The sequence below is a fragment of the Lactuca sativa genome, chromosome 9 (assembly GCF_002870075.4).
Source record: "Lactuca sativa cultivar Salinas chromosome 9, Lsat_Salinas_v11, whole genome shotgun sequence".
NCBI lineage: Eukaryota > Viridiplantae > Streptophyta > Magnoliopsida > Asterales > Asteraceae > Lactuca > Lactuca sativa.
This window is the reverse complement of record NC_056631.2, coordinates 163,418,206-163,490,294: the sequence shown is the minus strand read 5'-3', so window position 1 is coordinate 163,490,294 and position 72,089 is coordinate 163,418,206. Positions and strand designations below refer to the sequence as shown.

General features: G+C 36.5%; 1 protein-coding gene across 1 annotated transcript; it reads left to right on the top strand.

The window, feature by feature from the left end:
- The first annotated feature begins 43,473 nt into the window (after positions 1–43,473).
- On the top strand, positions 43,474–51,059 carry LOC111888185 (uncharacterized). The gene is made up of 2 exons (XM_023884318.2): positions 43,474–43,885; positions 50,444–51,059. The coding sequence occupies exons 1-2, from the start codon at positions 43,657–43,659 to the stop codon at positions 51,037–51,039; spliced, it is 825 nt and encodes a 274-aa protein (XP_023740086.1). The 5' UTR covers positions 43,474–43,656; the 3' UTR covers positions 51,040–51,059.
- The last annotated feature ends 21,030 nt before the right edge of the window (positions 51,060–72,089 follow it).

Genomic DNA, 72,089 nt, shown 5'->3' with positions numbered 1-72,089 from the left:
CTATTTCTCGAAGATCGATCTTAGGTCGGGATACCATCAACTAAAGGTGAGAGAGCAGGATATCGAAAAGACTGCGTTTAGAACGAGATATGGACACTATGAATTTTTGGTTATGTCGTTCGGACTAACCAATGCCCCAACAGCTTTCATGGATTTGATGAATAGGGTTTGTAAACCATTCCTAGATAAATCCGTGATATTATTCATAGACGACATCTTGATTTATTCGAAAAGCAAGCATGAGCATGAAAAGCATCTGCGTGAAGTGCTAGAAGTCCTGAAAAAGGAGAAGCTGTATGCAAAGTTCTCCAAATGTGAATTTTGGATTCAAGAAGTCCAATTTTTAGGTCATGTGGTTAACCAAGAAGGAATAATGGTTGACCCAGCAAAGATTGAAGCTGTGATGAAGTGGGAACAACCAAAAAGTCCTACGGAGATTCGAAGCTTTTTAGGATTAGCTGGATATTACCAAAGGTTTATCCAAGGCTTTTCTTCGATTGCTATTCCATTAACAGCTTTGACCCACAAAGGAGCTACTTATGCTTGGAATGAGAAGCATAAGGAAGCCTTTGAGAAGTTGAAGAAGAGATTGTGTGAAGCACCGATTCTTTCGTTGCCTGAAGGAGTTGATGACTTCGCAGTTTATAGCGATGCATCTGGAGTTGGGTTAGGTTGTGTTCTTACCCAAAAGGATAAAGTGATAGTGTATGCATCGAGGCAATTGAAGGAACATGAAAAGAACTACCCCACTCACGATTTGGAGTTGGCAGTAGTAGTATTCGCCCTAGAGATATGGAGGCATTATCTTTATGGCACAAAGTGTAAACTTTTCACTGATCATAAGAGTCTCCAATATCTCTTGAATCAGAAGGACTTGAACATGAGGCAACGACGCTGGCTAGAGTTACTCAAGGACTACGACTGTGAGATACTTTACTACCCTGGTAAAGAAAATTTTGTTGCTGATGCTCTCAGTCGGAAGGTAAACCTTGAAAAGAAAAGGCCAAGAGCGTTGAGAATTGAAGTTGTCTCGACAATTGTGGAAAGTATAAAGAAAGCTCAAGAGGAAGCTTTAGAGAAAAATGACCGAAAGGAAGAACGTTTGGGCAAAACGTTAGTGTTCGGTACAAACAACCAAGGGTTGAAGGTATTCCAAGATAGGATTTGGGTACCTAAGACGGGCGGAGTAAGAGATCTTCTGATGGAAGAAGCTCATAAGACCATGTACTCGATTCATCCCGGCAGTACAAAAATCTATAGGGATCTAAAACCCTATTATTGGTGGCCGACGATGAAGCTCGATGTTGCTAAGTATGTGGTCGAGTGTGTAACTTGTGCTAGGGTTAAGGCACAACATCAGAAACCGTATGGGAGTTTAGAACCTTTACCCGTACCCATGGGTAAATGGGAAGACATCACCATGGATTTTGTGACTAAACTGCCCAAAACAAGGAACGGTCACGACATGATTTGGGTGGTCGTTGATCGCTGCACCAAGAGTGCACATTTCATAGCTGCCAACGAAAAATGGTCTATGGATAAACTTGTGAATTCTTACGTGAAGGAAATTGTGAGGCTTCACGGTGTTCCGCTAACGATTGTATCCGATCGTGACAGCCGTTATACCTCAAGGTTTTAGAGGAGTCTACAAGAGGAATTGGGTACCAAGTTGTGTTTGAGTACGACTTACCATCCGCAAACCGATGGCCAAAGCGAACGAACGATTCAAACGTTGGAGGATATGCTGAGAGCATGTACCCTAGAATTCCAAGGTAACTGGGATGAACACTTACCTCTAGTAGAATTCTCTTATAATAATAGTTTCCACTCAAGCATTAAGATGGCACCTTATCACACTTTGTATGGGGAAAAGTGTCGAACGCCATCATGTTGGCTGGAAGCTGGGGAAAAGCAGTTTATGGGACCTAAAATAGTCCATCAGACTGCTGAAAAATTGAAAGTGATAAGGGAAAGGATGTTAGCTGCTCAAGATCGACAAAAGAGTTATGCTGACAAGAAAAGACAACTGATAACCTTTGAAGTTGGAGATTCGGTTTTACTTAAAGTCTCGCCGTGGAAGGGACTTATAAGATTTGGGAAACGAGGAAAGTTGAGTCTAAGGTTTATTGGACCATTCAAAGTTCTTCAGAAGATCGAGAATCAAGCTTATAAGCTAGAGTTACCAGATGAACTGGAGGTATTCATAACACCTTTCATGTGTGTTATTTGAGAAAGTTCACGGGAGATGTGCCCGACATAATTCCAATTTCTGAGTTAAGGTTGGATGAAAACAAGAGGTTGATCGAAGAACCTGAGGCAATCGTTGACCGTAAGACTAAGAAGTTGCGACGCAAGATGGTTGATTTAGTTCTTGTGCGTTGGAAACATACGAACGGACCAAATCTCACTTGGGAAACGGAGAGTGAAATGATGAGTCGCTACCCGTATTTGTTTAGTGATATATGATTCTGGGGACGGAATCATCCTAAGGGGGAGAGAATTGTAATACTTGTGTTTCTAGTCTAGGAATTTATATTGAGGTGATAGTCTAGGTTAACCTTTGTAACTCATTTTGAAGAAATGAAAAGGAATTATGTGAATATTATATGAATTATGTGTTTTATGCTTAATTATTAGGGCTTAATTAATTAAGAATAAAAATAAGCGTCAAAATTAAATTATGAGATAAGCCCGATATCTTTCCATAAAGTTGTAGTGGTCGAAACAAGGATTTCGGGGATATAAAGAATACCAAAATCCGAGTTATAACGAAGAAGTTATGACCTGTCGAAGTTTCGCGACAAAACCGGCACGTCGTTAAATGTCGTAAAAAGTGAGTTTTTGATAAACTACTTTTTAGACTTAGTAATCTAAACAAAAGTCGTTGTATTCGTTAAACCGAGAAGTTCGATAAAAAGAACGTCCAAATCTGACTTCGTATGAGGAAGTTATGATTTTTCGAAGTTTTAGCTTAGTAGTAGACGACTAAAAACTCGAATTTTAGATCGAGCGATTTTTAGGCGACACAACCTAAACGAGAATCGAAGGTCTCATCATTAGTAGCACAACGGTAAAAAGTCTGACGAAAACGGACGTCGGATGAAGAAGTTATGAATTTTTAACGGATTTCCTGTCCCGGTCTTTTAAAAATAATAATATAAAAATTAAAGTCAAAATTAGCTGACGAAGTCTAAACGGAAGTTGTAGAGTGTAATTTTAGCTACGCGTGCATATAAAGAACATCAAAAACAGAGCTCGTATGCGAAAGTTATGAATTTTAGAAGATTTTGGCACAAAATTCGAGAAATTTCGCATATATAAGCTTCACCCGGAAGTGCCACGTCACCCTCGCCTCGCATGTGCCACGTATCCGAAATCTGCTGAGTCACCGAAGCCACCTGGCGAGACGTGTCGCCTGCCCTCGCATCCGAAGTCCAGTCCACTAGAAGTCCGACACGTGTGTAGTGACTCATCCGTTCGAGCCTCGCAGTGAGCCACGTCCGAAGCCTCAGACTAGACCACGGTCCAATTAGGAGGCGACAACGAGCCCCTCGCAGGTGCGAGCCATGCGTAGGCCACGTGCGAGCCTTCTCCTGCGAGCTTCGGATCTGCGACGCGTGTCTTCTTTCTGACCGTCCGATCAGAAGCCTTGCCCCTATAAATAGAAGGGTGCGAGACCTCCCGGGTAACTTTGGAAAAATTTGCCCCTTTTCACCCTAAATCTTATATTTCTTTCATATTAACATCCCCAGAAGCCCCGATACTTATTCAAAAGCCCAGAATACTCCACGAAGTGCCCGAGAAGCCCGGAAAATTTATCTTTTCGGTTTCGAAGCACGACTTTTGCAGAGCTTGGTTTCTCAATAAAACTCCTGGTTTTTTTAGAAACGATCGTTTTAGGAAACGAATTGCTGCCCGATTATCATCAAATCAAGTGAGTGTATAGTAACCTTCATCTTACACCTAGATATGAAGTATTTTATATGAAATACGTGCTACGTGTAATTATATTAATTGTTTAACTGAGGTGACTGTTGAATTGATGTTTTATACAAGTTTTAAACTGTATATGTATTTTTATCTACAAATATGTTGGGTAAAACATGGGTAAATAGTGATGTGTGATAAAATAAAAGTGATGAGAGGCCTCGATGTGTTTTGAGATCCAGTCATCTAGCAGGTAAAACCTGTAGGTGTTAATGAACTGAAAATGTTCATTCGCTGTACTGCATCCCCTCATGGTTGCCTTTAGGACATGTATGGCTGAGGAAACCCCTTAGCACTAGTGTCCATCCCGATGATATTCTTTACGCTAGGTCCCTTGTGATAAGTGTTTAGGGACGTAAAGTGAGGATAACGGGAACGAGTAATCAGGGTTATTGTTGATTGATGAACTTAGTAATTTTATTATTATTGTGGGTGGAAAATCCTATATGATCACGAGGCTCCCAAGCCTGACCCACTCAGCATTTTATGTTACAGGTAGTGGACCCCGAGCATAGTCGGAGGACGACGAGAGATTTTTGGATTATAGGCCAGTAGTTGTAAATAACTGTTGAAAGGCTTATGATGTCTTGTTTATTCTTTTGATCTGTATTGGAACATGACATCCCGAGGTTTTGATATATATGGAAAATATATACCTTCTTAATGAAGGGTTTTGATAAACTCTTATCATATGTTGTTTGGGGACCAATTCCGCAACATCTTTTAAAAATATTTCTCTAATTTTATTTTAAAAAGCATAAATTAAATCGGTCTTTTCTGGCCGAGAAATTAGGGGATGTCACAATTTACAACCGACGGGGAAGTTGAAGACGAAAGGGAGCGAGAGGACAGGTGTTTCGCTGCCAAACCTGTCAGTACTTAGATCAACGAATGTGATGAGTTGATCAAAAAGGTACAAAATATTCTTGCTTCTCTGAAAATACCTGTTCCTAATTATGAAAAGGAATTAAATAGCTTAAAATCTAAATTCTCGAGCATAAGTAGCAGTCTCACCCAAACCCGTGTCACAAATTCTAACCTAACTGATCAAATCAGCAAGATTTCTTCAAAGAGTGAGGAAAGGAGGATGTGGATCGAGCAAAAAGAGAAGGAGTTGATTAGGTCTAAGGATGAATCAATTTATTTGCAAAGAGACAATCTTAAACTTCTTAAAAAGCAAAATGTGTTTTGTTTAATTGCCAAAAGATTCTATTTTAATATCACTCAGTTGCATCTTGATTGTGAAATAGGAAAGAAGATACATCACATGATTTTGCCTTCCTTGAATTAAAGGAGGATGAAATCGATGCTGAAGCCTACAACTGTGAAAGCGTTGTATCTTCTGACGAAGTTTCTCCAGCATATAAAATAGGTCTAGACAAAATTGAATCCTACATAAAGTCCAAAGACCACAAGGACATGCTCAAAAATTTGTTAGACAAAAATGACAGATTAAAATTGAGAACCGAATCTGTACAAAAATTTGACTCTTTGAATGCCAAATTAAGTTCAAAAATTAAAATTGATGTTGAAAACGCATCTGAACTTAATGAGGATGATGATCTAAGTGAAATCTCTATAGAGGATTTGGTGGACTGTTCTGAATTTGTTAAAACCGAACCTAAGTCACGCAAAAACCTAATTTCTGAAAACTCTATTGAGTTTGCTCGCTCCTCTACTGACAAAACCAAAGTTCTCAAAGCTAAAGCTATAGTGTACCAGAAGGTACAAACCACTCCAAATCAAGTCTACATAGTACCATGTGTCACTCCACAAAAAACTGCAGAGTTAACAACTATGGTAGAAGAAGACAATGCTGGTGGATGTGACGAATTTTTCTGGTCGGCCCCAATAGACAACGCTGATGAGACAAAGGGTCTATCTCAGAAAACTTCATGGAGAGTGAAAGGTAGATACATACCTGAACCACTAAATGAGCCAACAAGATATGATGTGCCGAGCACAAGTGGTTCCAAAACATCATTGGGCGAACCTGTGCAAACCTCTAGTGAGACATCATCAGCAAAAAGTGAATGTTGTGCTCACACTTCAAAAGGAAAGGCCAATATTCACAAAAATCCAAAACAGGTAGCTGATAGAAAGCATCAAAGAAATCTAAGATACAAGAAGAATCTCTCCGAAAGAAAACAATTTTGGAAATCTCAAAATCCTCACTTTATAAGGATAGAAAGCAAGAACAAATCGTAAGAGGAATCAAGGAACCAAAAGGAGAGTTTCGGGTCCACGACGGGAATCAAACGAAAAAGTAGTTTCGGTCCTCAGTGTAACACCAACCAAAAGGACGCTTTCGGTCCTTCTATTGAAAGGAGCCGAAAAGGTAGTTTCGGTCCTTCTGCTGAAAGGTGCCGAAAAGGTGGTTTCGGTTCTTCAACTAATAGGAGCCGAAAGGGTGGTTTCGGTCCCTCAACCGAAAGGAACCAAAAGGAGAGTTTTGGTCCCCCTTCCAATAACAACCGAAAGAGCGGTTTCGGTCCTTCACCCAATAACAACCGAAAGAGCGGTTTCGGTCCTTCACTCAATAACAACCAAAAGCGCGGTTTCGGTCCTTCACCCAATAGCAACCGAAATAGCGGTTCCGGTCCCCATCCATACAAGTCCAATCAGAAAACCAGGGGATCCAAAGTAACTTCTAAATCCAACTCTTCCCATTCAAATTCTCGTTCTTCAAATGATTCAAAGGGAAAAAGAAAACTCTTTCCTGAAGATAACAATCTTCCAAAAGAGATTCAAAAGAATGCTGAAATCAACACCACTAATTCCAATAAATCAACCAAAATTAAAGTTTTCACCATAAAAAGAAATGATGAAACAAATTTAGTTAAACGCACATACATGGTTGATATTTCTCTTGTTATTCCCTGTCCTGTAAAAGGATCACAAGGACCCAAGAAACTTTGGGTTCCTAAATCTGCTTAATGTTTTGCAGGTTATTTGTGACGAGCAGTTTGACGAAAAATGGTACATTGACAGTGGCTGCTCACGTCACATGACAGGAAGGAAGGAAGAACTGAGGGAGTTTCGTTCTCTCAAAGATGGTGGCATTGTAAAGTACGGCAACAACTCATTTGGTACTATTAAAGGCTATGGAATGATCACTAATGGCGAGTTCTCTATAAGGAAAGTAGCTTATGTTGAAGGGCTCCAACACAATCTTATAAGTGTATCTCAGCTGGTGGTTGGTACTGGATTGAAGGTATCATTTGACGATGAAGGTTCGGATATTGTCGAGAAGAGAACAAACAACGTTCTGCTGAAGTCAAAGCGAAAGGGGGAAATGCATTCGTTGAACCTCAACCCAATTCGAGGTAAACCAGCAGTGTGCTTACTCACAAAGGCTCACTCTGATGAAAGCTGGTTATGGCATAGAAGACTATCTCATCTGAATTTCAAGGATATCAACAAGTTAATCTTGGGTGATCATGTTCGAGGTCTTCCAGTTCTAAAATTTGATAAAGAACATCTTTGTGCAGCATGTGAAATGGGAAAGCAGAGTAGGCAGAGTCATCCTTTTATTATCAATACTAAGGTGATAGAACCATTGGAGTTACTGCATATCCACCTGTGTGGTCCATCGTCCATTGAAAGTATTGGGGGGAACAAATACATTCGGGTTATTTTGGACGATTTCTCAAGATTTACATGGGTATTCTTCCTGAAGAAAAAGTCTGAAGCCACTCCAAAGCTTAAGCTCTTTATTAAATAGATTGAGACGTAACTAAGAAAGTAGTTCGTAATGTGAGGAGCGACAATGGCTTGGAATTCAAGAACAAAGATTTCGAAGATTTTCTTGCTGAAAAGGGGACGACTCACAATTTCTCAGCCCCTTATACTCCACAGCAGAATGGCATCGTTGAAAGGCAAAATTGATGTCTGTGTGAAGCAGCTCGAACTATGCTATGCTTCGCATCCTTACCTTTGTATTTCTGGGCTGATGCAATCGCAGCTGCATGTTATACTCAAAACAGATCATATTTGAACAAGAGATTCTCCATTACACCTTACGAGATTTTAAACAATCGTAAACCAAATGTGAAATTCTTTCATGTGTTCGGTTCAAGGTGCTTCATCTTCAACTCAAGAGAGAATCGAAATAAGTTTGATGCTAAGGCTGATGAAGAAATTTTCTTAGGCTATTCCTTGAACTCCAAGGCTTATAGGGTTCTCAATAAGCGATCAAAGAAGATTGAAGAAACATACTATGTCACCTTTGACGATAATTATGTCAAGAAGTTGAAATACACAGAAAGTGCAACGCAAGAGATCTTTCCAAACAATGGTCGAGTTACAATCTCTATCTCGAATCTTTTCGAGCAACACATGCTTCTGTTTGATGAGCCTCAAAAGGCGATTGATTCTGAATCAGCTGCAAAAGACAACAAAGTTGATAATCTGAAACAAGTTATCGACGATGCTGCTCAAAAGATGGTTGATGATCAATCCAAAGAAATTGAAAGGCCAGAAGGAAGCGAACCTTCATGTGACCATCCTAATGTCCAGGGGGAGGGTCCAACTCTTCATCATGATCAAGGTTCATCGTTACAGGGGGAGAACTCATCGTCTAATTCTACAAGTTCTACTGAAATTCCAATTTAAGAAAGGAATACCAATACTGGTCCTGAACAGGAGTCATTCTTCGAGGGGGAGAACACCAATGTCAATGATGATGACGTTATGTCTGAGTTAGAAGAAGAAATTAATGCCGAAATGGATCCCACTTATGATCCAAATTACCCTCCTCTTATCAAATGAACTAAAGATCACCCTCAAAGTCAAATTATCGGGGAATCTTCAGAAAAAGTGTTAACTCGTTCTCAAATCAAAGCGAAACAGGCTGCACGCTTTTCTAAAGTCGAGTTTTGTATGTTCAACTCCTTTGTTTCCAAAGTTGAACCGAAGACTGTTAACTCAGCACTTGATCATTCAGACTGGGTTCAAGCCATGCAAGATGAATTAAATGAGTTTGAGAGAAACAAGGTATGGCGTCTTATTCCAACTCCAAAGGATGCTTCGGTTGTCGGTCTCAAATGGGTATTCAGAAACAAGATGGACAAGGAAGGGAATGTCATTCGTAACAAAGCGAGGCTGGTGGTCAAAGGATACTGTCAGGAAGAGGGAATCGATTATGAAGAGACCTTCGCTCCAGTTGCAAGATTAGAGTCTGTTCATATCTTTCTTGCATATGCAGCTCACAAGAACTTTGAAGTCTATCAGATGGACGTCAAATGTGCCTTCCTCAACGGTGAACTTGAAGAAACCGTATATTTTGAGCAACCACCAGGCTTCGTGAACGATAAGTATCCAGATCATTGTTATGTCCTTCACAAAGCTGTATATGGCCTCAAACAGGCTCCCAGAGCATGGTATGAAACTCTCACTCGTTTTGTTAAAAATGTCTAAATTCAAAGAAGGTTCGGTTGACCAAACTTTCTTCCGTAAGCGAGAAGGTAACCACCTTATGATAGTCCAAATTTATGTTGATGACATCATCTTTGGCTCCATGAATCCTAGCTTAACAGCTGAATTCAGTAAATTGATGGAAACTAAATTTGAGATGAGCTCAATGGGTCCAATTAACTTTTTTCTTGGATTGAACATTAGACAGGGACCCGAAGGGATTTTTATTAATCAGGAGGCATACACCAAGACTCTATTAGCTAAATTTGGGATGATGGGAGACTCCAAAGTGAAAGTACCTATGGCCTTTGGAACTAAGCTTACACCCTCATTGGAGAAACCAGCAGCTGATATGACGCTCTATCGGCAAATGATTGGGTCTCTGATGTATCTTACAGCCAGTAGACCTGACATCATGTTCTCAGTCTGTTACTGTGCACGATTTCAAGCCAACCCACGCGAACCTCATTTTCAAGCCGTGAAAAACATCTTTCGCAAGCGAACCTTCTCTCTCGGTCTGTGGTATCCAGCCAACTAAGGATTCTTTGTTCAAGCATTCTCAAATGCTAATTTAGGTGGATGTAGATTAGATCGTAAAAGCACCACTGGAGGATGTCAATTTCTAGATGGTAAATTGGTCAATTGGCAATCGAAGAAACAAACCTGTGTTTCACTATCCACTGCAGAAGTTGAATACATTGTTGCAGCATCATGCACGTCTCAAGTCGTATGGATACAAAGTCAACTTAGGGATTACAGACTAAACATGAAGAAAATCCCACTATATTGCGACTCTGAAAGCGCAATTAGGATTTTTCACAACCCAGTGCAACACTCAAAGACTAAGCATATAGCACTGAGGTACCATTTCATCAAGGATCACGTCGAAGATGGTAATGTAGAAATTCACTTCATCAGAACGACTGATCAACTGGCTGACATATTGACAAAGGCCTTACCTGAAGCGAGCTTCAATAAGATTCTTCAAGGCCTATGAATGATGCAAGCTGAATCTATACCAAAATTGCCTTCGCTTTCATAAAGGTATCAAGCGAAATAGAGCGAACCGAAATGAACAAAAATGAACCGAACGTTCGGTCTATTTCGGGTTTCGGTCCTTCTGAACTCATTCGCTTCTTTTTCTTAACAAGGCATTTTAACTGTATTCTTTTGTAAACTTTTTCATTCCTTCTTTTCCACATATAAAATTCCAAAAAAAAAAAAAAAAATTCTCTTTTATTCTCATAAAAATACTTATAAATTCCAAAAATATTTTTTTTAATTAGTCAATTCTCATAAAATACAAAATATTATATATATATATATATATATATATATATATATATATATATATATATATAAATAAAACGTTTTTATTTTTATTTAAGTGTGTTTCTCGATGGCAAAGCTAAGGCAGGTAAATGGTTTATTAGTTAGGAATCCCTAGAAGCATGCTGCTGTATGTTGACTAAAGCCTCGAAAGATTTTTGAGTGAAGCCTTAATAAAATAATATATACCAATCATGTTTTCCCAATCCAAGCTGTCAAATTCACTGTAATCATGAGCTACCTGACTCTACTCACATTGAGTTTAGAGTTTTCTGCTTGGTCCTTCTTTTCTTTAACGTAGAGGTACATTCGCTTCTTATACCATCTCCATCACATTTTTCTCCATTATAATTCGTTTCACCAATAGAAACCCTGAGACTCTCATCATTAACCACTGAGGTTTATGGTTATACAAAATCTGCGTTCATGATCTTAGTTTCATGTCACTATGTACTAAGTGAAACCCAAAGTTCAACACCACTAATGAATTGATGGTGAATTCTAATATTTAAGATCTTACTTGTTACCTAATGAAATCTCTTTTTTCTTTTGAGTGATCTTTATGAGTTTGTCTTTCACCAAGGCTTCTCTTACCATAAAAGATCCAATTTTTTTTTGAGATTTCCTTACTTCCTTTTGTCACTATAACATTTATCCTACCTACTTGTTCAACAGATCACAATGATCTCACAAGTACTTCATTCAGTTTCGGTCTTATGTCAAGTATCGAAATTATGAATTGAAGCGAAAGCCACCCTTTTTAACCTTCAAAAGATGCCTTTCAATACTTCTCAACAAGTTATTGATCGTTATTTAATGGGAAACCAAGCAAGCACTTTAATGTCTCTCTTGACTTTGAAGGAAGTGATTTATGCCTAGAATCCATAGTTTTATGTCTAATTAAGACATCACAGATTATCCCTTAAATTTTGCTTTATTTCTTTATCTTTTACACCTTATGCACGAATTTTTTTAATTTTCCAAACTCTAGTTCTTTTATGGCTGTTCAATAAAGCATTATAGGCAACGGAGATTCAAACGTATTTTGAAGTGACGATTGGGTTAAAGTGAAAGCTGACTTAGTATCTATCCAAACGGTTTGGCAATTTGAAAAAGTGTATTTTATGGAATGGCGTGTAAAAAGGAAACATCTTTTCTCTTTCCTGCATCATCGTCGTCATGCCAACGGTTCATCCATCAAATCAGGCGCTATTTTTGAGATAATCCAAGATCTCAGCCGGATTTTTTTCTCTTCCTTGTACGTATAAAAGGAATTGGATCGGTACTCTCTCAACCTTTACCGCTTAACCTTCTCTCTCAAAAGAACATAAGCAATTTTCTGCAACTGTTCATCATCTTCTCCAAGCTACTCCAATGGCAGACTCTTCATCCGTTCACGATACTTCCATTCGTCAACCACTTCTCACCATCAAACCTCAACAGAATCTGATCATCGATCTCACCACGTTCATCTACGAGCCATACATGTTGTATGTTGTTGAGTGTCTCAAATACTCGCCTCTCGTCGAAGCGCTGTCTAAAGTCGAAGTTGTACCGATGTCTTACCTTTCCCTTTTCTACTCAACTGCCTTCTACGACTAGGCTAATGAACGGATTCACTTCGAACTCCATGATGAGAAAACCTCCATCTCTAAGCATCGATTCTTTGCCCTAATTGGTCTTTCTCAAGACCAATCTCTGGTAAAACCTGACTCCATTACAACTGGTCAACTGTTTTCTATGTTCTATTAGATGAGGTATACTGAAACCCTAACCACCGTCACAAAGTTCAAGAAGTCCTGCCTTCCTCCTCAACGGAATGGCGTTTTCACGCTGCTGTTCAAGGGACTTTCTGAGCGAAGCGCTGGCTCAGATGGTGCAAGCAAGTCTTTCATGACTGTGTTGTATGGGTTGTACCATGGGATTGAGCTGGATTACAGGTCTATTATCTGGCAGCAATTGGTTTAAAGCTTGGTCTCTTCATCAAGGCATTCTGAGATTTCATGTGGACGATTTTGGTCGATCATCACGAATTGGGCAATGGACCGCCTTCACGTTCCAATAATAGCGGATTCTCTTCTCTCATCCGTTGCTACCTTTCATACTACCAAAATAATTGTCACCGATCCAACCAAGTTCTCGTTTATTGGATCCATTCCTGAAGCAATGCTCGGGCGTATTTCTGCGTCGAGTAATGTTCTCCAACAATACAGGAAGCTTCAAGTGTCAGGACCAAGGGAGCTTATGCCAGCAATGGTTCGCTCTATCGAAGAGCCTGACAAGCCAGCCAAACGGGGAAAGAAGCCTGATACTCAGAAGGATGGACCTGTCTCTAAAACAACCAAGGGGCAGACCCCCAAGAAATGAAAGTCCGACAAGGCTGCAACGTCACAGGCTCCACCGAAGAAACAAAAGAAACCCGCTAGGAGACTTATTCTGCAATCCTCAAGCGATTCAGATTCAGAATATGTCCCTCCTAAGCACAAGAATGCTCCTCCTTCGGAATCTGAGAACGAAAGCTCAGACGATGAGGCTTCGGGCCGAGGTGACACTCCGCCTCGCTCCCCTACCCCATAAATTCCAGTTTGTTCTCACCCGTCTTCACCTCCACCAGTAACCATACTAGTATCCATCCCTCCTATATCTCCCATTCCAACCACTCAACCATTCACTACAATTCCTATCCCCACTCCCATTTTCACAGATACCACTACTACCACTACTACTACAAAACCTCATTTTATTGTTCGCAATCCACCAGTAACCGAACCACCTGTCATAACCGAACCTCCACCTAATTCAAAACCCTTATCTCCCACACAATCCACTGAAACAACCCCTATTTTAGGCGGTGAGGACTTGGAATTTGATTCCACATATTTCAGTCCTTACCGTGTGCAGAGCGATAATGATGACGATGAGCCTGTTACGAAACGTCATCTCAAGGCAATAAATGAGAAGCTTGATCAACTACTCTCATCCTCTACCTCCGGCGCTTATTCTGAAGCTGCATTGAAAGCCTTGTTCTCCTCTGTTATTACAGAACATAGTGCCACATTATCTGTTGCAGTCAAAGCAATTGATGCCTCTACTTCACAATGTCAACATGCCTCTCTTGCTGTTGATGCTTCTACTAAGGAGTGCAAGGAAGCGACCGCAAAAGTCGATAAACTAGTCTCTGAAGCTCACCTGTTTTTAGATTCCTTGCAGGCTACTGCTGCAAAGAACGCTCAAACTGTCAACGCTTCAGTGGAGAACCTTCAACGGTCTCTTCAATCTAAACGCTCAAACCTCAAAGCTGCCCGACAAGCCATTGAAGCTGCCAACGAAACTCTACATGCTAACGTCAATGACCGATTGACTCAGCTGGAGGCGGAGTTAGCTGTAGAGAATCGTATTATGGATGAGCTGGACAGGCACACCGCACAAATCAAATTGCAAATCCACAAGCTGCGTACTGCTCATGCTGAGGTGAATGACCTAAAGTCAGGAAGGGAGGTCATTAGGCGTTCTGCTGCTGATGTTCACTCCATCCTCCTCCATCTCATTGAAGCTCACGATCCTATCATTACCATAACCATCAGACGTCATCTGGCAGACAAGCTCCGACCAACATTGGACATCCTTATTCGCATCGAGGGTGTTCCGGTGACTGGGGTCCAACCGAAACAAGGGGGAGAGAAGGTGACAACTCAACCTCCTTCTGGACCGAAACCATCCACTGAACCGAAGGGGAAGCTTCGGTCAGTAATAAGGATAAAAAGAAGAAGAAGATTGGCGAGGATGACACAGACAATGAGGATGATGTCTATGCCGAGAATCCCAAGAATCCCTTCCAGAAAGTAAAGAACTCTGAAAAGGAAATGGAAGAAAATTTCAAGAAACAACGAGCTGAGCTATAGCAGAAGCAAAAGGACGCGGAGCTCCTAGAGAAGAAAAAGTCCATGTTTCCTGTTTGAACTATAGATTCGCTCCAAAGATGCGCGATTGATGAACCGAGGATTCTCTGGCTTGAGCCAATAATGTCCTTTGGGCTCGAAAACTCCAAGGATGCACAGTTCGATATGCCAATCACTTGAAAGGCATTTATCTTCCATTACTTCAATTCGACTGTTGCTATTCTGTCCCCAGACCCGAAGGTAGACAGGGATCTTCTAGAGTTTTACTTGGAGTTTGCACAGCCCAAGTACCTGAATTGGAGCTCAAAGAAAATTACTACCGTCAAGGTTCTGAAGCCCTATTCAGTGGGGAAGTTTATTAATGTCAAGTTCAAGGTGACTCGAGGAACCGAAGGCTCAGTCCACAACTTCACCCTCGCTGATCTACCGAACCTGAATCCCCATGACTGGATACTCCTCAACAACATTCTTCTGTCAAATCCTAATGAGTACCAACCAATAATTGATCATGTCAAGCGTATGCTTGTTTGCTACATACATGAGGTAGCGAAGATGGACCAGGAGATTGCCTCTACCATACATAAGCGAACAACGATCAAGAACATGGGCATAGCTGGAAATGTTAACACTATGATCAAGGGGAAAATAGATTCAAAGTACCACACCGTTATGTTCATCAGAGGCGAATGTCAAAAATGCCTGTTCGATCTTGTTGACAAACACCTCTTCTCAATGCCTTGCCTGGAGCATATCTTGGAGATCATTCAAAGGTGTGAACAGAACAGTGCTGCTGATAAGAAATTATTCACTGACATGCTGAGGTGGTACATACAGTTTTGACAAACTCTTCTCGCCATAATTCCTCGTCTATTCAAAGTTGTAAAGACGGTGATGCCAACACAGAAGAGATGATCTCTTGCCTCATTTGAGGCAAAGGGGGAGATTGTTGGGTCTATTGGATTGCGTAATGGGCTCGGTCCTTAGCCCAGTTTTGATTTCCGGTATTAAGCTTGTCCAACCGTGCATGTTTTTGTTCTAGGGTTTAGTATATAAGCTGCATGCATGCAACAATTTTACTGAATTTTTAATAAAACATGTGTATGCATCAGTAGAAGAAACATTGTGTTATCGTTAGAAAATTCAAACGTAAGGTTGCATTTGAATGTAAAAAAGGTTGCATATATTGTAATAAAAATCACAATAAAGGTTGCATATATTGTAAAAAAAGTTGCATTTTTTTCTTCTAAAAATATAATAAATGTTTCATTTGATTGTAGAAAATGTTGCATTTATGTGAATAAAACTATTAAAAAAAATTACATTGCAGTATAAAAAGGTTTCCTTTGAACATTAAAAAAGTTGCATTTGCATGTTAAAAAGTTGCATCCTAGAAAGGTTGCATTTGAAGAATACATGCAACTACTTTAGAAAAGGTTGCATTGTTTTTACTAAAAAGGTTGCTTTTTTTTTTTTACTAAAAAGGTTGCTTTAGGCCTAATGCATCTCTATTTGATGCCGCCTCGGGTTAAGGTTGCTTTAGGCCTAATGCAACCTTTTAAAGGATTAATGTAACATTTTCTCAATGTTTTATTAGCTTCATTTTGTTGCAGTGGATTCAAATGACAACAATTGACTAGAAAATATGTCGAGCTAATAACATGTCCAAAGGCCTAATGCATCTCTATTTGATGCCGCCTCGGGTTAAGGTTGCCTTAGGCCTAATGCAACCTTTTAAAGGATTAATGTAACATTTTCTCAATGTTTTATTAGCTTCATTTTGTTGCAGTGGATTCAAATGACAACAATTGACTAGAAAATATGTCGAGCTAATAACATGTCCAAAGGCCTAATGCATCTCTATTTGATGCCGCCTCGGGTTAAGGTTGCCTTAGGCCTAATGCAACCTTTTAAAGGATTAATGTAACATTTTCTCAATGTTTTATTAGCTTCATTTTGTTGCAGTGGATTCAAATGACAACAATTGACTAGAAAATATGTCGAGCTAATAACATGTCCAAAAGCCTTAAAATATATTTGAATGCTTCCATGTAATGATCCATTCGGATTATGAGACCACTTCACAATGTCATATGTTTTGAAGCCTTCAAACCTATAATGTACCATGACAACTCCACAATAGTCTTTATGTTTTTTCTTCTACCATGCCATGTCTTCCAATAAGAAACATTAACATGCATTAAGACTATTTTTAATGTTTTCTTGTATTTGATTCAACAAATAAGCAATGTGTTTATTAATTAAGGCGGTTAATGTAAGAGGCAATAGTTGTATAATGATCCTTATTAACAAAATTGCTAGAATGGTCCTTTTGGTATATTAAAAATTGCCACTTTGGGACAAACATGTTTAGACTAGTACCAGTGGTCTAAAAGTTTCCATTTTGCAATGAGTTTGGTCCATTTTGGTGATGATTTTGCCCTTTGTATTTTCTTTTTCTCATTTTTTATTACATAAATAAAAAAGGAAGAAGAAAGTACTCTCTCTCTCTTTCTCTCAACATCAAAACCATTGTTTTGTTGTTCATCTTTTTTTTTTTTAATTTCTTGTTTTTTTTCTTAGAAAAGTGAAGAACAGATGAATTGGGTCTTTTCCACCTGCAATTTGTGTTCATAGTGAAGGTGGGTGAAGATCTGTAATGTTCGTCGGAGAAATCCTAACAAAACCCTAGCCTCCAGCGCTGCCAACCCTAGATCTATAATGAACTGGGTCTTCTGCATTTTTCTCATCGTAAGCAACACCCTAGCCTCCGGCGCCGCCAACCGGTGGCGGCTATGCCAATTAGTGAGCTTACACAATGGATTTCCACCTCCTGAGAATCAATGAGTACCACCGACAGCACATCAACAACTTCAGATGCAAGCATCGATGATTCCGATAGTGGAAGAGCATTAACCCCCAATCAAACTATCCTTAAAGCATTCGTTGGAGCAACCCACGTATGAGTGGATTTTCTAAATGTGGCTTGATGTCGATTTCTGGATTAAAAGTTTTTTTTTTGCATTCTTTCATCTTTTTGTTCCTAAAAAACTTGTTCTTTTTCCAGATGAAGATATGAAATGGATTTCATCCAATCAGGCCTACATCTACAAAAATCGACTTTAGCTTTAGGGTTCACGTTAGAAATCGATTCAGAATAAAATTGGGTTTTAAAAATCAAATTTCAGTGGATATTTGTTAAAAAGGAAATATAGAGATACAAGTGTGAGTTCGTTAAAGAAGAAGTTGGAATCACAATGGGTTGTTTGTTTTTTTGTTTGTTTGTTTGAGAGATGAGTGGTGATTTTTGTATGTTTCTTATCTTTTACAATGACGGGTCTACAGGTGGAGATTGAGGTGGCAGACGGTGGTGGCGGCGGACTATAGTCGTGGCGAAAGATATTCTTGAGTTTATGAAGATGTTTTTAGGTGTTTATCAAAACAAACCGAGAGAGAGAGAGAGGGGGGGGGGAGAGAGAGAGTATTTTTTCTATTTCTATAATAGAAAAATTAAAAAAAAAAAAAGAAAATACAAAGGTCAAAATCGCCATTTTATAAAAAAATGAACCAAAATGGACCAAAATTACAACAAAATAGAAACTTTTGAACCATTGGTGCTAGTCCAAACATGTTTGGCCAAAAGTGACAATTTTCGACATCCCACAAGGACCATTCTTGCACTTTTGTCATATTTTTATTGCCCATTTAAGATATAAAATATTTGTATATTCACTCGTATAATCTTTAATTTCATAAACTTTAAGATCCCTAGTTTGGGATTGATCAAAGTGATACTGTCTTTTTTTAAATGTACCGTACTTTCAAATTGCATTTATAACCTATTATGTTTTAAAATTACTTCCAACAATCTCTCTCTCTCTCTCTCTCTCTCTCTCTATATATATATATATATATATATATATATATATATATATATATATATATATAGGGTTATGTTCATGTGTTTTTACATTTATTGCGTGCTAGAATGCACCAATAGGAATTTAGTAAATTAAATAATTATTTAATTAAATAAATATAGTTATTAAATGATTTCCGTAATTGTATGTATATTAAACGATATCCATAACTATAATTCGTTTTTTTATGGAAACTAATTAAATTCGTCATTAATGTCAGCAATAACATTCATTCAGAATGATCCGCATCTAGGTTTTCATGTATGAGTTCGTGTTTTGTTTACTGACCTACTCACTTAAAATACAACAAAGTTGCATAAAATATGAAGAATGAGAGTGTATTCTACTAGAATACATTCTCATTCTTCTAGAATAAACTATCATTCTACTTCAATACACTTTCCTTCTCCAAGTTATAGGCAACTTTGTTGTATTTTGAATGAGTAGGTCATGAAACCAAATATGAACCAATACATAAAAAACTAGATACAAATTTACTCTGAAAGAATATTTTTACTAATATTAATGACAAATTTAATTAGTTTCCAGAAAAAATTAATTATAATATGTATATCATTTAATATACATATAATTATTGAATTCATATAATATCTATCTTTGTTTGATTAAATAATAATTTAATTTTTACTAGATTATTTTTGGTCCATTCTAACACACAATAGATGTGAGAAACGTTTGAACACACACACACACACACACACACACACACACACACATATATATATATATATATATATATATATATATATATATCATACATACTTATAAAGCTAACATTTTTTATTGAATCTTATGCATTTGAAACCCCCTTTTTTAACTTCCTCAAACCATATTCATTTGAAACCCCCCTTTTTAACTAATGCAACTCAAAAGTTTTCTTAATTATGATTTAACACTCAAAAGTTTTATAACTTATATTATGTTTAATTAGCATTTAGTGAAAAGTTTACTATAAAAGACCAATCTTTTGGGAAGATATGCATACAAATCATAGACAAATTTCAAACAGAAAACAAACTTAAAGGTTGTTGTGTTGGGTTCAGTGAAATTTTAAAAAATGCTGCGATTTTTTGATAAAAAAATTCAAAAAAAAGTTTTGTGATGTCTTGGTATTTTTTATAAATATTGTAAGTCCCCAATCTGCCTGTGTGTCAATCTGATCCGTTTGATGGTGCAGAATCCCAGTCAAACGGATGATGTCAAATCAAATAGAAGAGAAGGAGAAGGAGAAGATGATGAATCTTGTATGATTTGATTAGAATAAAGATCCGGATACAAGATTCACACACAACACACACTCTTTTTTCTCTCTCTCTAGGCCATACATTCCTTTTCTGTTCATCACACTCCACTCCTCACCCCTAACACCTATATATGTACAAGGGGAACAAGGGCCGGAGAACTTGGGCCGTAAATGGGTTTACGCCGTAAACCTGTTTACGGCTGTAAACTCAACCGTAAACACGTATACGGCCGTAAGCACCAAGCTGTTTACGGTCCAAGACACAAAAATACGTTTTCCTAGAAAAGTAAAGTATAAACCATATTTTTGACCCAACAATCTCCCCCTTGGTTTATAACTTTTTTTTTCTAAATGACCCAACAAGCTCCCGCTAAAATGTAGCTGGCGTTTCTTGTTAATCTTCATTGAGAGATTGGCTTCAACATTTATCTTCAAATTCTTCACAACTTCAAGATGAACTTGATGAATCTTCAAAGAATGACTTCATCTTGAGCACTTGAGCTTTTCTTCAAGATTTGACTCTGAACACACATTGGGTGAGGAGGCTTAAAGTGCTGATTCTTGAAAGATAGCACATTCAGCTTGAGAATCTTCAAAGAGAACATCAGGGAGAGCAAATCTTCTGTATCACTTCAGTAGGTTTAAGATAGCAGCATACTGATTGAGGAGGCTTCAATGCAATCCGTCACATAATCTTCAATTTCAGCTTCACCTTGCTTCTAGGGTAGAAAAAAATTGAATGTTGAAAGAATAATCTTCACTTCTTGCTCCTTCGAATGAGAATTCTTCGATGATCACGGATGAAGCCTTAGCTCAGAAAGCTTTGACACAAACTCCATGAGTTTCATCTTCACCTAAATTCACTTTTCAAGACAAAACAAAACTAAAAGAAAATTTAGCACACAATATTTTTGGGTTTTTCATATTTTCTAAGAAAAATAAAACAGAAACAAAAATATTTTTGGAATTTTGATTTTATTGAACAAGAAATAAAATAGAGTATAACACTATTTTTTGATTTTGAATTTTCTGATTTTTGTTTGTTTGTTTGTTTTTTTTGTTTTTTTTAATTCTCCCCCTAAATTTGTGCATAGAGGAAAACTATGAACAAATTTAACAAAAAGAAAAATATTTGGGATCAAAGTTGTGAGACAGCCTGAACTTGTTTATCAGTACCTTCACCTTCATGAATAGATCTGGTCAATTGTTGGTATTGTGGTCCACTTAAACATGAAGAATATTGGCAAACTTTTATAAATAAACTATTTTGCTGACGACGACCACGGGTATTTTTGTCCACTTAAATTAAGTAGCGAGATCTACAGACAACTTCTAAATAGTTCGATTATAGTTGCACTAGAACATGTTCCCCACTTCCCGATATACCCTGGTTATCAAGAACTTCCAAAGAACTCCTTACTTTAGGTGAGTAAACAATTATTAAAAAGGAAGTCAGATTTAAAGATAGATGCATATGTTGTGTCCCAGGTCAGATATATTTCATTCACGCAGAGGGGATAACATATGGCTAACTAGGATAGAGGGATTGAGAGGTAGAATGTTGCATATGTTGTGTCCCAGGTCGGATCTTCCGATCACGCAGAAGGGACAACATATGGCTAACAGATAGAAATAGTTTCATAGATAAGTAGATATGTAGAAATAGAGTTGCATATGTTGCATTCCAGGTCGGATCTTCCAATCACGCAGAGGAGGCAACATATGACTGACAGATAGAAAGCAAGAAAATAATTTCCTACAGACCTACTTTATCAGAACCCCCAGTCGCCCTATCAGAACCAGAATTAAGGACATAAGTCCGTACATCAAGGAAAAGTTGAACCACTGTTCTAAAGAAAAAACTATAAGAAAACGAAAAATTGTCTTTGAAAAGAATCAGTTTAAGATAAACTCATGAGTATAGAGAAGAAAACACAAACCATAATTCACCGATTGAATTTGCATCCAGAAGGTCTGAGAACAGCACGCATAAACTCAGAACAGATCCGAAAATTCTTTACGTCATTAAGCACAAACCCCATGTGATCCCTTCTTTTCTTCCCTTCTTTCCTTTCCCGCAAAGGACACACTCTCGAACAAAGTTTTGAGTGTTGTATAGTTGAGAGATGTCCCCTATCATATGCCAGGAGCAGCCACTACCAACAAACAGAAGTCTGATGATATGCCTCCATAGCTGCTCTAACATAGAGCGGGATCAGTTGGTCTTTGGAACCTAGTCCATTTTGAAACTGGGTCGAACTTTTTCACCAATGCAGGGTACTCTCTCCCATGACATATCCTGGTTATCACAAACAAAAGATGTAGAATTATTATAAGCATTAGGAGATTTAGGAGAGTGAGCCTTTGGAACCCATTTGTATTTGGGTTTAACCCATTTCTTTTTCGATCTGATGGGTGGCTCAGTGCTTGCTTTTGATCTTAATTTCGGCCGTTGAGATGACTTTGATTTTGGCTTCACGGGAGCATCTGTTGGATTTGCCTTCTTGGCCGACATTCCCTTCTTGCCTTTGGGATTCGGATTCTTGGCCTTGTGGGTTTGATTCTTGGCCTTCTGCGCATTCCAGTCACCATTGTCTGAACGTAACCTGGAAGGGTTTCTTTTGAAGTATCCCCCACTTGGCGCGTTTTGACATCCTTGTGTGTAGTAGGGAACGTATACACGATTAGGACAATTTCTGGCAATGTTTCCAGGTGTTCCACAGTGAAAACATGTCTTTTTCTTCACTGGGAAGTTGTCACTTCCTGCCCCTGGTGGCATATCCTTGCCTTGTCTCTTATGGTTCCCACAAGCACAATTACAATAGGCACTCTGTTTCACTGGAATTGGTGGCCTATATTTCTCAATAGCAGGTTGATCAGAAGAAGCTGAGTTCGAAGCAACAGATTCAGAGCTCAAGGAGATGTTGGTTTGTTCAATGGTTTTCTCCTTGTTCTCATCTTCTGCTCCTTTACTATCAGACACACTCTCTTCAGCTGCTTGCTTGGATTGATTTAAGGATTGATCTGTAGGGGAAGTAGAAACGTTAGTATTTTCAACATTAATAAATCCTCCTAAAACAAAACCAGATGGCTTTCCATAAACCATGAATGGTTCGTTGGCAATCTCCTCTTTAGACAAATGTTGATACTGATATGTATGATTAAAAGGAGGAGGTACATTATCGTATCCTAAACCCTTTGACTGATTATGTTTAAATTCCATGTAATGGTCTATCATGTTGGCAACTACTTCACTTGATACATCAAACTTTTTAAAATCAAAATTTGCAGTTTCAAATTGCCCTTTTAATGTATCAAGCTCAACAATTAACTAAGCATTCTGTCTCTTGATATAATCATAATGTTCACATTTTTCACTGTAGTCTTGCTGAATTCTCTTAAAGTCCTTTATTTTTGTTTCTAATTCATCCTTCAGGGGTTTCTATCCTTTCCTGAGTTGATATCCTTCATATCTCAGGTCCTCAACTTCTCTTTTTAATAAATCAATTTGTTCCCGAAGAAATTTAATTGTAGCTTCACTAGGTAGTGTACATGAAACTTCACATGATTGAGAACATGAAACTTCATTTACGGAACTCATTGTTTTTCCACACTTCAAAGCGTCAAATCCTTCAATAAAAGCAGCAAGACTAAGACGATTGAGATCTTTTGTTTTCTTGATGACAACTACGTTCATATCCCACGACTTCAGAAGTGAATTTAGCAAGCTTTTGTTTATCTCAGATTTAGTCAAGAAGATCCCAACTGTATTCATCTCAGTAGTAAGTGTAGTAAATCGCTGCAACTGAGCTTCCAGGGATATAATTGAACATGTTGAACTTTTGTCTTAACATCTCTTGACGACTCTCTTTCATGTCTTTATTTCCCTCGTTGACCTTAAAAGTCATTAAAAGCACAACTAGAAGCCAAAATCAAACTTAAAAATCAAACCATTTGACTACAAACCTCAAAAGTCAACCTTAAAAGTCAAATTTAAAAAGTCAAACTCAAAAGTTAAATTTGAAAATTTAAAAGTCAAACGAGAAAGTCAAAGTTTAAAGTCAAAGGTCAAACTTGAAAGTCAAAGTCAATTTTTGAAGACAAAAGTCCAAAATAAAAGTCAAGAATTAAAAATTAAAATTTTGGGTTGAAAATTGAATTTAAAATAAAAAGTAAATTGATTTTGGGGTTAAAAGTGTCAAATTTTCGAAATTAGATGCGAAAGGGAGTGTTTTTGAATTAAATTTGGGAGGAAAAGAACATCCAGCAAGCTGGATCAGATGGCAAGGGCGCTGGAATGATGAGGTGAAGCACCCGAGTTCGATTCCTAGAACCTGCGAGTTGCTTCCTATTTTTTTGAGATGCGCGTGGGAGGAGGAGGTTTGCTGAACGAACACGAGCGAAGTGCGAGGTGCGAGGCCGAGAACTTAGAAGCCGGAAACGTGCGAGACTGTGCCGCAAACTGCTGAGCCGTAAACTGCGTACCGTAAACCCGCGAGACCTCGGACCGTAAACTCCGGGGCCGTAAACTGTTTTCGGACGTAAAATCCTTGGAAACCCTAGCTGCTGGCCGCCACCCCCTCGTTGGTTACGACCAAAAACAACGATTTTTGCCCCTTTTTGCTCCAAAACTCGATCAAAAACTCGTTTTTATCAAAAATGCAAATAACAAACCCCCTTATTTTTCAGAGTTCTATCCAAAAACGCAAAAATCTTTTCAAAATAAGATCAAATATGCTCCAGAGCTGAAAAAATTGACTGATATAGTCCAAGCTCTGATACCAATTGTAAGTCCCCAATTTTCCTATGTATCAATCAGATCCGTTTGATGGTACGGAATCGCAATCAAATGGAGGATGTCAAATCAAATAGAAAAGAAGGAGAACGAGAAGATGATGAATCTTGTATGATTTGATTAGAATAAAGATTCGGATACAAGATTCACACACACCACACACTCTTTTCTCTCTCTAGGCCGTACATTCCTTTTCTGTTCATCACCCTCCACTCCTCACCCCCTAACATATATATATATATATATATATATATATATATATATATATATATATATATATATATATATATATATATACAAGGGGAGCAAGGGCCAGAGAACTTGGGCCGTAAATGGGTTTACGGACGTAAACTCAACCGTAAACACGTATACGGCCGTAAACACCAAGTTGTTTACGGTCCAAGACACAAAAATACATTTTCCTAGAAAAGTAAAGTATAAACCATATTTTTGACCCTATATATATATATATATATATATATATATATATATATATATATATATATATATATATATATATATATATATATATATATATATATAATAGAGGTCAAAAACTTCAACCAAAATTCATTTAAAATGTAATATTTCAAATGCTTTTTAATAATGATTGTAAAAAGTTCAACATGTGTTACTTAGTTGATTGATTAATAAAAATATTAATGTTTTGAAACTCTTAATTCTTAAACTTATATTATTTAATTTGTTAGTTAACTAAAATATTTTTCCTACATAAAGATAACATTTTTATGTTTGGTTACGCATATTTGTTTATCTAATTAGAAAACAAGGTGTACATAGAATGACTACTTCAATTTTACATAAGAATCGATACCACTAGAGATGTATGTTGTCTTTAACCGGTGGTAGGAGATCCACATACTCTTTTTAACTATTTATATTAATGCTTAGTAACATCTATTTTATATTCCTATTCACCTTAATTTTTTAGGTACAAATTAAGGAAGAGGATTCTCGGCACACCAACATAAAGTCAAAGTACGTCTTGCAAAATATGTAATTAAAATTAAATATCATATTTACTAATCGACTTATTTTAAAACTCTTGATGACATTTATGTATACTGATATATTTTGTATAACTTCATTCTTAATTTCAATATTTAATATTTGAAAGTTCATATACGAAACCTTGAATGTTTTGGTGTAATATAAATAGTGTAATAGAAAGTTTATTAGTTCAATATTGTTTATTAATAGCTCATTCAAAACAACTTATTTCTTATTTTATGCAAAAAAAATATTATCGGACATAAGAAAAGTAGATTATATTAATGTTATACAAAAACTTATAATATATATTAGATATTATAAAAGTAAATGTAAAGTTTATAAGGTATGGACTATATTAGATAGTATCAAAATATAAATTGATGGATTTTTATGTTAGTTGATAATTCGGTTAATGCCCAAAACATGACTAAAAACATAAATTTCAACATATTTCTATTTTTTCCATAATTATTTTAACCACTTAAATGCATTCTTACGCAACGCGCAAGGTTACGCCTACTATATATAATGTTTCCTGCAACTATTGTGTGTATGAATGGACCAATCACAAATTAGTAAAAATTAAATTATTTATTAAATCAATAAGTGTATTTAGGATCTTTTGTACTTTTAATTAATATAGTCATTTAATGGAATTCCTACAATTAAGGAAAGAGAATAAATTTCTATGACCTAGTATCTCTCTTATATCTTCTTCAGGTTTTTGAAACGTTCGTTCCACACTTCCATCGTCGCCTACAAAAACCATTGCTGACGCCCTCTTCCATCTTATCCTCTATGTTGAGATTCATGGTCGGCCCAAGCATTTACGTATACTTCTGTCTAAGTGAAATAATGACAAAAAGAAGGGCACAAGTCTGCCAAAACGTAACCACAATGATGCTAAAAAATAGAAATTGATTCATCTATTTGGAATCTCGATATTCTTGCAAGTAATTAGAGTCGTGTATGCTTGGATTATTGCAGCTTGTGGAAACCAGAAAGAGTAATCCTGGACTTGTTCTCTTTTTATCTAATTTCTGGAAAGTTGTAAATTTCTAAAATTCTTATTTTTGTATTTCAATTAATAAGCAATGAATAGATACATTTATACAGAGGACTAAGAAACTACGTCAGGACACAAGAACTCAAAGAACGCATCCTACCCTTCTTCCTTGAATTTCGATTATTGTTCCACCTGTGTGATATAGTCTCAATTAATGGGGGTATCTAACATCAATTCTCTCGAAATGGAAGATCAAGATCCAATTCTATTATAATGGAATTTCGATTTTATGCAATGGAATCTCAAGTTACTCGTTAGTATTTGAGGGTATACACTCTTTTATTGTAAATTTAGTCACATTCATGTACTTATCAATTACATATGTTGTATGTTTCATGAAATGGAGTATAAAGATGTGAGCATCTGATTTTGCCCGCCAAATATGTGCTAAAATGTTTGAATCAAATACTTCAGCCAATTTTTTTTGGTAATCTTTGAACTGTCATATCTCTCTCGTTCTAGCTTGGATTGATTTGAATTTTTATTTATTTGTTTATTGCATATTCTCTTTTCTGTTAGGCACAAGTTAAGTTTTGAAGTCATTTTAATTAGATTAATAGTGGCTCAGTTACAGTCCTTCGAACATGGGATGTTATAGCTATATTTTCAACACTTTTACCTTGTTCACAAATTTTTGTGATTGTTGAACTGCCATATCTCCCACATACTAGCTTGTAATAAGCTACATTTTTTCCAATGTATTGTCCTATGTGTTAACAACAACGTAGTCTCTAGAATCACTGTAATTAGATTAAGTCGATTATTTGGATCAAGCGACTCGAGGATTACTTGACTAAGTGACTCGAGGATTACATTTTATTAGAATACTTGATATTAAGCATTTGTTTTTGCTCTAGCTAAAAAAAACAATAAGTATATGTAGGATCAATTCTTTCTTTGTTTATATATCTAATCTACATTCTCAATTCATATAAGTAACAAAAAAGGGAAGCTTTTTTTTTCACAAAAAATTAAAAATAAAGAATCCAAAAATTAAAGAGTCCAAATAAGTTTTGTAACAAAATTTAAAGAATCAAATTATTGGTGTGTAGTTTTTTTTTGAAATAATCCATATATTCTTTTAGAATAGACAAGATTTATTATGTCAAAACTACCAAAGTTTGTTTTATTATTTGTCATATAAAAACATTCTCACAGAATGTTATTCTTGCATAATTCGATTTTATGGCAGTTATTTTCATAGAATGCTTGATTTGATGGCAAATTTCTCATAGAATGCGTGAAGGGAACATGATTATCAAAGGCTTGAAGGTTGGATGATGGTGTGTGATGGAGATGAACAATAGTCATCGGGACATGAAGTGTGAGACGGAGATGAACAATAGTTGTCGAATGGATATTATAAGAATTACTAACTCTAAAACAATGTATTCTTATAGAATGTGATTGTAATGTGTTTTTTTTTTGTTTTTTTTTGGACCCTGATTCTTGAACAAAGCTAATAATATATGAGTATTCTTTAAGAATGTTGTTATTCTTCAATAAATGATTCAATAATTTGTTATATTTATAAGTTCACCGAATAAAAATATGTATATATTTATGTTGTTGGACTATATTTTGTAAGAATAAAATCAACAATATCTTTAGTAGTTTATGTTGACATTTTGTCATTCTGTCAGAATAAATTCGGTTACCATATAAAATTACATTATAATTAAAATTGAATTAATTTAAAAAATTCGGATTTTTAAAATTAGGAAAATTAAATATCCCTAAAAATCCGAAAATTTCCTGTTTTAAATATGGTTAATTGTCTAAAATACCCTTATATTGAAATTTGTGTGATTATATGGTACATGTTATCCCATTGTAATATCATAGACCTTCAGATCATGACCATTAATTCTATTCATCTATTAGTCCAGAATTGTGCTTACGAGCATACAATAGATGTAAGGTATACAATAACATATATATATATATATATATATATATATATATATATATATATATATATATATATATATATATATATATATATTGTTTATGCAACCTAAATCTCTAATAACATTCATAAATTTAATTTCACACGCATCATCAGAGTCATCCTCGATATCACTTAATGAATTAGTAATTTTATCTTCATAAATGAGGATTTTGGTTCATCAAACCCAAAGTCAACATCTAGTAACCTCATATCTATCACTATTAGGCGAAAATAAATTATATATTTTTGATGGGTTGGTTACAAAGTAATATGTGGAACCGGTTCAAATACTTCTTTTTTAGAACATAATTTTGGTCCCTAACTAGTTTTTTTTTTTTAACTCGGACCGTCCCTAAGGATTCATTATGTTGCACGTTTGGTCCCTAACTAATTTAAAATGACGAATATACCATTATCTATTATTTTAATTGTTTTGTTTTTATGAAATTTTTAAATGAAATTGTAAAAGAAAAATATTTAATAAATGTGGGTCCATCATGCTTACCCATTGTCACACCCCCAAACCGGAACGACAGAAAAGTTCGGGGGCGGAGGACGTCATGTACAGTATCACAACAATTGTATAATAGTAATCAAAGCAACAACAACCATTGTATTAATATTATAAAGTTTACATTGTTTTCAAAACATTTCATGATTTACATTAAAACTATAGCAAAAGTTAAGACGTAAAGCTCTGTCTTCGCAACACCTGAGAGGGTACCTGTCTACTACGTTCCTGAGAATACAAGTGGTTTGAAAAAGTGTCAACATTAAATTTGGTGAGTTCATAAGTATTTTTGTTATAGAAAGTATACTCTTTGTTCTTTGGAAAAGTTCGCCTGTTCCTCCAGAAAATCCTATATTTTCTTAATGAGTAATATGACCATACCCGTTCCTTCTGCGACCATTTAGTGAATACAAATTATATATAATACAAATCGAATAGACAGTTGAATGTGTGGACCTGCCCTAAGCCCACAACCAAACAAGGAACAAGAAGTAAGGCGGAAATCACACATTCCACTGCCCATCGGATCTTCATTAAATATAACTCTTAACGTATTCACTAAGTAATCACATAATTAAAATTAATGATCCTTTTAAATATGATGAATGTGTTTCCTTCATAAAATCCTATATTTTCTAGGTAAAATGGTGACCACAATAGTTCCTTCTACAATCACTTAGTTTATACTAGCTATATATAATCTAATATCGAATGGACAGTTGAATGTGTAAATTTGCCCTAAGCCTACAACCAAACAAGGAACAGGAAGTAAAGCGGAAATCACACATTCCACTGCCTATCGGATATTATTTATATATAAATCTAATGTATAAACTAAGGAATTATAGAATTAACCATTACAGGTCCTTTATGTTATACTAGTTTGTAAATAAGTGTTAAACCTTTTGTAAATATGATGTTTATCATAGAGAATCCTATATTTTCTATAAAACCAATTTATAGTCTTAATCGTTCCAAGACCGAACAACACAAGTATAATTACCATACTTAGTTTAATGATACCTAGTTTTATCTATAAGTAAAACTAGTTGAAGATGTATTTGCCCTGAAAACTCGATGTGACGATACTACCCTCCTATGATCACTTAGTACATACGAGTTGTATATATCTGAGATCGAACAGATAGTTGAATGGTGAATCTGCTCAAAGCCCACAACCAAACAAGGAACAGGAAATGATGCGGAAGTCACACATTCCACTGTCTACCGGACTTCAATTTTATATAACCCTATTGTATATACTGAGTAATCACATAGTTAATATCCATTGAAACTGCTTAAGATAAAGTATATTACTATGTAAATATATCGTTGTTTTTGTCATGTGAGTTCTTATAACCATACTAATATGACGGATATCCAGAGAATTAATGATGATTGTCACCCAGAATAACTTTAGCTAATAGTCAGGGTGCGGGATTGTCAGTCCCGTATAGATCTATACACAAACCCACGCTCTCCCTCCAGGAGACTCTGGTTCATAAGGCTAGACTTCCCTTGGTACTTAGGTAAGTACACGAAGACGTGTCTCACAATTAGCTTCAACGAATTTACAAGTAATAATGCGAAAACCTTTTTATAAATAACAGGAAATTTTATAAAAAAATCCCTTTGTTCCATAAACTGTAACGTCCGTAGATCCGGGCTAGTCAATTTAGAGATAATAGGGGTCGAAAACGACTTTTCGGAAAAAGATTATTTATAATAAATAGTCTTAACCATGTTGTAGAATATGTCTCAAGGTTTCCGTACGTATAAAGAACGCCGAAATCCGAGTTATAACGAAGAACTTATGGCCCGTCGAAGTTTTTCGGCAAAACCGACACGACATCGGGAGACGTAAAAAGTGAATTTACGATAGAAGACTTTTTAGCCGAGAACATACAAAAAAAAGTTGTATTATACATTAAATCGAGAACATACAAAAAAAAAAAACAGAACGCCCAAATCTGACTTCGTATGAGGAAGTTATGATTTTTCTAAGATTTGGCATAGCAGTGCATGGCCCGAAACTCGAATTTTGATTCGAGTGGTTTTTGGCTTACGCGACCTAAATGAGAGTTGAAGATCTCATTAATAGGAACTCAACGGTAAAAATACAGACGAAAACGGAGTTCGTATGAGGGAGTTAAGAATTCTTCGCGGTCATTTAGTAGTCTAATCTCCTTGTACTGTTAAATTTAAGATCGACCGAGAATTAGCCGACGGAGTCTAAATAAAAGTTGTAGATCTTGTTTTTACCTACACGTGGATATAAAAAAACGTCAAAAACGGAGCTTGTATTTGAAAGTTATGAATTTTTGAAAATCGGCTGATTTCCACCCTATATGCGCTGCCACGTGTCAGCACCAGGCTGCACCTGGCTGTAGCCAGCCTGGCTCACGACGTGAGCACCTTAAAACTCACCACGTGAGTGACACTCCAGCCTCTTATAAATAAGAGGTGAATCCCTCTTCATTCCTCACACCTCCCCTCACTTCCCCCTCTCTCTAGAACTTCTCTCTAGCCCCGAAACCCTCCGAAAAGCCTAGGGAACCTCCCTAGCACGAGGCGGAAGCCTCGGAGCACCCGACGGCTCCGAGAAGAAGGGCCTTTCGGCTTGGGAACGCTGCTCCAGCGGAGCCCGGTTTTGAGAAAAAACCCGCTGTAAGTGAGCTACGCCTAACCTATCTTTACTATAGCTTATGTTTTAATATAGTAACATTATTAGGACCTTAAAATAATTATTTGAGCTATTATTATGAGTTATATAGAGTGTTGTTTAACACTTATATAAGAATAATAATAGCTAGACTATTAATTAGTCACGGTTAACGTTAGACTGAACCCTATTGATAATGATACTAGGTTTTATCGAGGAATAATTGTTTTGAGATAACGAAGCGCTGTTCGAAGGCAGAATCACCACCTTTTTAGGTGAGTGCATAGTTAATTTCATCTTACACATAGATATGAAGTATTTTAATATAAATTACGTGCTATGTGTGCATATTGTCTGAATACTTGTTGTCTATGCTGGTGAAAGATTTATATACATGTTTTAAATGATGTAAATTGTATAAAGTATTTTATATCTACAAAATATGTTGGGTAAAACATGGGTAGATGAATGATGAGGAATAAAAGTTGAAATAGAGGAACATTAGTAGTACGAACCTAGTGCCCTATAGGTATACATTGGCAGCAGTGGACTTAGTACCCTATAGATGAGCACTGGCAGCTACGCCACAACCCGTAGATGTTTTAGATCTACGGTAAACGTCCTGGCAGCTGCGCTCTAAGGACAGTATCGGCAGGTGCGCCTAATAGGGAGCCTTATCACCATGACAGTAGTGTTTAAAGGTCAATACCGGCAGAAGCGCCTCATAGAAAAAGTCCCAATTCTGGCAGCTGCACCCAAGTGATAACATTAGCAGCTGCGCTTGACCACTGTTTCATTGGCAACAATGGACTCCATGTTGTTTCCTTAGGATGATCCTTAGGAATAAATGAACGAGGGTTAGCTGATCCTTAGGGTAAATCCTTAAGAAGATAATGGGAAAGGGAAATTGGGTTGATTGTTTGATGTTTAAATATAATAATTATATTATTGTGGGTTGAAAACCCTATGTACTCACCATGTTTCCCAACCTGACCCACTCAGTTTATTTATATCACAGGTGTCGATATGAAGTGACATTACACTGAGAGATTTAAAAGAGATGTAGATCACTAGTGTAAATAAATGTAAGTTCTGTTTATGCTTATATTTCTGTATTGACGATGACATCCCAAATGTTTTAAAAGTGAATAAAAATATATTTCTTTAGAAATGCTTTGATAACGCGATTATCATGTTTTTCTGGGAACAAATTCCGCAACATTTTTATTAAAAGAGATACTCTGATTTTTATAAAGCATAAACAAAATCGGTCTTTCCTGGCCGTAAAAATGGGGAGGTCACATAAACTATACTTATTATAGTTTATAAGTTTGTTTCCATGTTTTAACCTGGACTTTGTAAAATAGTTCATATGGTCCGTAAACTATACCAATTATAGTTTATAAGTTTATTTCCATGTTTTAATAAGTTTCACGTTTAAATGCATATTAATGGTAAGGAAAACATAATAAGTAAATTATATTTTTAATCACAAAATTTCTTGTGTTTTACTTGTATTCCCCCCCCCCCTCCCCCCCCAAAAAAAAACATTGAAAAAGCTTGGAAAAATATGGGGGGTATGAACTCACCTTATGTGCGGTTTTGACTAGATATCGAGACAAAAGCGGTGACCTTCGAGATATAATATGGGAAAGTGATTGTATCCTACGAGTATTTTAACGCACGATTGTGTGTGAATAAGATGTCTTAATAACACAAGTATCCTATAACACTAATAATTGAAGAGTACTTACTATAGTATCTTAGGGATGAAGCTTCAATTATATGATCCAGGGGACTTTGGTCTTTGATTTCTTAAGAATGGAAGAAATATGGCTTGTTACTTGAGAGAGAAAAGAGAATGTTTTCATTTACTGCTTATGTAAAATGAGAGAAATGGTTCTAAGTTGTGACTTATATGTGAAGGAACTTATGAGGCGGTGAATGTGAGGTTTACGGAGGTAATCACATTGGGATATAACTATGAATAAGATATGAAGATATTTAGGAGTGTTTACAGATGAATTATGTTCTAGAAAGAGTATTTTCAGAATTTGGCAAACCGTGAACCCCTTTGATTTGATACCCTAATCCGTGAACACTTTGTGAATTAAACCTAGGCTGTAAACTTCATTTGCTATTTAATTCAAACCGTGAACTACATCATGGAATACTTCATGGCCATGAACCCTAAGTCCTAAAAACTTTTGGACCGTGAACACCATGATCTTTATCCCTTTAGGCCGTAAATAAACCTATGGTGTGTTATTTATGGTTTAAACCCTCATCGTTTTACAAGTGTTGGATTATACCTTTCCTAACTTAACTTAGGTTTCAATCCCTATTTCTTTGTTAGCTCTATATGCAAGCCCTAAGGCTATAGATGGACACCATGCAATCAAGATTGCAATGGTTTACACTAGTACTTGGTTAGGGTTTAGACCATGCTAGGTCTAAAATTCCGAGTTGTGACACCCATACTCTAACCTCTATCCACCCTCACCCTCTTTTTCCACAGGACTTTTGACCTTCCGTACCCCTAACCCATTCATATTACCTGCAACCGCCATCTATCAATCTTCATTTGCGCATAACAATTCAGTACATTAAACCACCAAAAAAATGAGAACATAAAGGAGTTATCCAATATATCCAAATCATAAAAAAATTGTAATGAAATCAAACATTCAAATCCTTTAATCAAAATCTAAGGCTATGAACAAGAAGGAATCCTTGAACCCAAAGTTTATATGAAACCTCATATCAACAAGCTTTTTAATCGACACTACAAATCACAAAAACCCCCCAATGAACTAAAACTCGGAGAATATGAGTCTGAGCGGTAATTGCGGAAGAGAAGGTGATACCTCCTTCTTGTATGCAATTTGTCACACATATTATGGTGCACAATTAAGCTTGCCTCGATTTCAGTTTTTGGATTCTAGAATTTTTACAATCTCTACCTTTTCCCTAAAGGGCTGAACACAATCATTGGACAAAATCTGCGGTGTTTGAAAGGGTTTCTGCACCATATGGCAGTGGGTTTTTGGAGAAATGGGAATGGTTCAACCATATCGTGTAATTTTGGATAAAAAAAGAGGTTAGCGAATGATGTGAAGATTTTGGTCGGCATAGACAGTGATTTCAATGGAATAGCGGATGTGACACCGGAGGTAGAAAAGAAAGGGGAAGGGGGAACTGGGAAGCATTTCGGTCCGGTGGTGGAACAGGGGGAATGGATGGAGGTGGCGATAGAGGGGTACACTGGAATTTCGTGGAAAATGTTTGGCTCTATCACATCAGGTACCGGAGTAGAAAATCAAATGGGAGGTGGGCCCCACAAATTGGTTTTATCAATTCTTTTTAATAATAATAACATAAATGATAACAAAAAACTAGTCTTTTTAAGAGTGATGGGTACCAAACGTGCAATAAAATCAAACTAGAGGGATGGTCCGACCATTATTGAAAAAAATACAGTTCTCTAAGATAAACACACTTATTTAAAAAAATAACATTGTTCGCTTTCATTTATGAAAAAAATTGTTTGCTTATTATTCTATTAAAATCATGCATTAACATTTATATTAATAGAATTTATTAAGATAAATATCTTACCATTTTTTCCAAGTAAACACAGGAAACAAAAAATTTCAATTACAATCATTCTATTTTGTATTATATGTGTTTTTTGAAACATAATTTGTCATTACTGCTATTTTGTATTATGTGGAAATTAAAACCTTTTAGTTCAAACCCATTTCAGCCACATGAACTTCAAATGTATGTGTATCACTAAATACCAAATGTTGAGTTTGTTGGTGATTTTAGTGTCACCATGTCATTTTAAGTAACTGGAACTGACATGTGAGCTAAGGGGCTTCATAATTTGTACGCTAATATATGCATGGGGTTGTGCGTAGTGCACGCATGTATAAGATCGAATTAGAAGCCGCTTCGATGACCTGTCGGGGGTCCGGGGGCAGCGCCCCTGGGTTCGGGGTTTCCAAAGGGGCAGTGCCCCTTTGGCGGGGTCCAAGGGGCAGAGCCCGTGGCTGGGGTCCCGCTGCTTCCAAAGCAACTAATGATAAAACTAACGAAACTCGTTAGTTTGGTAACCCTAATCCGAATTATCCTGACTTCCTTCCAAAGCAACTAATGACGACCCAACCCTAATGAAACCCTAATATCGTTTAATATATAAACGGTTCTTCCTCTTCAGAAGGAGGTTACGAATTTTAGCTCTCGTTTTTCATCAAACTCTCACAAAATCTCTCTAGGAAATTGGCTTACGATTTCTGTGCCTAGAATCGTAAGTGTCCACTTGGATTATCCTAGGCTGAATTTCTTGCAACCCAAGCATAGGGTAGAAAGATCAGTTCGGAAAGTGTTTTCACGATCCAAGTTGGTATCCAGATCTCCACTACAAACCCTAATATATCTTCCATTCGAATTTTTATTTTCTATTCCTGGAGATGGGTGACTCAATCCGTGAGATGACCACAAAGTTTGCTAAACTGGAAAAGTTTGAAGGAGTCGACTTCAGGCGTTGGAAGAAGAAGATGCACTTCATGTTGACTACTATGAAAGCAACATACGTGCTGACTACTCTAAGACCAGCGGAGCTTGAGGAAGGTGATGTTGAGACGATTAAAGAGATAAGAAGGAGACAGAAGTGGGACAATGATGACTACATCCGCAAAGGTCACATTCCGAACGGTATGTCTGATGATTTATTTGATATCCATAGTGAACCCTTGTGTGCCAAGGAGTTTGGGACACCCTTGAACTGAAATATATTACTGAGGATGCTTCTAGCAAGAAGTTTTTGGTATGTGACTTTAATAATTATAAGATGGATGATTCAAGGTCTTTCAGTGAACAATACAATGAACTCCTTGGCATATACGGTCAGTTTAAACTGCACCGTATGAATATGGATGAATCCATTGTTGTGTCAACCATCATTGAAAAACTTCCTCCATCTTGTAAAGACTTCAAACATAACTTGAAACATCAAAAAGAGGAAGTGTCCTTGGTTCAACTTGCTAGTCACATTCGTATTGAAGAATCTCTTCGTGCGAAGTAAAGTGACAAATCTGAAAAACCCAAGGGAAAAGTTGAATCTGGACAACCCTCGGTTCATATGGTTGAAAACAAACTAAAGAATCAGAACCACAAAGGACATGGAAAACGTAAGCGGGAACATGTCCTAAGCAACTCCAACAAAAAGAGAAAGGATCTGGTTTGTTGGAGGTGCAATCAAGTTGGGCATTGCAAGCGTGATTGTTGTGTGAATTTAGGCAACAATAGTGCTGGAAACAGTGGAGCCAATGGGAAAGTAAACGGGTCTTTGGCCCAAGTTAAAGGAGGTCAGTTTTTTACTAACTTTGATAATTCCAATCAGAATTATGTTTACTATGTTTCATTTATCCCTGAATCATTCTATGTGCAGGATGATGATGTTGGTTGGTGGATCGACTCCGGAGCAACGAACCATGTATGAAAGGATAAACGGATGTTTGAAACACTAACTCCGCTTGAAGATGGGTCAGTGCTGAAAATGGGAGACGATTTTATATTCCTATTTGTGGTTTAGGTGTTGTGTGTCTTGAATTTACTTCTGGAAAGACAACTAGGTTATTTGATGTTTTGTTTGTTCCCAAGATTCGCAAGAATCTTGTTAGCTCTTGTTGTTTGAATTCTGATGGTTTTAAACAAGTTATTGAGTTAGATAAGTTTGTTTTGTATAAGGGTGGAATGTTTATTGACTTTTGATATTTAAATAATAGAATGTTGCGTTTGAATATTGTTGACAAATTATTACCTGTTCAAAATTCTGCATTTGTATCTTCTGCTTCTAATGTTGATAAATCTATGCTTTGACATGTATGATTAGGTCATGTCAACTTTAGAAGGATGCATGAGATGTCAAAAGATGGATTAATTCCAACCTTCGATATGACATTTGATAAATGTAAAACATGCATGCTTAGAAAAGTAACAAAACAGCCATTTCCTAGTGTCCCTAGAAATTCAACTGTTTTGGAACTTGTACACAGTGACCTGTGTGATTTTCACTCCACTCCTTCTTTGGGAAATAAAAAGTATATAGTCACCTTTATTGATGACTGCACTAGGTTTTTCTATGTGTATTTATTACATTCTAAGGATGTAGCCTTAGATAAATTCAAAATATACAAAACTGAGGTGGAATTGCAATTGGGCATTTCGGTTAAACGTCTCAGGACTGATAGGGGAAGTGAATATATGGATCATATATATTTTCAATCAGTGGGTATCATTCATGACACCACGACACCTTATACACCCCAACATAATTGTATTGTTGAACGCAAAAATCGAGTTTTAACGGAAATGGTAAACTCGATGTTATCATACTCGGGATTGAATGAAGGATTCTGGGGAGAGGCCATGTTAATGGCCTACTATTTATTATATATGGTTCCAAATAAAAGGAACAAAACAGTCTCATATGAACTTTCGTTCAAGTAAAAGCCAAATTTGAGTTATTTTCGGGTTTGGGGATGCCAGGAAGTTGTAAAACTCACCGAGCCCAAAAAGAAAATTTTTTGGAGAACGTGGAATTGATTGCATATTCATTGGATATGCTGGACATTCCAAGGCATATAGGTTTTATGTAATAGAACCTAATGATTCAGTTTCAATTAACACTGTTATTGAATCACGGTATACAATTTTTTATGAGATGCGGTTTTCCTCGAGTCAAAGGCCTAAGGATCTGACTTTTGGTGCTAATAAAGAGCAAAATTCAGAAAGTCAAGATTGTGGTATCGTGCAAGAACCATAAGAGATTCGTAGAAGAAAAAGAGGCCAAATTGAAAAAAAATTCGGATCCGACTTCCAACTGTATTTGGTGGAAGATTCAAGAGACGAAATTAATCTTGAATAATCTTATTACTATTGTATTTAGGATGATCCTAAGACATATCAAGAGACCATAGAGTCTCATGATAGTGCATTTTGGAAGGAAGCAATTGATGATGAAATGTCATCAATTCTTGAGAACAACACATAGGTGCTGTCTGATTTGCCTCTGGGTTCTAAATCTCTTGGTTGCAAATGGATTTTCAAAAAGAAAATGAATGTTAGTGGAACTATTGATAAATTCAAAGCCTAGTTACTCATTCAAGGTTTTAGACAAAAACCCGGTATTGACTATTTTGATACGTATGCTCTAGTTGCACGTATTTCTACTATTAGATTGTTGGTTGCCTTGGCAAGTATCCACAATATGGTTATTCAACAAATGGATGTGAAAACAGCCTTTTTAAATGGTGATCTTGACGAGGAAGTTTACATGAAACAACCAGAAGGTTTCATTATGCCCGGTAAAGAGCATATGGTTTGTAAACTTGTCAAATCTTTGTATGGGCTGAAACAAGCGCCTAAACAATGGCATCAAAAATTTGATGAGGTGATTTTGTCTTTTGGTTTTAAGACAAACCAATGTGACAAATTTGTTTATAGTAGATTTGATGATGCTACTAGAGCTGGAGTGATCATTTGCTTATATGTAGATGACATGTTGATTTTTGGTACCGACCAAAATCAAGTAGATGAAACAAAGAAATTGTTATCATCCAAGTTTTCCATGAAAGATTTAGGAGAGGCTGATGTAACTCTTGGAATAAGAATTAAGAGGATGAACAAAGGATTGGTAATGAATCAAAGTCATTATATTGAGAAAATTCTCAAGCGGATTAATTTTACTGATTGTTCTCCTGTTAGTACTCCTATGGATCCAAGTGTGAAATTAATGCCAAATAATGGCATTCCCATTTCACAATTGGAATACTCTAAGGCTATTGGTAGCTTGATGTGTGCCATGACAAGTACCAGACCTGATATTGCTTTTGTTGTGGGTAAGTTGAGTAGGTATACTAGTAATTCAAGTGCTCAACATTGGCAAGCGGTAAATAGAGTGTTTAAGTATCTCAAGGGAACTATGGATTATGGTTTGAGCTACTTAGGGAGTCCTTCTGTTTTAGAAGGTCATTCAGATGCAAGTTGGATAACCAACATGGATGACCACTCCTCAACTTCTAGTTGGGTATTCTTGCTTGGGGCAGGTGTCATTTCTTGGGCTTCCAAGAAGTAATCTTGCATTACAAACTCGAAAATGGAATCTGAGTTTGTTGCATTAGCAGCTGCTGGTCAAGAAGCTGAGTGGCTAAGGAATTTAGTCTATGAGATTCCTTTGTGGTCTAAACCAATAACACCTATTTCTATCATTTGTGATAGTGCAACCGCTTTGGCTAAGGCATATAGCCAAGTTTATAATGGAAAGTATAGACACCTAGGTGTTAGACATAGTATGATTAGAGAACTAATCATGAATGGTGTGATTTCGGTTGAGTTTGTGAAATCGCAGCAAAATTTGGCAAATCACTTGACTAAAGGTCTGACAAGAGACTTAGTGCACAAGTCTGTAATCGGGATGTGATTAAAGTCCATTTAGTTCTGTAATGACGAGACACCTAATTCCCTTTTAATATAATGTTATGAGTTGAATTCAATGTGGAAAGCTCATACTTATAGATTGGAACACATGAATTATTCATCCCGGGTATGTGTTCGGTTCTGCAAGTTAGCCAGGTTGAAGTTTAACTTCTTAATAATTCCTTTGATAAATGTATGTGCAGATACATGGAAATGAGTTACCTACGTGATTGTGAAGTGTAGCCGTATTTCAAGAGGTTGTGGACTTGACCTTGATACGATCATGAGAGGATTGAGACACACGGCTTTATAATAGTGTAAAGTTGTAATTTGCTAGAATTTCAATAAACTAGTATGTATTTTACTTTCTGGTATTCAAATGGGTTGTAGTTTCAGTTCTTAGAACACTCTGATTCTCGAGTATTTGCAAATGTATGATACTAAGTGGAAATTCAATCGTTTTGATATTTTCATTATGTACTAGTTAGGGCTGGCAATTCTCGACACGACCCGCGACACGACACGAAATAAACGGGTTTGGGTTGAGTTTTTCGACCCACCAACCCGCTAACCCGCCAACCCGTTTATTAAACGGGTCATATATGGGTTTCTCAAAAAATAAACGGGTTGACCTGCCAACCCGTTTATATTGTTAATAAAAAAATTATTTTATTTTTAAATGTATTTATGTATCAAGTATTAATATTTAATAAGTATTAGATAATATATACCATTTATTCATAGACCATTTGAATGTTTCGACATTATGACTCGTGGTGGATGGTCTAATGTCATAAGTCGTAACCTATAAGGCTAAGTTTGTAACATGTTTCTATGAATGTTTTTAGTTTTCATTTGGATGTTTAAGAATTAAATATCTAAAATTCGGACCCATGAACCCAAATCTGACCCACAAACCCGCCAACTTGTGAACCCGTATAAATAAATGGGTTGGTGGGTCATATATGGGTTTATGTTCCAAACTCGTCAACCCGTGACCCGCCAACACGTGACCTGTATATTTAAATGGGTCGTGTTTGGGTTGGCATATTTTGACCCGCCAACCCGCCAACTCGCGACACGCCAACCCGCCAACTCGTGACACGCCAACCCGAACACGACACGATTGTCAGGCCTAGTGATTTTAGTGTCACCATGTCATTTTAAGTAGCTGGAACTGACATGTGAGCTAATGGGCTTCATAATTTGTACGCTAATATATGTACGGGGTTGTGCGGAGTGCATGCATGTATAAGATCGAATTAGAAGCCGGTTCGACGACTAGTCGGGGGTCCGGGGCAGCGCCCCTTTGGCGGGGTCTAGGGGCAACGCGCCTAGCGGGGTCCAAGGGGCAGAGCCCCTGGCTAGGGTCCGCTTGGATTATAAACGGTGATTATGGTAAAACTAACGAAACTCGTTAGTTTTGGTAACACTAATCCGGATTATCCTGACTTGCTTTCAAAGCAACTAATGACGACCAAACTCTAATGAAACCCTAATCTTGTTTAATATATAAACGGTTCTTCCTCTTCAGAAGGAGGTTACGAATTTTAGCTCTTGTTTTTCATCAAACTCTCACAGAATCTCTCTAGCAAATTGGTTTACAATTTTTGTGCCTAGAATCGTAAGTGTCCACTTGGATTATCCTATGCTGAATTTCTTGCAACCCAGACATAGGGTAGAATTATAAGTTCGGAAAGTGTTTTCACGATCCAAGTTGATATCCAGATCTCCACTACAAACCCTAATATATCTTACATAGTCATGCCTATCACATCCATGAGATACCCAAGGCACACTGCAATACTGCATTCAAGCCTTGTAATAAAAGTGTAAAAGAATAATTAAAAGATAAGTAACACAAGTATAAGTTAGTAATAATGGTAATTTGCAAGAAAACTATTGCTAGAAGCTTGCCTCGCCTATAATCTCCGTCTAAAGTCCCTGCACCAGAGAAAGGAATTACACTAAAAAGAATTAATGCAATCAAATCTAGTTGCACCTGGTTCATTAAAATAAATAGATATATGATATGCTTACAACCAAATCTATTCATATAGCTCAATAGTGCTGTGAAATGGCTGAATTTATACTATACAAATGGGAGAAAGCTGCCAAGCAAAGACAGTTGGGTTGAGGGGTTCATTAAATTGGAATGGAAAATATGATTACCCGATAAATAAAGTTCTTCATTTCGTATCATATTATTTGATGAATCCATTCCCATTTCTTGAAACAATTGTAACCGAAACTTAAATCACATAGAATGGACAAAAAGAAAAAGAAAAAGAAAAAGAAAAAAAAGAAATTATATATGTTTACTTGGCAGCCCATGTGCGTGAAATCAGAAGAAACGAAAGAAAAGAAGGAAATAAATAGAAGATAATATGTGTGTATAAGGGATTGGAAAACTTCTAGCTTATCAAGATTATCAGTTTTCGTTTAGGCATCCTCTGTTCGTTAACGACTTAGGCAGTTGCACATCTCGGACAACTCGCACTAATTGGACGAATAATGTGGGGATAGCTTCAAAAGTTGTAGAATCAAATGAAATAGAATTAAATAGAAACGAAAAAAGTAAGAAGAACAATGTGTGTGTGCTTGTCATTGTGAAGTGAGGGTCTCTACAGGAGGTGTCAAGGAAATAATAGGAAACTTATACCAGGTATCAATAAATGATTAGCGATGAAGAAGCAGCGGACCTTTCTCTTTTTATATCAAAAGTTTTCATTTTTAATCTCTCTAATTTATATTTTGAGCCTCTTAACATATGCAATTTTTTAATTTCTATTTACAACTTTTATTTTTAAAACTAATACATAAATTTTACAAAGAGTTTTAAAAATAACCCCACCTTTCGGAAAATGTGTGAAAACTTTTCCTAAAAGAAGTTTTTTTCAAACATATAAAAAAAAACCCTTTTGTCTCACCTCCCATCACACCATTACACCAAGTGCTATCACTTATTTAAATTTGTTGTTTTTTTATTTGTTTTTATCTAGGATCAAAGTACAAAAACAACTCAGAAATATTATTTTTTAAGTGGATAGGAGTTCACATTATCCAGTAGGGTCGCACCTGTCTTGTATCCCTTCTAGATTTTGCTCTTCCCACATACCAAAGAGACAATTTTACTGTGCATGGATTTAAATCCCTCTTCGATATCATTCAATGCTCTAAATACCTACAAAACCCCTGCCATCATTCTCCTTTGGTTTGTTCTAATTTCTAAAAGACTAAAATAATTCAGCCACGTAAACTCATGCACTCCACCCAATGACCCAAGCTCAATCGAAATCTCACCCCCTGCTTTTTATATGCAGCTTTGAAGCCATCTTTTTTACCTTGCTAACACAGTACTGATGGGTTCGAGTCCTTGTGCAATGGTTGTGGTCGAAGTACAGGCTACTAGAGCCATGCATGCCTTGTGCCGCTTGTTGAGAGGAAAAGGGCAGTGCTGTCGAGGCAAGCTGACTGATGTAACTCATGCCGATGAAAGACCGATCATGTCAGCTAGAACCTACATTCAACCAAGAAACTCAGAAGATGATGAAGAACTCACGCATCACAATACCAGAACCTGGATCTATGGTAAGCTTATGGTTTCTAGTAATTGTACTTACGTAGTTGTTGTTACATTGCATATTAATTGATCACTGAACTTGCTAAAATCCACAAAAGATACTAAAGCAAGCCATTTTAGACAATTACGGTTTGTGTGCAAAGGCACTTGGTTGGAATTGTTTATTACGTACGACATTTAAGTGTTTTTAAGTGTTAAACACACGTGAAAGTAACCGTGTATTTTTGGTCAATTCTCATTTCATGCAATGGATCTATTTATGCTAAATAGTAAAATACTTCATTTTCATCATTTTAGAAACCAAGTTTTGTCCATTTTAGGACTATATTTTTTTTTTGTCTATTTTTGATAAGACAAGATTACTAACTAATTTAACCATCAAATTAAGTGTCATACAATACAACAAAAGGATGACACCACATTGCCTAAATAAGTTGCTATTTAGTGTGTAAGTAAAATGATGAAAACACATTGCCTAAATAAGTTGCTATTTAGTTTTGTATATTTCTACAAGCATGTATATTAATTGCAAGAAAACAGTGAAAATTAATTGTGATACAATACAACAAAAGGATGTCTCCATCATGCAATTATTCCTTTTCACTGTTTTCTTGCAATTAATATACATGCTTGTACTTTGTATTGGTTTTCATTATGACACCACATGTATGATTTTGTTCGTAGGAAGCAAACATCTTACATTTTTCTTATCTGACTGCAACAGTATTACGACAATACCATATTTCACTGTTGAATTTTGACAGCACCTCTCATACCCACTAATAAAATAACACGACGATTAAACCTTTTCCCATAAACAACAATGGTAAAGATTGCAAAAGTGGGTTTTTTGGCATTGATGTCGCCTCTCGACCACCATGGATAAGCACAAGAAACACCATACCACAAACACAAGAAGCCAATGTCTAATTTTTATCTCATTAAAACCATCCCTTAGCTTCAATTTATTTTTTCCCAATATACCCAAAGAGCAGGTTGCAATCCTGCAAAATTAACTTGTAATAATTCATGGACACCTTCGACTTTGTCACAAACATTACTCATCTTAAAACCAACCGTTTTAACCCATAAACAAGGATGATGAGAACTTCACAGAAAGATCATCAAAAAGTTTCGATTTTGAGATCTTCTACATATTTCACATGAACCGCGTGGAGGATTTAATCAGTCTGATACTTTCCTCCATGGATTTCTACTCCTACAACCCATGGGGTAGAAGTGTTTCAGGTTTTTCTATTCCACAAGAAATTTTTTTTTTCTCACAATCGGACTCCACTAGAGACGAGTTATTCAATCTTCATATCCTTTTCTTGATATATAATCCTTCACCCATCATCTACTTCTTTTCTTTCCTTGCATCAAAGAGGCCGAACTGATATCTCTTGTTGGGATAATCCAGAAAACTAGGACAATTTTAGTCCTATGGGTATTTTCAGAAAACAGCCTATTTTAGTTTTGGTATATGTTTAGTACCAGGTGCTAAGACCCTTTTTTACACGGATTGATCATATATATATATATATATATATATATATATATATATATATATATATATATATATATATATATATATATATATATATATATATATATATATATATATATATATATATATATATATATATATATATATATATATATATATATATATATATATATATATATATATATACTAAGAATTTAATAAAAACTTTAAATATTAAAGCATAAACATTAAATAGTTTTTAAAGTGAAATTTCAAAATATATACAAACAAAACGACGAATCAATAAATAATTCAATCTAAACTAATAAAACAAACTTCATAAAAATAATTATATTTTGACCATACAACAATCTTTTTTTAGTTTATCAATGAGAAACAACAAAGTTTAATTATTTTTTCTATGTAGACAATTTTGTCTAAAATGACAATAAACTTTGAAAGAAAAATACCAAATTTGAATTATATATATATATATATATATATATATATATATATATATATATATATATATATATATATATATATAAAAGGAAACATATTAACATTTGTAATTATAAAGAAATTAATGACATTAATTACTTTTTATAACCTAAAAATTAAAATAGTTAATTAAGAAAATAAAAAATTACTACATAATGACAAGTGGAAATTAATTTTTAAAAATTAACCACAAAATTACATGTATCAAAAAGCATGAAAACGAGACATGTGACAAAAAGATTTTCATTTATTAGTATTGATATGTGTGCATATATTAGAAAACTAGGTGTAACACTCATATACTATACAGGTTGATTAATATATATATATATATATATATATATATATATATATATCGAAAGAAAGAAATTAATAACATATTAATTACTTTTTATAACCTAAAAGTTAGAATAATTAATTAAAAAAATAAAAAATTACCACTAAATGACAAGTATAATTAATTTCTAAAAATTAACCACAAAATTACATGTATCAGAATACACGAAAATATGACATGTGGCAAAAATATTTTCATTTATTAGTAAGGATGTGTTTTCGGTAGATGTATTTTACTAGGTTTCTTTTATATTTAGTATAAATAGGTTCTCCTAGTTTGATGTTAATTTAAGTTTTATTTCCTCAAGTTTGTATTCCCGGTTCATGTTTAATAAGAAAGAACATTTAGTCTACAAGTTTTTATCTTTTTTGTCCATATTGGTTTCATCACCTGATCATGTTTCTCTTTGATGTTTTTATGAACAAAGACTTGCTTGTTCTATTATTCATGTGTTTTAGTTACACTTGAAAGGCTTGGTGAACAAGTCAATTTTCCAAAAGTTCTTTTGCTACCTGTTTTTCCATTCTTATCCCTTTGTTTTATGTCCCGTTGCTTTGTTGTTGTCATAAAGTCTAAACCTTGTTGATCAAGGTTATTCACCATGTTTAGAATTTATAGTTGAAATCAGAGCTTAGGAAAGTCGATTGACCACATCCAACACCATGATAGGACTGAAGATGTATTATCACTTCTTGACTAGAACAAATTATGTTATGTAGACGATTAAGATGAAGGTGTTCATACATAGGAGGTTTGGGATGCGTTTGAACCTAATAATCCCTATAACCTGGTTGGAGTAAAGAAGGATAAGATAGCTATGGTAGTGGTTTACAAAGCCATCCCGGAAGAGATCTTATTGTCGAAAGTGGAGAAGAAAACGACAAAGTAGTATAGGAAACACTCAAGATCATGTATATGGGTGCAGAAAGGGTAAGGTATGCGAAGGTCCAAACCCTAAAGTCCGAGTTCGAAATTCTAAATTTCAAGAATCCAAGACAATTGATGATTTTTTTGGGAAAAATTGGAAACATCGTGAGGAACATCCGAGCCTTGGGAGATACCATGGACAAAACATATGTTGTGAAAAAGTTGATTTGTGTTGTAGCAGGTAAGTTCATGCAAATTGCTTCAACAATCGATCAATTCGTGGACCTTGAAATGATGACTGCCGAGGACGTTATTGAGAGACTCAAAGCTCTTGAGAAGAGAATCTGTAGGTATATTGAACACGAAGAACAAGGTGAAAGGAAATTGTTACTCACTAACGATGAATGGACAAGAAGTTAGGAACAATAAAATCAAGACCATGTTTGTTCGCCGGGGGAAAACAATACAAGCAACACACAAAACCAAGGTGGTCGGGGAAGAATTTGTGGTGGCAATTACGTAACCCGTGGAGTTCATAGAAGAAGAAACAACCATTAGTCCCGTGAAGGAACTCATGGTACAAATGATAATCAAGACAAGAGTCGCATCCAATGTTATAATTGCCAAGAATATGGACATTATGTTGTCGAATGCAAAACCCCAAGACGAGAGAGACAATACGAAGCAAACCTTGGCCCATGGTCATGTAGAGAATGAACCAGCTTTACTAATGGCAATATTCCACAACAAATAACCAGAAGATGAAGTGTTCTTGACTAAACAAAAGGTCAACACAATATTGATAATGGAAGGTGGAAAAAAAAGCAACATCAATCCAAGATGTGGTACCTTGATAATGGTGCGAGTAATCACATGATCGATGATAAGAATAATTTTCGAAATCTCAATAAAAAAATCCAAGGTTATGTGAAGTGTGGAGATGGTTCGAAGGTCAAAATTGAAGGTAAATGATTAATCTTGTTCCTTTGCAAGAATGGTGAAAATCAACTACTTCTGAGCATATACTACATACCAAGTTTACATAGTAACATAATAAGCCTAGGTCAATTAGCACATATTGGTAACCAAATCATGATACATGGCGCATTTTTGTGGATTCATGACAAAAAGGGAAGATTACCATTAAGGTAAAACAATCTCAAAATTTTTTATACAAAATCTTGCTAAGTGATATAAATCCTAAATGCCAAATTGACGAAGAAGGTAAATTTGAGCTTAAGGTTGTTACTAGTAACACCCATCTTGAATTCAAGAGGAAATATGAGATGGATCTACATGAAGGGATTTTTTTGGGAAGAATGGTTGAATGTGAGAAATTAAAGAAGGGTTTCTCATATGTTAGTGATCAAGCTACAACTAGAAAATAAATATTGCATAAGGAGAGCATTAAGAAAATAAAGTTCTTTGATAGAAAGGATTTATTCAAGAAAATTAATCCAAACAATGTCGTGGATTATAAAGTAGCAACTATGGATTCAGAGTTATGTGATAAGACTATGAAGATGGTAAAGGAGGTGATGGTATTGGATGTTAGTCCCTTGTCACATGGAATTAAGAATAGGTTGAATTCGTACAAGTTACCTGATTCAGATATAGGTGTAATTCATGTGACAAATCATGTAGATAAATATTACACCTCAAACAAGTTCACCGCACCTGGTACTCTACAAACCTTTGAACCCAAAACATACCCCATGACCAGTATGAATGGAGAATCCATCCATGCAATGAAGGATGGACCAAACTCAATGAAGAAAAATGTATGTGGAAAGTCTACTAGTAATGATGTATTGAATCTCGTATTAGATATCTGTAAAGAAAAGGAATTTCAAGGAAAATATATTGGTTTAAATGCTATTCCTAAAGTTTTTAGTAATATATTCTTGGAAACTCAAAAGAAAAAAGAACAATTGAATGAGAATAGTCAAAATCAGTTTTAAGTGAAGGTTCCATTGAAGTCTAGGAAAAGAAAACAAAGAGTAAAGAAAGATGACATTGTTTGGGAAGTTTTTAAATGAAAGAAAAAGTTTAAAGACGAGAAAAATAGGATGTTATGAGTGAATGTGGTGTTAGTTTCTGGATTAAGGGGGAAAATGTTGGAATAATCCAAAAAACTGGGACAATTTTAGTCCTAGGGGTATTTTTGGAAAACTACCATATTTTAGTTTTGGTATATGTTTAGGAATATGTTTTCCGTTTTCGTATTTTACTAGGTTTCCTTAATATTTAGTATAAATAGGTTCCCCTAGTTTGATGCTAATTTTAGTTTTAAGTCCTCAAGTTTATATACCCAGTTCATGTTTTATAAGAAAGAAAGTTTATCCAACAAGTTTTTATCTCTTTTGTCCCTATTTGTTTCATCACCTGATCATTTCCTCTTTTAAATTTTAAAGAACAAACACATGCACTTGTTTTATTATTGCATCTATTTTAGTTACACTTGAAATATGTGGTGAAAAATTTAATTTCCAAAAGTTCTTTTGCTACATGTTCTTCCATTCTTCTCCTATTTTTTCTACCATGTTACTTTTTTATTGTCATAAAGTCTAAATCTTGTTGATCAAGGTTAATCACGATGTTTAAAACTTACATATATTTCTTTCTTCTTTTCTCCCTTGTAATATATTTTCTTTCCTTAATGTTTTCTCACTTTGTTAGAGAAAGACTGATGAAAAAAAATAAGAATTACATGGGAACTTTGCATAGAAAAACAAACCCTTTATTAATCAAAATCACTACAACATGTTTACAATTTATAGACATATATTAATAAATGATAACCATCACAATGCTTCAACATAACCGTCACAACCTCTCATATTGGCGGTTATAACTAGAATTAACTACCATAAACTATCTATCAAATTAACATTTTTCAAGTCTAGACTACATTTCAACATATAGCATGTCGTAATGTGTGATTCTAACCAAGTTCGTTTTATTGCATTATTGAAAATTTCTAAAAGCACTTTGCCCAAGTCTTGTATGATAAATGATACTTAAAAACTATTTGAAGAGAAAGAAAATGAGGGGAAAATGTTTAAACTTTAGGACTTAAGGAAATTCTCACCTTCTCCTAATGTTTAAGGATAGTCTCATTTCCTATATTAAGTAAACTAGAAACATCAATGTATATCAACATTCACCCTTTTAATTAAGTCCATTAAGCCAAAGAAAAATCACCTTAATGTGCCATATATATATATATATATATATATATATATATATATATATATATATATATATATATATATATATATATAGTTAGAAAAATCAATAACCCCATTGAAATGATGATTAAAGTATCATGAAAATACATTTGCTTATGCTTAATTTTATGACCCAAATTATCAGGCAAAACAATACTAGAGACAGGGGACTCATCAAGAAATGTTATCGAGTTGATCTTCAGAGCAACAACAACAGATATCACAAGGTGTTCAGTAAAAATAAAACATGTCCTTAAGTTGAGTCATTTGAGGGAAACTCTAGAGAGTTTTGAAAATTTCAGAGAGGATGTCAAGAATAGATCTTATGTACATTATAATAAACATCCTAGAAATATGGTAGATGGTAACGAGCAATTATTGTTCTATGGCACAAAAACCACCCGTTGCAAGTTAATGGGAACATCCAATCTCTGTAGAGACTCCAATTGCAGCATTTGCAATATATTTAAATCTGGCTTTTACACTACAAAGAAGAAAAATGGAATATGGTTTAGTACAAGTTGCGAAGATCTAGTTAACGCTAATGCGAATGCAAATATGATGAATGTGAAGATGGCTATCATAGTTTGCAGAGTAATCACAGGAAGAGTTATTGATATGCTCGATAGGGACTTCGAAGGTGAATACGATTCTGTTGGAGGAGTAAAATCAAACTACTTGTTTGTAAGAAACCCAAGTGCTGTACTACCTTGCTTTGTTATAATTTTGAACTGCAAGTAATTTTGGTGGATTGTTTTGTCTATCCTATATTGACTGCAATTATGTATTTTATTATATTTTGTAGATAAATTTCTAGATAAGTTTTTATGTTTCACTTACTTATTGGAACACTAAATAACCATATATTTTACAACATTTTGTCAAATAATTCTATATCATAACATGTTTTTTTTATGAAAAGTCCCACTAAAATATTTCAACAACCAGTTGCCAATAAATGTTTTTCAAAAAATACCCAGTTTTAAAGACTTTAAATAAACTAAGGGGCGTAGAAATGAAATATAGTTTAAATACTTATGCAGTTATTTGCAAGACTATGAACTTTTCTTTAAGAGGAATATATATATATATATATATATATATATATATATATATATATATATATATATATATATATAAAAGGTAGTATGTATTAATCAAATAGGTTATCGAATGAAGTATAAGGGACACCACTATCATCAGGTTCACATAATAAATATAGAAGGAATGTATATGAATATATTGTTGTCAATTTATTTACCTAATATAGCTCCTTAACTCTCTCATGTAGTTACTTTATTACCTTGTTGTAATATGCCTATAAATGGATCCACAATGTATGCAATAAAACTTCAATCTTTCTAAATCACTATATAGTATCAAATCGATCCTTTCTCCTTTGACGCCTCATGATCCAGACCTTTACTACATTGTTACCTCCTCAATCCAATCCACGACCACGTACCCTTGAACCCGCAACTCCAACCCAAGCCTTTAAAGACCCTTAATGGCGAGTTTAATGCTCCTATCCAAAATCATACTTGGGAACTTGTACCTCCCAAATCTCACACGTCAATTAACTATAAATGGATGTTTCACATCAAACACAATCCTAATGGTTCTGTTGACAAATAAAAGGCATGTCTTGCAACGGAAGGCTTTCTTTAACAATATGGCAATAACTATTTTGATAAATTTAGTCATGTTACAAAGCCTATCACTATTATTTCCATTGCTCTTTCCAAAAACTAGCCATTTTGGCAACTAAATGTTAATAATGACTTTTTTCATGGGACACTTCATGATGATGTTTTCATGGCTCAGCCATTGAGATATGTTAACTCTCAATTTCCTCATCACAATTTCAAACTAAAAAACTTTTATATGGCCTAAAACAAGCTCCTCGAGCTTGGTAGATTGGGCTCACTACCTTCCTCCTGTAGTTTGGATTTCAAAATTTTTTACCTGATGCATATGTTTTTATATGTCAATACCAAAATATAACTTTCTATTTTATGGTTTATGTCAAAGATATTGTTCTCATGATATGTTAAGCCAAATTCCTTGACCATTTTATCTAGGCCTTGAGCAACAAGTTTTTAGCCAAGGACCTAAGCATGATCCATCACTTTGTAAGTGTTAAAGTAAGTCCTACACCTATGGGTCTCTTCTTGTCTCAACATCGTCACATTTAAGACATTCTCCAACAATTTATCATGTATGTTGCAAAATATGCCATCACTCCTCTTAGTGCCACGAATTCCTTGTATCCTAATTATTCATCTCCCAAGGTTGATGATACTCCCAACCACAAGCTTTTTGCGTCTCTAGTACATTGCTTTCAGTCGTCACAATATATCCTTTGCCATCAACAAACTCTCTTAATGCATGCATGTTCCTACAAAAACTCAATGGCAATCCCTAAAATATGTCTTGCCTTACCTAAAGAGTACAATAAATCATAACCTCTTCTTAAGCTGTAACTTCCTTCTCACTCTCTCGGATTTCTCTGACTCTGAATAGTTTTGGGTTAATGATGTCGGTCGGTCCACTACAACATGTATCCTCTATCTTCACACAAACATAATTTCATGAAAATCTAAATGGAAAAATTTGTGATGGGTTTTCTAGGTTACAATCAACGATATTTGCACAACGAAATTTACATAAAACAATTTGTGGGCACATGCAACCTAGAGATCTATGACATTTTCTCATTATACCAACATACTTATGAAACAATCGAACAGTAACGCCCGTAGATTCGGGCTAGTCAATTTAAGGACAATGAGCGTCAAAAATGACTTTTTGATGGAAGGTTATTTAGAAGGAGTAATCTTAACTAAGTTGTAGTATATGATACAAGGATACCACTACAACATGTTTCAAGTATGGAAAGCATGGGCATTATGCCAATGAATGTACATCCTGAAATCAGGTATATCCCCTTGGCCCTTCTTCTTTCCCTAAGTTGTCAAATTTAGTCATTGGAATATTTTATGGCAATTGAGTACGCTGGGCATATTAGAGGGTACGATGCGTGTACTCATGAGCGTGTTCTGGACACGGAGGCTACCTAGTACGCTGGGCGTACCATAGTGCACACTGTGCGTACTAGGTTCAGATTGAAACCCTAATTGTGGGGGTGAGCCCAATAAAAGGAACATACTGGCCTCACTTTTAGGCACCATTTCCAGAGAGTGAAACCCTAAGAGTGCCAAACCCTCGTTCTAGAGCTTGTGTGTGTGTGTGTGTTGAGCTTGATAGTGTTCTTGTGTGCCTTTGAAGAGAAGAAGGTGCCATTAAATAAGCTAGAGTCTGAGTGCAAGCTTTGGATCTGAGCTTTTCTGAGGTTGGAGCATCACTTGGAGGTAATAAGCTCAAAGCTTTCTTAACCTTTTTGTATTTGTGCATTATGGGCCATTTTAGGGTTTTTGTCGTAAAGGTGGAGAATTTATGAGTAAAGGAGCTCCATAGACCTTGATCTGCCCCCTTTTCAGTGTATATTGTGTTTTAGATCCATAAAAATCCAGTCTTGGATGTTAAGAGTGAACCACGCATGAGTTGTGAGTTTTTTAAGGAAGGAAGTGGTGTGATTTGGGTGTTGGTGACCATTACAGCCATGCAAAGGCTTAAAGTCACTGACTTTATGGATTGAGATGCTTTAGAGTGACCAGATATAGGATTTGAGCTCATGTCTTAACCGATTACGAGCAAAATCATGAAGTTGGTGAAAACGGGGCGTACGTTGGGCGTAATCCCAGTACGCGCAGCGTAGGGGTCGAGTGTCACCGATTCTGTATAGCATCCGAGTACGCCCAACGTCCAGAGCTTGTACGCCCGCGTACTTCTTAGGGTTGACTTTCATTGACTTTTAGGATTTAGGCAACAAGTGGACCTTTGGACCATTAGAGGGGTAGAATGGTCTTTTACCCTTCTAAGTGAATATAGGAAGGGACTAGTCTATCCTTTGAGATCCGTTTATAATTAGATGTGAATTTTGTATGTGTTTAGGCGGAGGCTAGATCCGTGTTTCGAGTTCGAGATCGTCCGAGATTACCCGAGGTGAGTCTTCTCACTATACATTACCTAGGGTGGTATCTATGTTTGGACCGGAACATCATGCGTGTTTTTCACACCCCAAAACCAAGAGCGGCGGAAACGTTCCGGGGCGGAGGACGTCATGTCCAGTATCACAACAATGAAAAGTAGTAAACAAGCAACAACATCATCCATTGCATTAATAATATAATTATTATACAAGTGTTCTGTCAAATTTTGATAAACACAAAAGCATAAATCAAAATGAAAGATGAGTCTTGAACAAGCTCCATCTTCCCTTCTCCTTGCATCGGTACCTGTCTATGATGACCTGAGGATACAAGTAATTTTGAAAGCGAGTATCAGCTTTGAAGCTGGTGAGATCATAAGTATTTAGTGTCTTAATTTGTATGTAAGAATTTGTAAGTAAATGAATTGTAAGTATTGAAAATGTTTGTAAAACAACTGTAAATGTTTGAAAAACCTAGAAATCCCTATGATTCCTACTTTATATTAAGGTGTCTTCTACCAAGACTTAACTGTTCTCAATGTAGTCTTCTACCAAGACTTAACTGTTCTATATGTTCGTCTCTTGTAAAAGTGTGTAATTTTCCCAAGTGTAACTATCATTATCAAAATATACTTTTTACATTTATAGTTTAAGTGAAAAGATCACTAAATATATGTATGGGGAAAATTAATGTAGTACTAAAACGTAGCGCTATAAGAACTACTGCTGTACTAACTACCTTAAACCGGATTTATATTAGGGCATCATGTGATAAATTGCACCATACTATAGACTGGTAACAACGACAACGTATAGTCGAAAATAAGGTATGTCGTTTGGCACCCGCAGACCTGCAGGTCCCGCTGTAGCTAGCAGCAAGGTGTAGGATAGTCAATCCAGTATAGATCTATACGCGAACTCACGCTCTCCCTTCAAGAGACTCTGGCTACAACTCGGGTCATGACAATTAAGGCATGATCCCATACAGTGGATCACAATTTTATTAACGTATTAATGTAAGTGTAATGTACGGAAATGTTCTACGTGTGCTAGCTTTAATGTGTGTTCTCTCTATCTAGCAAGTATAGTAATGTACTGTAATGTTCTAGAAAGTATTGACTCATGAATGAACTGACTCATTGTATGATATTGTGTTCTAGTAATTGTTCTAGTATCTTCCTAAACTACCCATATGGTAGTTTACTAGTAATCTAACTGGTACGTATGGACATGGATGTATACCCTTGCTACCCAAGGGCATGGGATGAACTGGAAGGACCTTTTATGACTATATATGTACACATGATATATAACTAATATTTAAACGACCTTCGGACGAGTACCCGATATCCCACCAGACCACATCTCAAGCGCGAAAAGGAAATAGGGTGGATAGCCTTCCTAAGCCTTTTAAATATTTCTTATATAACTATACATATTGTGACAACCGTCAATTTTCGGTCAAGTCAAAGTCAACAAAAGACAACAAGTCAAACCGGTCAACCCAATTTGTCGTGAGTACTAGAGTTTACGTTAAGTAACTTCTAAACAACTCTCTATTCTAATGAGAGATCATAAATCGAAAAGTGCGTTCACCTAAATCTCCTTAACCTGAAACGATGGTACGTAGAAAGCCAAACTGATACGACAATGTTACATACTCATCGGGAGTATGCAAGATCCCTAATCAAGGCTTAACTGGGTTTAAGGACCTTGCAGTGCGTGGCCGGACACTCAAAAAGGTCACCAGTGAAACCTCTCCCACATATCTCTAAGCATGTGAAACCTCTCCCACATGTCTCTAAGTATGTGAAACCTCTCCCACATATCTCTAAGCATGTGAAACCTCTCCCACATGTCTCTAAGTATGTGAAACCTCTCCCACATATCTCTAAGTATGTGAAACCTCTCCCACATATCTCTAAGTATGTGAAATCTCTCCAAGTATGTCAAATCTCTCCCAAATCTCTCTAAGTATGTCAAATCTCTCCCAAATCTCTTCAAGAATGTCAAATCTCTCCCAAATATCTCTAAGTATGTGAAATCTCTCTCACATATCTCTTTGTATGTGAAATCTCTCCAAGTATGTCAAATCTCTCCCAAATCTCTCTAAGTATGTGAAATCTCTCTCACATATCTCTTTGTATGTGAAATCTCCCCAAGTATGTCAAATCTCTCCCAAATCTCTCCAAGTATGTCAAATCTCTCCCAAATCTCTCTAAGTATGTGAAATCTCTCTCACATATCTCTTTGTATGCGAAATCTCTCCAAGTATGTCAAATCTCTCCCAAATCTCTCTAAGTATGTGAAATCTCTCTCACATATCTCTTTGTATGCGAAATCTCTCCAAGTATGTCAAATCTCTCCCAAATCTCTCTGAGAACGAGGAATCTCTCTCAAATCTCTCTCGAAATCTCTCCCAACTTTCTATAATCACTCGGGGCATCCCGACCCTCGAATTTGGCGAAAATAGCCCAAGAACGGAAGTCTACGCGAAAAACGGACTTAAGGGAACGAACCCTCCGAACCGAAAGTACTATTCACGAACCGAACCGAAAGCACTATTCATGAGGGTCCAAACCGAAAGTACTGTTCATGAGCTGAACCGAAAGTACTGTTCATCCGAACCGAACCCGGCCATGAAAGAGATCCGAACCGAACCCTGCTAAGAAGAAAGGTCCGAACCGAACCTCACATGGAAGGAAGGTCCGAACCGAAGTTACTGTTCACTACTGTTCACAACAGTAGCTTCGGTTCTAGCCACCCTTCGGACCGAACTCTACCTTCGCTTCGGACTGCATCGCCTCGGACCGAGCCGTCGCCTCGCGCTTTCGCCTCCCCGCCTCAGTCTGCTGCGTCCGAGCCGAGCCACCCTTCGCGCCTTCGCCTCCGGATCCAGCCACCCGCGTCCGAACCCAAGCGCCGCCTGACCAGACTTCGGCCTAGGGACCGAGCCTCGGCCTAGGTCCGAAGAAACTTGTTGGAAATTACATTTTTCGCCCGTTTTTGCATATTTTTGCGTTTTAAACCCATTTTTAATTATTTTAACATGGGATTTTCACCCAAAACTTTATTTTTAAATATAAGGCCCCTAAATTAATGATTTAATCACATTTTAAGGATAAAATCTTATTAAAAAGGAGTTGGTAAAGTACAAAAAGAAGAGTGTTGACTTTACCTTATTTTATGACACAAGCAACCCCATACCCACTCCATGATCAACCCACACTCCTCCCCACCATACCTTGTACTTTTTACCTCCCTCACAAGCCACCTCCATGCTTTGAGAGCTGGATATTCACCCTCTCTCCTCATTTTCTCTCATTTGTTCTCATTTTCACAAGAAAATCAAACTCCTTTCTCTCCCACTTTCTCTCTCTAGAAATCCAAGATTCAAGGGCTGATCTTGAGAGTTTCCTCCACCTTTGGTAAGCATAATCCATTTCCTTTATGATTATCTCTATTATTTCCACTCAAATCATGGATATCTTACACAAACTCCATTATATTTGTGTTAGAGCTTCGAATCTTCAAACGGTTCTTCTAGTGTTCTTGGGTTGAACACTTCTCTTCTTCATCACTTATCTACTGAAATCACACAAGGTGAGTTCATACCCCTACATTTTCACGTTTTCTCAAGTTTTTAGGGGGGGAATACAAGTTAAAATGCTTAGAACATAACTACATTCTTCTAACAGCTTTCATCAGAAAAGTTTCACTCCATTCACGGACTGTTTTGGACATCTTAAATATTTTTGTTTTCAAAACTGTTTTAGGTGCATGTAGTTCCACTTCTTAGCTTTAAAATGACTACTTGCACATCTCCATACGATTTTTCTACAATTTATGGTGATTTTTACAAAACCGCCTATCATTTCAAACATCAATCCGGACCAGTCTGTGATTATGGACTTTTTCACCCAAGTTAGAGATCATAAAAAAATTATAATAAAAATTATGAACAAACTAGACTCATTTTCCAAACTCTCAGAAGTTACAGAACCTGATTTGGACATTTTATGATTTTTCTACAATTTTTCCAATATCAGTTACAGAAAAGGTTATTAACAGAAAAACACAATAAATTTCATTTCACCTTGTAACATGTCGAGCAAGGTATACATCGTTAGTTGATTATGTGTAGTTGCAATATATGACAAATTTTGTATTCCTACATAGACATACATCAGAAAACACATGGATTTACATCTTCACAAGTATGACAAATATATATATATATATATATATATATATATATATATATATATATATATATATATATATATATATATATATACGATACTACGAGGCTATATCCATTAAAATATAAATATTGATAAATTATGACAAGTAAGGCCTATGCTCATTTCCCACGAAATCAATCGATAAACTATAATAGGTATAGTTTAGGGTCATTCATATAACAAACACAATATTAAAGGTCTTACACTTACATAAGAGTTATTGCCGCTATGGACGATTAAGATAATCTATAATAAGTATAGTTAAGCCATTATACCCCCACAAACGAACTCGTTAGTTATAATTGGTATAGTTATGGTAAATACATATTACAAACAATGTAATAAACTATAATAGGTATAGTTTATGTTTCATCTACTCTAGGAACTTAATTACAAGAAAGGAATTCACCATCACTTTCGATAAGCTATTCATATGCATAGTTCAGGTTCACTAATCTCTATTATTCCCCGGTGAACTATGATATGTATAGGTTATATTCACATTAACACATCATATAGGTTATATTCACATCACTTTCGATAAGCTATTCATATGCATAGTTCAGGTTCACTAATCTCTATTATTCCCCGGTGAACTATGATATGTATAGGTTATATTCACATTAACACATCATATAGGTTATATTCACATCACTTTCGATAAGCTATTCATATGCATAGTTCAGGTTCACTAATCTCTATTATTCCCCGGTGAACTATGATATGTATAGGTTATATTCACATTAACACATTGTATAGGTTACACTCACCATCACCATCACTTTTGATAAGCTATTCATATGCATAGTTCAGGTTCCCTAATCCCTATTACTCCCCGGTGAACTATGATATGTATAGGTTATAATCGCAATAGATTTTCATATGGTTAGACTTCAAGTATAATCGTTGAGCGTATATGCTTGAGCCATACAAGAATTTAGTCTGGATTGGCTTGGAATTGGTGGTGCCCGCCTTATCTCCTGTTCCTTGTTTGGTTGTGGACCTAGGGCGGACCCATTACATTCGACGTTTTATCTAACCTAAATCTTATATAACTTATATAGGCTGGACAATTATAGGGGAAATCTACGGGTAAATCTAGAATACATCAACGTATCATTTAGGATTATTCTGTTTACACTTAACTAAGAAAATATTGGATTTTCTGGAAATCAAACTTCATCGATTTTAAGAAGGAAAACGGTTTCTACTCCAAACAAAACTCTTATGAACTCACCAACTTAATTGTTGACACTCTTTTTCAAAACTACTTGTATTCTCAGGAAATCAGTGAAACAGGAAAACTTCAGCGCTTTGAGGATGGGACGTTAAACCGTCAACAATTTATTTTTGTCATCATATTGTAATTGATTTTGAAACATGTAAACATATACTTTGATGTAACTTTTTCAATTATATTTATGATGGTTGTATTTACTTTGAGCACTATTATACACGTTGTTGTGATACTGTACATGAAGTCCTCCACCCCTGGACGTTTCCGCCATCCTTGGTTTGGGGGTGTGACACATATAGAGGCATGCAATTTATAATTTAAAAGCATAAAATAAGATTTTTAAAACCTTTGAACATAAATATTTTCTAAGAAAAGACCGACTTGATGTCGATCCATAAAACAATTTGAAGGCATGGGTTTGATAAAACAGTTTAGTATAAAGAAAAATTTGTTTGAAACACAATTGTAAATAAGTTTGAAATGTAATATACAGAGTAAGATGTACAGTGTAATAAGGAGTCTAAAACATATAAAATGTTTATAAAAATCATTTGAAGGAAACTGTTTGGTAAAACGGCTAATATGTAGTAAATCATTTGAATGCTGCATATTAATCACATGTGATTAATATAATAACTAGCGTAATTCTACTTATTAATCACATGTGATTGATATAATAACTAGCGTAATTCTACTTGTATCCCCCCCCCAAAAAAAAACATTTAAAAATAGTTTAAAACATTATTTAAGGGGTATGAACTCACCTGCAGTAAGTGACTGGAATTGAACGGACTGTTATCGTAAGGAAGGATCGGACAAGTGCTTGGTGTCAAGTGAAGACTTAGACACACACAATGATCCTAATTACATATGAAGACATATGTATATAAATAATTAGTGATTAAAACACTAATTATACAAGTATAAACATTTAAACGTGAGGAAAACACTTTTGGTCAAGTGCTAGGAGGCTAATGGGTTGCAACAAAGGAGTGCAATGCCTGTAATGGAAGTTTATGGTCAAATGACCATATGTCTTGGAGTTTACAGCCCAGGGGAGTAAACTCCTGGCCGTAAACTCTCAACAAAGCCTCTAAATGAAGTCTAACAATTATACAACTCATGTGGTGAATTCTTTCAAGGCTAAATCAAGTGTTTGGGTGTCATATTAACTCCTTTAAGGAGTTTACGGCCCAGGGACCATATAACCTTGGAGTTTACAGCCGTAAACGCCCTTGGGAGGGTGTTTATGGTGTTTTCAAGTCTCTAAATTAACTAGGAACTAAACTAGGCTTTTGTACTTGGCTTTAGAAGAGTTTATGGCACCATTTGGCACCATGTTATGGAGTTCACGGCCCTAGAACCTTTTGGGCTGTAAACTCCCTTACTCTTGGTGTTCTAAGTGTGTTAGCTAGTCCAAAACTCATTTAGGTACATGCCCAAATTAGTCTCTTGGCTTAAGGAAGGTTTTAAGGGCATTTTGGCACTTAAACATGGAGTTCACGGCCCAAGAACACCCTTGGCCGTGAACTCACTTTTCATCATTGATTTTAATTGATTTTGGTGTCCTAAACATGCAATGGCGGGTTCTAGTTCGAGTTCTAAAGCTTTGAGGGTCATTGGAACCCTTTAGGACCTTAAAATGGAGTTTACTCCCCAAGTGTTCTTGGGCGGTAAACTCCCAAATCTTGGGGTCTTAATCCGATTTTGATGTTTTCTAGTCATATACACACTATCATACAAGTCTAAGGTAGTTACAATTCACGGGGAAAGGACTAGGTAGCATTTAAGCCACTTATCGGAGTTTACTCTCCAAGAACGTTCTTGGGTGGTAAACTCCTGAATCTCACAGATTTGATATGTAATTGGTGTTTCTAAACACAATCTAAGCTATATAACATAACTAGATTGAAGTACTCACAATTTGGGATAAAAACCCGAAGATCCGTGAGAGAGAATTTTGACTTTTCTCTAAATGGAATTCAACAAATGAACCAATTTGGTTCAGAATTCTATTTATAGTCCTGAGATATTTTTGGCAGAAAATATTTTTATTCTTGGAACAAACTCTAATGTCCTAGATTATTGGAATAACAGTGTTGCACAAAACCCTAGTGCGTCCACTCTCCTAATATCTCCTTAAGTGTAAAATCCTGAAAACTGCCAAACTTATACTCGAAATCTGAGTTTTCACTGTAATTGTTCTACTTCTATTGGCTTCAAATGGTTTGTTCAGAATGGAAATTCCGGGTTGTCACATCATCCCCCTGTTGAAGGGAATTTCGTCCCGAAATTAGAATTTAGGCAAGGAAGTATGCACGAATGATCGAGTCGTGAGGAGGAAACGTCCTAATCGATTGGTTGTAGCGCACTTAAGTGAAATCGGGTTCTCGGTTGGCATTCCAACGAACCTTCACTAACTGGCGACGGCGTTGCTTCGTCCGCTTGACCTCTCGGTCGAGGGTCACTACCGTTCTAATACGAAGGCGAGGATCTCGACGAGTGGACTTACAAGAGTCCTAACGGAAAGGTATGGTTTCACGATCGAGACACGAAGAGTAGGATGTACGTTACTGAGTTCGCGGAGTAGGTCTAGTTTGTGCGAGGCACGGGACCAATTCTGATGAGAATCTCGGAGGTCCTAACTATATTGGATTTAGCTTTCCACACGATACGGAGCGTATTAAGCCATTCCCAGAGTGAGTCCTCCTAAAGAACTTGGTCACTCACTTGGAATTCTAAAGGTTCCTTTTCTTGCTTAACTTCCCAGTCAAAGGCCACCCCTTGCTGGGTCAGAGTCGTACGGGTTTCTGTAATTTGCGAGGAGTTCTGAATGAACTATGATAGTAGGTCGGTAAGACCTAGAATTTGGCGAAAGACTGTCGGCGTCTCTGGTGTCGATAAATGCTCAACGGTTTTGACAAATTGAAAGAGTACTCAAAATTTCTCACATTACTAACAGTGTGTCATAGAAATTTGACTTTTCGATTTCAAAACTCGTGACTAGAGAACTTCGCGAGAAGTTCCTCTGAAGGAAATGTTTCCAGGGGGTTCCTTCTTACTACGAGTGTAGATAAGTAAGTCATTATATAGAGAAATGACGAACTGATCCAAGTAAGAAAGACGTAGCCTATTCATTTAGCTCATGAAAACTATGGGCGTATTGGTCCTATCCGAAAGGTATCACTACGGACTCGAAGTGTCCGCATCGAGTTCGGAAGATAGTCTTCCGGACATCCTTCCCTAACACTCGAACTGGTGATATTCGGATCTCAGATCCATTTCTGAAAGTAATTCTTTCCTTGTGTTTGCTCAACCATTTCATCTATGCGAGGCAGAGATAACGATTTCTATGAAAATCTTGACGGAGTCGTTGATATCCGAGGCACATACGATGCAATCCGTCGATCTCTGGGAGAATAAGACAGGGGGTTCTCCAGGGTGAGAAGCCTAGTCTTCTTATTCTATCGCTGTGCAGTTCGTTAAGTTGTTTCTATTGTTCCGGTATTTCCGTAGGTTTTTAGACTATAGGGTGATCTGTTTACAAGAGTCGTATTGGGTCCTATGTTTGTTCACATGACGATGTGATTACTCGTAGGCTTAAGCAGTTCTCCGTCCTGAAGTTCATATTAGAATTCATACTTGGTTTCACAATCACAAGTTCGTGTATACGAGTCATATATAATTAAGATTGAAAAGGTAGTCGAATAACTGATTCTTCTTTAAGCTCACATCCCATCGAGGAAAAAGAAGTTAAAGTGGAATCATCAATTCTAAACCTGTAGAAGCTTGATTATATATCACTCTTATGTATACCTTCCTCAGTGATAGATCAATCGCATGAATCCTTGGATTAAACGTGACGTACTGCACGAGTGGTACTTCAGGGATTTGTTCGGAAAGAAATAACTAAGAGGTACTCCTGGCATGAGTACTTCGGTGTTCTGATATGACAGCTTCGCTGGAAAAGTGATCTAGAAGGAAGAGATGTACATATAAAGTTGTTTTTGTGAGGATCAAATTGACTCGAGTCGTATGATAATGTCGAAATCATACTGAAACTTAAAGACATTAGATTTGAACATAAGGCGTTTTACAAACAAAACACAACCGTGCAACCATGAACACAGTTATAGTACTTTAGATTTACCACAAGACTATTGTTGCGAATAAGATATACTACAAAAGACAAGAATACACAGCACGAGAATCCTTATACAGACAGGATCTCGCAAAAGGTAAGACTCTAGTTGCACTAGTTCTGGATAGTTTATAAGTCTGTTACAACAACACGCCTAAGTTACATTGACGAGGGTTCCGGAGTAGGCTCTCCTGCAGCTGTGATCCTGAGAATTTTCCCGTCTGCACCAGAGTTCTGCGTTATCGGGCAATCCTTCTTGAGGTGTCCAATTTCACCGCATTGGTGAAATATATCTAGACAGCACCCACATCAGTGGAGGAAGTGAAGTGTCGAGTAGGAGTTATGGGGACATGGGTTCTTTCCTTGATTTCCTTCTTCAGGCAATCTCTTTTATAGTGCCCAAAGTCACCACAATTATAGCAAGCTAGGCTTGCCCCAGTGGTGGAGGTAGTTCTACAGAAACGAGCAATGTGCCCCATCTTGTTGCAATTATCTCATTGCAAGACTCGGCACATTCCCTCGTGGTGGTAGTTGCACCGGTCGCACTTCGGGAGTGTTCCTTTGTATGGTCTGCTCGGTACTGGGATGGCAGGTGTTTCCACTTGCTGCTGTTGCATAGCAAGTTCTTGGGATTTCTTGCGTTCTTTCTGGGCTTGATGCTTTCGTTTCTTGTTCTCTATCTTTCGGCTTTACGAGCCAGTGACTGTTACTGTTTGTTGGTTTCCCGGTTTGGTACTACCATCTAAACTCTCGACTCCTTTTTCAGTCTTGTTTGTGTTGCCTGAGTTGATGTGTGTAAGGAAAGTTGTCACAGCAGCTGCTACTGCAGCTTGTAATGTAGCGGTGTCGATATGGAGGATGGAGGTTTCGCTGCTCGACTGATTGTTTCCTGATGACGACATGATTCTGTAACACGAAAGATAAGGATTTGTGAGCGTTTCAGGTTGACCCTAGATGTACTTAGATTGCTCAAGAAAAGAGTAAGAGTATGTTCTCGAAAGTTTGACCTACATCCCTATGATGCAGTCCTAGTAATGAGTAGAAGTAAGCTCGTAGAATGGTCTCAAAACGTTTGTTGTGCAAGCCGAGGTATCGTGGGTTGGTGAATAACAAGATCCAACCACTAAAAGAGACTTGGAAATGTCTTCGGATCTAACTTGCTATAGTCCAATGACTTGACTAAAGCAGGTTTCAGATAGACTCCAATGAGAGTATGATAAGAGTACTTGAATAAAGAATGACACAGAAGTTAGCCGGGTGTCAATATCTTTGATATTCACGACGTAAAGTTTCGGAAAAGTGACCTTGTAAATGTCTTACATCATATCCACAGAAGATAGTTCTTGACAGCATATAGACTTAACTAAAGTACTTACGGTACAAGATAATTTCATAGAAAATGCCACATCATGCATAGACAGAAAAACACGATTCCTTTTTAATAAGGAAAATAAAGTAACGCGTCTACTACTGACAACGGTCATCCCTCTGGTGAACTCTTAGTTCAGCCAGTTGACGTTCATGTCAAGTAGGTGTCTTTCGTACACCCTTTGGCGTACTCGGAGCTCTATGACTTCAGCTCGTGATTCAGCCAGTGCTTGCAGCAGGGTTTCGTGGTTTCTCTCTGATCTCTCGTGAGCATCTTGTAGACGAATGGTGTGGAGGGTATGCATTCTCGCATTGGCGACAACTTTGGTAATCTGATGTAGGGCTGTACTGCCTTGAATCTCATTTCGGGTCACTCTGCGGACCAAGATTGGCAAGACTCTATCTGCTGAGCCCCCATTGTTCAAGTCGCAAAAGCTTCGGTCGCCATTAAATGGCATGGGCTGATCTTGTCCTTGGCTCCATGTTTCCAAGCATTCCACTCACTCAGGTTCGGGCCATGAAAAGTCGGACGAGGGTTAGGACTTGGAAAGGGAGCTGCTCGGGGTAGGTTCCCAACCTCTGGTTCGGAGTTAGCATCATGGTGATCATTCAAAGGGATAGGATGATCATTCTCTGGTTCTTCTTCAAACCATCTAGCAATGACCTTATTCGGAAGATACTGGTTGCCGTCGGGATGGAGTCCAGCTATGTTTTCTATGCGAGAATTTAGGGTAAGAGAATAATTATTAGACGAACTATCTAGATAATTATTTAGAAAACCTTCATTAGTTACATCGCTGTTTGTGAAGTGCATACCAGCTATGTGTAATCAAAACAGGATAGACCTTCGAATAAGTGACCTTAACTCCGTATTCACACAGAATAGGGGTGAAGTAAAATTTCCACAGATTCTAAGTCTATAACATCCTAATTACATATAGCGTTAGTGTATCCACTTAGCAACTATCAACTTAGTAATGAAGATCCCGTTTTAGTTCTCAAGTATAAAGTACTTATAGTAACACCAAATACTCCTATAGTATTTTAAATTTTAATGTTATGTTCTATTGTTCTCATTGTGGTAGGGTTGGTAAGATTTTAGCATTGTTGCAACCACACAATTAAACAAGCAACAACATCATCCATTGCATTAATAATATAATTATTATACAAGTGTTCTGTCAAATTTTGATAAACACAAAAGCATAAATCAAAATGAAAGATGAGTCTTGAACAAGCTCCATCTTCCCTTTTCCTTGCATCGGTACCTGTCTATGATGACCTGAGGATACAAGTAATTTTGAAAGCGAGTATCAGCTTTGAAGCTGGTGAGATCATAAGTATTTAGTGTCTTAATTTGTATGTAAGAATTTGTAAGTAAATGAATTGTAAGTATAGAAAATGTTTGTAAAACAACTGTAAATGTTTGAAAAATCTAGAAATCCGTATGATTCCTACTTTATATTAAGGTGTCTTCTACCAAGACTTAACTGTTCTCAATGTAGTCTTCTACCAAGACTTAACTGTTCTATATGTTCGTCTCTTGTAAAAGTGTGTAATTTTCCCAAGTGTAACTATCATTATCAAAATATACTTTTTACATTTATAGTTTAAGTGAAAAGATCACTAAATATATGTATGGGGAAAATTAATGTAGTACTAAAACGTAGCGCTATTAGAACTACTGCTGTACTAACTACCTTAAACCGAATTTATATTAGGGCATCATGTGATAAATTGCACCATACTATAGACGGGTAACAACGACAACGTATAGTCGAAAATAAGGTATGACGTTTGGCACCCGCAGACCTGCAGGTCCCGCTGTAGCTAGCAGCAAGGTGTAGGATAGTCAATCCAGCATAGATCTATACGCAAACTCACGCTCTCCCTTCAAGAGACTCTGGCTACAACTCGGGTCATGACAATTAAGGCATGATCCCATACAGTGGATCCAAATTTTATTAACGTATTAATGTAAGTGTAATGTACGGAAATGTTCTACGTGTGCTAGCTTTAATGTGTGTTCTCTCTATCTAGAAAGTATAGTAATGTACTGTAATGTTCTAGAAAGTATTGAGTCATGAATGAACCGACTCATTGTATGATATTGTGTTCTAGTAATTGTTCTAGTATCTTCCTAAACTACCCATATGGTAGTTTACTAGTAATCTAACTGGTACGTATGGACATGGATGTATACCCTTGCTACCCAAGGGCATGGGATGAACTGGAAGGACCTTTTATGACTATATATGTACATATGATATATAACTAATATTTAAACAACCTTCGGACGAGTACCCGATATCCCACCAGACCACATCTCAAGCGCGAAAAGGAAATAGGGTGGATAGCCTTCCTAAGTCTTTTAAATATTTCTTATATAACTATACATATAGAGGCATGCAATTTATAATTTAAAAGCATAAAATAAGTATTTTAAAACCTTTGAACATAAATATTTTCTAAGAAAAGACCGACTTGATGTCGATCCATAAAACAATTTGAAGGCATGGGTTTGATAAAACAGTTTAGTATAAAGAAAATTTTGTTTGAAACACAATTGTAAATAAGTTTGAAATGTAATATACAGAGTATGATGTACAGTGTAATAAGGAGTTTAAAACATATAAAATGTTTATAAAAATCATTTGAAGGAAACTGTTTGGTAAAACGGCTAATATGTAGTAAATCATTTGAATGCTGCATATTAATCATATGTGATTAATATAATAACTAGCGTAATTCTACTTATTAATCACATGTGATTGATATAATAACTAGCATAATTCTACTTGTATCCCCCCCCCCAAAAAAAACATTTAAAAATAGTTTAAAACATTATTTAAGGGGTATGAACTCACCTGCAGTAAGTGACTGGAATTGAACGGACTGTTATCGTAAGGAAGGATCGGACAAGTGCTTGGTGTCAAGTGAAGACTTAGACACACACAATGATCCTAATTACATATGAAGACATATGTATATAAATAATTAGTGATTAAAACACTAATTATACAAGTATAAACATTTAAACGTGAGGAAAACACTTTTGGTCAAGTGCTAGGAGGCTAATGGGTTGCAACAAAGGAGTGCAATGCCTGTAATGGAAGTTTATGGTCAAATGACCATATGTCTTGGAGTTTACAGCCCAAGGGAGTAAACTCATGGCCGTAAACTCTCAATAAAGCCTCTAAATGAAGTCTAACAATTATACAACTCATGTGGTGAATTCTTTCAAGGCTAAATCAAGTGTTTGGGTGTCATATTAACTCCTTTAAGGAGTTTACGGCCCAGGGACCATATACCCTTGGAGTTTACGGCCGTAAACGCCCTTGGGAGGGTGTTTATGGTGTTTTCAAGTCTCTAAATTAACTAGGAACTAAACTAGGCTTTTGTACTTGGCTTTAGAAGAGTTTATGGCACCATTTGGCACCATGTTATGGAGTTCACGGCCCTAGAACCTTTTGGGCTGTAAACTCCCTTACTCTTGGTGTTCTAAGTGTGTTAGCTAGTCCAAAACTCATTTAGGTACATGCCCAAATTAGTCTCTTGGCTTAAGGAAGGTTTTAAGGGCATTTTGGCACTTAAACATGGAGTTCACGGCCCAAGAACACCCTTGGCCGTGAACTCACTTTTCATCATTGATTTTAATTGATTTTGGTGTCCTAAACATGCAATGGCGGGTTCTAGTTCGAGTTCTAAAGCTTTGAGGGTCATTGGAACCCTTTAGGACCTTAAAATGGAGTTTACTCCCCAAGTGTTCTTGGGCGGTAAACTCCCAAATCTTGGGGTCTTAATCCGATTTTGATGTTTTCTAGTCATATACACACTAGCATACAAGTCTAAGGTAGTTACAATTCACGGGGAAAGGACTAGGTAGCATTTAAGCCACTTATCGGAGTTTACTCTCCAAGAACGTTCTTGGGTGGTAAACTCCTGAATCTCACAGATTTGATATGTAATTGGTGTTTCTAAACACAATCTAAGCTATATAACATAACTAGATTGAAGTACTCACAATTTGGGATAAAAACCCAAAGATCCGTGATAGAGAATTTTGACTTTTCTCTAAATGGAATTCAACAAATGAACCAATTTGGTTTAGAATTCTATTTATAGTCCTGAGATATTTTTGGCAGAAAATATTTTTATTCTTGGAACGAACTCTAATGTCCTAGAGTATTGGAATAACAGTGTTGCACAAAATCCTAGTGCATCCACTCTCCTAATATCTCCTTAAGTGTAAAATCCTGAAAACTGCCAAACTTATACTCGAAATCTGAGTTTTCACTGTAATTGTTCTACTTCTATTGGCTTCAAATGGTTTGTTCAGAATGGAAATTCCGGGTTGTCACATAATCCCACTGTTGAAGGGAATTTCGTCCTGAAATTAGAATTTAGGCAAGGAAGTATGCACGAATGATCGAGTCGTGAGGAAGAAACTTCCTAATCGATTGGTTCTAGCGCACTTAAGTGAAATCGGGTTCTCGGTTGGCATTCCAACGAACCTTCACTAACTGGCGACGGCGTTGCTTCGTCCGCTTGACCTCTCGGTCGACGGTCACTACGGTTCTAATACGAAGGCGAGGATCTCGACGAGTGGACTTACAAGAGTCCTAACGGAAAGGTATGGTTTCACGATCGAGACACGAAGAGTAGGATGTACGTTACTGAGTTCGCGCAGTAGGTCTAGTTTGTGCGAGGCACAGGACCGATTCTGATGAGAATCTCGGAGGTCCTAACTATATTGGATTTAGCTTTCCACGCGATACGGAGCGTATTAAGCCATTCCTAGAGTGAGTCCTCCTAAAGAACTTGGTCACTCACTTGGAATTCCAAAGGTTCCTTTTCTTGCTTAACTTCCCAGTCAAAGGCCACCCCTTGTTGGGTCACAGTCGTACGGGTTTCTGTAATTTGCGAGGAGTTCTGAATGAACTATGATAGTAGGTCGGTAAGACCTAGAATTTGGCGAAAGACTGTCGGCGTCTCTGGTGTCGATAAATGCTCAACGGTTTTGACAAATTGAAAGAGTACTCAAAATTTCTCACATTACTAACAGTGTGTCATAGAAATTTGACTTTTCAATTTCAAAACTCGTGACTAGAGAACTTCGCGAGAAGTTCCTCTGAAGGAAATGTTTCCAGGGGGTTCCTTCTTACTACGAGTGTAGATAAGTAAGTCATTATATAGAGAAATGACGAACTGATCCAAGTAAGAAAGACGTACCCTATTCATTAAGCCCATGAAAACTATGGGCGTATTGGTCCTATCCGAAAGGTATCACTACGGACTCGAAGTGTCCGCATCAAGTTCGGAAGATAGTCTTCCGAAAATCCTTCCCTAACACTCGAACTGGTGATATTCGGATCTCAGATCCATTTCTGAAAGTAATTCTTTCCTTGCGTTTGCTCAACCATTTCATCTATGCGAGGCAGAGATAACGATTTCTATGAAAATCTTGACGGAGTTCTTGATATCCGAGGCACATACGATGCAATCCGTCGATCTCTGGGAGAATAAGACAGGGGGTTCTCCAGGGTGAGAAGCCTAGTCTTCTTATTCTATCGCTGTGCAGTTCGTTAAGTTGTTTGTATTGTTCTGGTATTTCCGTAGGTTTTTAGACTATAGGATGATCTGTTTACAAGAGTCGTATTAGGTCCTATGTTTGTTCACATGACGATGTGATTACTCGTAGGCTTAATCAGTTCTCCATCCTGAAGTTCATATTAGAATTCATACTTGCTTTCACAATCACAAGTTCGTGTATACGAGTCGTATATAATTAAGATTGAAAAGGTAGTCGAATAACTGATTCTTCTTTAAGCTCACATCCCATCCGGGAAAAAGAAGTTAAAGTGAAATCATCAATTCTAAACCTGTAGAAGCTTGATTATATATCATTCTTATGTATACCTTCCTCAGTGATAGATCAATCGCATGAATCCTTGGATTAAACTTGACGTACAGCACGAGTGGTACTTCGGGGATTTCTTCGGAAAGAAATAACTAAGAGGTACTCCTGGCATGAGTACTTCGGTGTTCTGATATGACGGCTTCGCTGGAAAAGTGATCTAGAAGGAAGAGATGTACATATATAGTTGTTTTTGTGAGGATCAAATTGACTCGAGTCGTATGATAATGTCGGGATCATACTGAAACTTAAAGACATTAGATTTGAACATAATGCGTTTTACAAACAAAACACAACCGTGCAACCATGAACACAGTTATAGTACTTTAGATTTACCACAAGACTATTGTTGCGAATAAGATATACTACAAAAGACAAGAATACACAGCACGAGAATCCTTATACAGACAGGATCTCGCAAAAGGTAAGACTCTAGTTGCACTAGTTCTGGATAGTTTATAAGTCTGTTACAACAACACGCCTAAGTTACATTGACGAGGGTTCCGGAGTAGGCTCTCCTGCAGCTGTGATCCTAAGAATTTTCCCGTCTGCACCAGAGTTCTGCGTTATCGGGCAATCCTTCTTGAGGTGTCCAATTTCACCGCATTGGTGAAATATATCTGGACAGCACCCACATCAGTGGAGGAAGTGAAGTGTCGAGTAGGAGTTATGGGGACATGGGTTCTTTCCTTGATTTCCTTCTTCAGGCAATCTCTTTTATAGTGCCCAAAGTCACCACAATTATAGCAAGCTAGGCTTGCCCCAGTGGTGGAGGTAGTTCTACAGAAACGAGCAATGTGCCCCATCTTGTTGCAATTATCTCATTGCAAGAC

Excerpts from the sequence above, each read along its gene's own strand:
- LOC111888185 (XM_023884318.2), top strand. The coding sequence starts at position 43,657 with ATGGGTTCGAGTCCTTGTGCAATGGTTGTGGTCGAAGTACAGGCTACT. Across the intron at positions 43,886-50,443 it reads TACCAGAACCTGGATCTATG|GCAAAACAATACTAGAGACA; the intron begins GTAAGCTTATGG and ends CCAAATTATCAG.